The sequence below is a fragment of the Hydra vulgaris genome, chromosome 05 (assembly GCF_038396675.1).
Source record: "Hydra vulgaris chromosome 05, alternate assembly HydraT2T_AEP".
NCBI lineage: Eukaryota > Metazoa > Cnidaria > Hydrozoa > Anthoathecata > Hydridae > Hydra > Hydra vulgaris.
This window is the reverse complement of record NC_088924.1, coordinates 13,495,616-13,567,704: the sequence shown is the minus strand read 5'-3', so window position 1 is coordinate 13,567,704 and position 72,089 is coordinate 13,495,616. Positions and strand designations below refer to the sequence as shown.

General features: G+C 27.4%; 2 protein-coding genes across 3 annotated transcripts; both read left to right on the top strand.

The window, feature by feature from the left end:
* Positions 1 to 13,654: 13,654 nt before the first annotated feature.
* LOC136080590 (uncharacterized) lies at positions 13,655 to 17,821 on the top strand. Its single transcript, XM_065797433.1, has 2 exons — positions 13,655 to 15,475; positions 16,658 to 17,821. Exons 1-2 carry the CDS (start codon positions 14,520 to 14,522, stop codon positions 17,811 to 17,813), a joined length of 2,112 nt encoding a protein of 703 aa, XP_065653505.1. The 5' UTR covers positions 13,655 to 14,519; the 3' UTR covers positions 17,814 to 17,821.
* A 10,391-nt stretch (positions 17,822 to 28,212) lies between these two features.
* On the top strand, positions 28,213 to 70,908 carry LOC136071874 (putative pre-mRNA-splicing factor ATP-dependent RNA helicase PRP1). 2 transcript variants are annotated; one of them, XM_065797429.1, is made up of 14 exons: positions 28,213 to 28,649; positions 33,751 to 33,970; positions 46,178 to 46,365; positions 46,548 to 46,680; positions 47,811 to 48,056; positions 48,351 to 48,605; positions 52,119 to 52,231; positions 53,042 to 53,187; positions 53,772 to 53,971; positions 61,214 to 61,328; positions 68,492 to 68,682; positions 69,094 to 69,144; positions 70,176 to 70,294; positions 70,417 to 70,908. In XM_065797429.1, the coding sequence occupies exons 1-14, from the start codon at positions 28,558 to 28,560 to the stop codon at positions 70,520 to 70,522; spliced, it is 2,175 nt and encodes a 724-aa protein (XP_065653501.1). In that variant the 5' UTR covers positions 28,213 to 28,557; the 3' UTR covers positions 70,523 to 70,908. The 2 variants fall into 2 exon arrangements, 1 of the variants encoding a protein (XP_065653501.1); XR_010638547.1 differs by having other exon boundaries at positions 28,401 to 28,649; positions 69,041 to 69,144.
* Positions 70,909 to 72,089: the final 1,181 nt, after the last annotated feature.

Here is a 72,089-nt window from a genome sequence, read left to right as displayed (position 1 = left end):
CAATGCAAAAAACTGGAACTGCTGACAGAAAATAAGTTAAAAAAACTTTCAGTTCTATAGGAACTGACTAGCCAAACTGATTGATATATATGCTTGCCAATGCAAAAATTTTAGATAATGCTGCAATAGCAAATTTAATATGGTCTAGCTATGGAGCACATTTTCATGGAAGATACAAGGAGCGAACTTACAATTGGCTATTGGATAGAATAAACTGCAGAATAAACTGCAGAGTATTTGCAGCAAACAGAGCTCAGACCTTAATGATGTAGTGCCACAATTAGAATACAATTCTAATTAAAAATAATTTTAAGCAAAAGTTGGCCACAACTTGGGATGACTTTAAACATACCAAAAAAATGTAATTATTTAACTTTCAATGTTATATATTTGATTTATTTTTCAGAAAAATTTGTCTGAAAATATATTATCATTGATTCAATTTTCAGTTCTCGTTTCATCAATTTTATCAATCGGGATCAATTTTTTACTTATAACTTGCGACAATAAAATAGTTTTGACTTCTTAAATTGACATTTCTATTAACTATCTATTGTTGACATTTAAAAAAAATTTCAAAACCCAAATTGTAAAAACTTTAGCAATTTACAAGCTGTAAAAACTTGTAAAGTACTTTTTTGTGCTTCTATTCTGATATTGTTTTTACTATAAAGCTCTGTGATGTGCGTCTTATGTCCGTGTTTTGGCAAAGACCACCTTTTATCTTAACGTTCAGATATTGAATATGCAGTTTCCGAAATTTTCATAAATAAATGAAGTGAACGCACTTTCAAAATTTATTACACTTTTTGTTCATAAAAAGATTTTAAAATATTATCTCCACTTTATGCTGAATCTACTTTTCTATCTGCATCTATCTATCGTATAAATGCTTAAGGCTCTAAAAGAATTTTAAGTGACATTGATGGCTTAATGGTTTACATTATGGTTTCAAAGCAAGGAAGTACATATTATATTATTAAATATCGGTTCCAAAATCGTTTTTTTATGTGTGGAGAAAACGTTGACAAAACAGTCTTATCTATTTTTGATTAGTTTGGAAATTTCGTAACAAAAAACCTAACACACATAAACAACTTAGTCCGTTATCTTAGATATTTGGACAAAAAGAATCTTATATCCCATTATAATTAAAATTCACAACAGCTCTTTGAAAGTTTAAATAATTTATTTCTCAGTAGTATTTCCAGAAAGCTAAGCAAAAAAACGGTTGTATATTTAGAGGTATTAATAATAATAAATTAACTAAACATGAAATTTTTTGAGTTTGTTTCACAAAAGTTTTTTTTATACAACTTAAAATTATTACTTAAAGAATCTTATAAAGACTTATTACTTTGTGACTCAATACTGTTTTTATGTACTACTTTTTATAAAATAAATTTTTATAAATCTATTGTATGGCCCCAATGAGTACTAAATATTCTGTGGAATACTACCTTTTTATGACTTTTTATTTTTATGACGCTAAAACATTTGATGATTATAACATGGCTATGTTTATTAAACAAAGTATATTTTAAATAAAATTTTATTATGATAAATATATATAAATATACCTATAGGTATATTTGTTTCATCAACAGAAAACTTTGGGCCACAAAATATTATCAGCTTGTAAATCTCAAGTTACAATTGAAAACTAAGTTGTACTTTTTATTTGACTTCCAGTTTGGACATTGGTGCTTTCAATCTCCGCCTTTCTTACATATTGCAGAACTTTATTTCATATGAAGACGGATGAATTATCTAAATTAGCTGGTTATTGAACAAAGTTGAATCCTTTAAAAGTAATAACTTTTTCAATTCAAAAGTAAAATATCGTCTTCACTTAAATAAATATTCTACATTCTCTTCTAAAAAGACAATACTAAAGCATGTATTCAAATTTGTAATTTTCATGGGTGAGTTTTCATTGTTCGACACCTACCTAAAGTTGCTTGCATTTTTTGGACGAAGTTTTTCAAAAACAAACGTCGTTTTTTTTTCTGCAATGAAAAGTCACGTGGCTAAACTCCCAAGTATGGGAAAATTAACATAAATGTGAGAAATTTAACATAAGTTTCCGAGAGAGATTAAACAGATTAAAAATTAACTAACGTTTTGTTGTTGTATTACCATTGTTAACAAATATCAACTATTTGAGTGTATAATGTCCTACTAAGCCAAAAAGATCACTTTTTCTCAAAAACGAGTTATTGGTATCATTATATAGTATGATGGGTACTTTACATATTTACTGCGCATATTTACTAAGCCAAAAAGACGTATAGGGAAAAGTCGGGTAGCCCCGGACACTTAAGGAAAAAATAGATTGAACACATGACATGTGTTTTGAAATGCTAATTTTGAAACATGCCTTTTTTCTAACATTTTTTTTTTAATGTTTCGTATAAAATTAGAGTAAGCAATAATTATTTTTTTTATTTCTGACTTGATAGATAAATATTCATATTTTAAAAAAAGTCTTTTGACACTTTGTTTACAGTTAGCACATTGTGCTAACTGTAAACAAACTTTCCCCGATAGTTTATTACCATCCTGAAAACTGTTAAGAAACTAGAATTTTAGGCTTTTCAATTTTATAAAACGCTTAATATCCAACAATTATGAAATGTAGAGATACGTCTTTTTAGCTTAGTAGGGCAGTATAACTCACAATTATTATTTTCTCCCTAGCAGATTATAAAATGTACTTCAAAGCAAAAAGATAAAGTCATTTGTCATTATTACAAATACGAAGCTTTAATTATTATTTAGTAGCATTTAAAACGTAATGCATTGCAAACACATAAAGCCATTATTGCAAATACGAAACGCTAATTGCCTCCAAGCGACTGCCTCCAATCTACTTGAAAAAATTATTTTAAACAGCTTGCGCTGACAGGAGCAAAACCATTATTTTGATTGTGATATAAACAAAATTGATAAATCAATAATACAAATATGGGTTAAGCCGCATTGTTTAACTTATTGATGGTCTCGTATGGAAATGCTCATCCCGATAAAATGAAGGTTAATATTCAGAAAGAAGTTCATAGTCTATGGAATTCATTAAAGAAAGAGAAACTCAAACATACGGATCTTGAATCAAGGTTAATGTATCTAATCAATTTATTCAAAGAAAAGGCAATGAAGTTCAAAAGCAAGCGATTGTCATTTTTGGCCAATACTCCAAAATAGTCTGCCCCCATCCTTCATTAATTTGACAAGAATTTCATTCATCAGTGTAAAGCCACTAATGAGCGATCTGATATTGATGATCAACAAAGTCCATTCTCTTCCTATTTGTCGACCACTAAAAATAAAAATAAAAACCAAGAACAGTGCTCAAGATTGTATCAATTCTGAGATTGCAGTTTTAAATTGTGAAGTTGCTGGACTAAATACTAGAAAGAAAAGGGGATTTATTGCTGAAGCTTAAGAGGATGAAAAAGAAAAAAAGGAAACTAGCTCATCTAACCAAAGAGCTAGCCAAGAAAAAGTGTAATTAAGCTCAACAGAAGTTGTTGTATTTAAAAATATCCATTTATTATTTAGAGTTTTGAAATCCTCGACGAATTGATATCCGAAATGATAAAAATTTGGTTCGCAAACAGAAAAATCGCCCTCTGTACTCGTCTCCTTCCAAGAAGTTATGGAACATCGAAAGCAAAAGAAATAACAAAACAAGACCCTGATTTAGAGCTAGAGTCAAGGAACCTTTTATTACAAGAAAAAAGTTGAATTGCCATCATCTTTGTACGAGTCAATACTTTAGTCAAATTGTGAAATTTGAATATTTTTCTTGTTGTAGAAGAAGCTCTTGTAAAAGAAGCTCTTACTTTACTCTAATTAGAGCACGATTTCTTCCACCAACTGTCCCTGTCAGCCAAACAAGTGATGGTTTTAAAACGGTAGATACCTCATAAGGAGCTAAGAATTGTTTCCGTTATCCCTATTTATGCTCAACGCATCAAACATTATAAGTATTCTTCCTCGACCTACCAAGGGTTTTCCAATTCTTCTGTATGATGCGTTTTGTCCATCAATTCAGTCTAGTCTATCTGATAGAATCTGTAAAAAGTGCAATATTTACTATTTATCAAGCTATGCAGAAAAAACAAGTTTCTATCCATTCTGCCGCTTTAACACACCCTCCTATCAAAAGAGTCCGACTTGTTCATATCGCTGCCAAGCGTAAAACAGAATTTATGGCAGTTGTTGCCCTGCCAAAGAATTCAGAAAATACTGAATGGTTAGATGAAAATAAAGTTGACGCAACAGATCTGATTGTACCTCAAGAGGGCAATAACTTTTTAGTTCGCGGAGAGCATTCACTACCTGTTGTTTCAATTGATGATCACTTCAACAACTCATGGAAAGATGATGAGTGAGTGAATTTTTATTATAGATATAGAATAATATTTGCTTAGTTGATTATTTGGTAAGATGCTATTCTATAATATAATTTGCTCAGATCTACTATTATAAAAATGTATATTAACTAGAAAAAAATCAATGGTGTTAACGCATTTTTTAATGTTATTTTAGAGGAAGGGAGCAGTGACGGATTCAGGGGGGACGGGGTATGCATCCCCCACCACCCACTGGATTCGCACAATTTCTAAAACATCTTCGAAATTAAGGATCATTTTTTTTTCTTTTTTAGGAGACGGATATGTGATACAAAATACAAAAGTATTTCAACATCTCTTCCGCCTCCCTCCCCAAACAAAAATTCCTGGATCCGTCACTGGAAGAGAGGACGCAAAAACTGACATCATATATAAGGGGGAGTTGGCAAAAAGTTCACAATTTGACAAAGAAGGGAGGGGTGGTGCTCAAAAAATTAAGAAAAATCACTGACATCATTTATGGACAGCAACTTTGACTTAACTTCGTCCAAAAAAATTTCTCGTTAGCTGATATTGATATTGCTTTAAAACATTTACTTTGTTTGTGCTATTTTTCTTTTTCCGAGTCTAAAGAAAATAAAACAAACATATTTTAAAGATAGCTAGCTGTGATCTGAATTTAGTGCATAGATATGTAAAGGTCCAGGTGGAGACTCGAGCAAGATATAGGATTTGCAAAATTGATATAGCATTGAGCAATATGGGCGTTGTGGGTCTAAAAATTCATCTAAAGAATAGTACTCATGAAAAAATGGTTCAAGAACAGAGAAAACTTTTTTGTTACAAAAACTAATGATGCCACTGAATTATCCATTAAAACATGAAAGGCACTCAATTAAGTAGTTTAGCAGGTGCATTTGAATTTTCCTTGTACACAATCTCAAACACCAATTCCATTTCATTATCAGAGATTTAATGGATACATAAGCATGTTTGTGAATACAGTGATAGCTCTGTTACCAATAGTGTTATTACATTTCAGCCTATATTTTCAGACAACAAAATTGCATCTACGATAGAACTAGGCAAGGACAAATTAAAATACATGGTTAACTATGGAATTGCACCTTACGTCAAAGAGCTTTTAAAAGTACAAATCTGTGCATCAGTATAGCTGGCTGTTTGTTATGACAAAAGTTTGAATAAAGTCATTCAAGAATCTGAAATAGATTTAGTAGTGAGATTTTAGAACAATCTTAGTAGCAAAGTTGAAGTACAATATTGGAATTCTATGTTTCTTAGACATGCCACTGCAACAGACTAAATTAAGAGAATAAATGATGGTTTATCTCGTTTGGATTTATCTAAACAAGTACAATTATCAATGAATGGTCTTTCTGGAAGATTTTCAGGAAAATGCAATTAGAATGAGAAGAAGCTGGTCTGGTCTGAGTAAACTAGTAAATATTGGTAAATATAATAAAATAGTTGTAACCTCCACATCATTCATGGAGCCAATAAACCACAAGTTGGGGGCTAAAGGCTATCATTCAAGGATTTTTCAGTTTTTTAATGATTCTCTTGCTAGACGTAAAGATTTTATTTCTGTTACAGATTCTACAGACTTACCCCTGCAATTTTGTCTAACAAGGTTTGTGAATGTGTTTAACCATTCTGGCTTTTTTATTTTGTCTTTGAGTCTTTAAAATCTATAAAAATAAGAGAACACAGTTTTAATTAATTTTTCAAAAACACTTATATTTACATTTTAGTCTTATAAAGTTTTTTTTCAGTCTTTCATAGTATTGTTACCATTTTAGATGGGTTGATGATCAATAGTTGGTATCACGACTCAAAGAGATATAGTCAAATATAATAAAGATAGTTGATTTTTGGCAGAACCCACCAGCTTTTAAAATATCTTTTGAAAATTTTTTGTTTTGTCTAACGATATAACTAACTGTTCTTTGTCTCTATCATTAAATCTGGTAAAGTCCAAGATTTTTTAGCACATGCCATTTTCTTAAACAAAGTTGAATTTATTTTCATTGTTTTGGAAAAATGTATTATTTGAAAAGATATATATTATGAAGTTTAACTCAAGTTTCAAAGTTCGAGTTTTTTTCAAAACTCTGTTAACAAATTTTATTGCAAGCATAACAAAACTAGGTTTCCAAGTAACATTAAAAATCAACTTTTATGATTGTCTATTTTCTGACTAAATCTGAAATATTAATATTATAGTATTTCAAATTTGCTTCTGGATTACTACTGCCAAAGACATATACTGGCCTTGTTTTAAATAAAAAATGCTTTACACATTAGCCTAATGTGAATTTGACGCCATAAAATTGTCTTTATTTTCTTTCATTTTTCAAAGACATTTTCAACTTTTTTAAACTTACTTTTTTAAATTACTGCAATGATATTAATTACTGCAAAAACGAGTTAAATATTTAACTTGTTTTTTGTTATTACTGTTATGAAATGTTTATTTCCTTTCAGTTTTTTTTATATTAGATAATTAAATTTAATATTACATTTAAAAAAATGTTTAATAATAATAATGTACACTGTGACAATTGATGAAATCAATTGTGGAGCACAATAACAGAAGATGTTGTGCTATAACAGCTATAAATGTTTTAAAAATAGCATTGTTTACTTTTCAATGTATATAAATATTATTTAGTATTTAATAAATAACTTTTGCAATAATTTGATTTATCAAGTTTATTTTTGAATTGGTCAATTGTTATTGATTCGACAATATGTGGTGGTAAACCATTCCAAGCATTTACGACTCTACACGAAAAGAAATTATATCTAGCATTACTCTTACAGTATGCCTTTGTTAACTTTTGGTTATGACTACGAAAATTGTAAGGTTTTAATTGAACTTTAGATATTGAGTCGTTTATCCAATTTATTTCCTCATAACCGTTCTGTATTTTATATTGAAAAATAAGATCTCCTCTTAAACGACGTTCTTCTAGAGTTGTTAATTTCAATAATTGTAGTCTTTTTTCATATGGCATTTTTTTAAAAGCTGGTACGAGTTTTGTTACCCTTCTCTGTACTTTTTCTAACTTTAAGATGTCTTGCTTCAGATAAGGACACCATACTTGGATTGCAAACTCAAGATGGGGTCTTACAAAAGTCGTATATAATTTTTTTGCCATATTCGAGTCAAAATATTTAAAAGTTCGTTTAATAAGAGCAAGCATTTGATTTTCCGACAGCTTTATCAATATGACTAGTCCATTTTAAATTTGATTGCATCATTACTCCTAAATCTCGTTCTACTTTTGATGTTGCTAAGATATTATTCTGTTGAGTTTCAGCGTCGAACATTGAACAAGTTATACATGGATTTTTAAAGCCAATGTGCATAATTTTACACTTTTCATAGTTAAATTTCATTAACCATAATGACGACCATTTCATAATATTATCAATAGTTGTAGTTTGTTTATGCGAATATCTTCATCTGATTTAAAAATATTTATAATTTTGCTATCATCTGCATATAATTTTATAATATTTTTTAATGTGTCTGGCAGATCGTTTATATAAATAAGAAATAGAAGAGGCCCGAGGACAGATAAAAACAATATAATATATTTGATATAAACAAGTTTCTTTCTTTCTCAACAAATTTTTTAAAATCATTATTTCTTAAATTTCTAATTGTGGCTTTGCAACTAAAAATGATTTTTTATTTTAAAAAAATTAGCAAGTAACAAATAAAAAAATTACGTTAATTTATTTACTTCATTTATAAAAAGTTTATTAATTTATAAGAAATTTTGTTGCAAAAGCAAAGACTATTTTTCCAAACACCATTTATTAAAATCAAATCGCTGTATATACCATTTAATAAAAAAATAATGCACTTTAACTTGCATTATAAAAAAAAGTTTAACTTACATTTAGTGCAAATTTTCAACGGAACACGTTTATTTAAAGTTTAATTTGAGTAAAAAAAACAACCGAAAAACAATTGTGATAAAAACGAGCTAATTTTTTCTTTAGAATAAATAAAATTTAAATATTGAATAATATTTAGTAATATAAATTTGACAGTTAAGTTAAACCCAAGCATTAACTTTAATTTTAATAAACTTAAGTATATTTGTTTAATTAGTATTAAATTATATATTTTTTAAATCAAAATTAAATTATATATATTTTTTTATCAGAATAAAATTGTATAATTATAAATCTATTATTTATTATTATTATTATTAATTTATTATTAATTATATAGTTAATAAATTAAATCATACATTTTTTATCAGAATTAAATTATATTAATAAGCTCTTTGCTAAAGTATTAGTGTTTTTCAAGCAAAAAAAGCATCACATTAGAAACAAATTAAAAATAAAATATCCTAATATTATTTAAAAATAAATTTTAAGTTTTTTTTATTATTAATTTTTTTTTAATTATTAAATAGAAATTTTAAGTAAATTTTTTTTATTGTAATCAAAATTTGTAAAAATGTTATTGTTCTCGCATGATGATAAATAAAAGCTTTTATTATAATATATTTCTTTTAGGTTTTTTTTCTTATGGTTTTTTTTTTTATGTTTAATAACTTTGTATACAAATAAAGATTGTCGTTAACTATAAACTATTTTGTTTTCTGTTACTAAATATTTCGATAAAATAATTAGCCTAATAGAAATTAGGTTTCGTAGTTTTTAATTTTATTTGAGTTTTTTATCATTAGTAACTAGCGCTTATATCTAACATAATTGTCATTTAAACATTTGTAACAAACCTTTTTACATAATCATCATTCAAAAGTTATTGTGGCTATAAAATGAATTACTTCTTTTACCTTAACACTTATTGAATAATTTAAAAGTTAAAAAATGATAAAAAGTTACTTAATAAAAATCGCTCAAGGCGTACATAAAATTGCTTAACACATTTATAAATTGCCAGCAATTTAACACTTTTAAACAAAGTCTGCATATATTAACAATTCACTTAAAACTTTGTGAAAATTTCAAAGATATTATGTAAATTACAAAGTGTTGACAATTCATAGCAAATAGTGACATACTAAATTATTTAGTTGATTTGTTAAACAAATCAATTTGGTTAAGTTTTCAAATTACATACTAAATTATTCAGCTGGATTGTTAAGAAATACAATTTGGCTAAGTTTTCAAAGAAATCAACTTTGTATAATTATTTGTTATAAATAAAGCAATTTATTTTTAAGCTTTTAAAAGCCTTTTAAAAAATATTTAAAATGTTATCCAAATTAGCTGTTTGAGGCATTTTTAATTATGCTTCTTTCAGAATTTAAGGGGTAAACAAATTCTATCTGTTGACCAGCCTTGCACCCCTTCTTCATTTGTTAGGCTGGTGTAAATGTATTTGTAATAAATAGTTTCCAGTTTAGGATATTGAATGCTGGATCTTCTTGACTCGATCCATGGATTCTGCTTGTGTCTCTATTTTTATGATTAGGCAACTCATTTTATTATCTCCTAATAAGGGTACAGCTCTAAAACATAGTTTTATGGTTCTGAGACTTGCTGGTAGTCAGCATTCCCAAACTCAGAGAGGCTGATTCCATCAACAGCTGTAAAATATCAGAATACTAACAGTGCTTTGTTGTGCATAGATGGTGCCCCTGTTCGTACTTTTGGTGTGCATTGTCGAGGTCACATTTGGAGCCCGTTTTTATGGCTTAGGGTTTCTTACTATTAATAAGACAATTGCTTGGACTGTTAAATAGTGTATTGAGTAATATCTTTGCTTTGAGTCAAGTTCTTTAACAAATTTAGAAATGACTAAAGTACCAAAAACTATAAAGCACAAAAAAGCATCATCATCACCAAGTTCTCTAAATCTACCATTCACTAATATTCGTGGTCTTCGAAGTAACTTTTCTTCTGTTGAGTCTTGCAAAGTTCTCTCTTGCAAAATTTACCAGACCTACTTGCTCTTCGTGAGACTAATTTAACATCAGCTCTTTTATCTTGTGATCCTAGTGTTGATGTTTATCTCCCTTTAATTTGTAAAGACTCCAGTAGTCACATGCTTAGCCTGGGCATTTACATTCGTAAGAAATCACCCATTTGTCGGGAAACTAGGTTTGCATCTACAGACTATTCTTTTACGTGCTTTTGTTTAATACTTCTTCACTTTACTCTTTGTTCTATATTGCTCTCCTTCATCTCATGACTGCACTCTTTTTGATATTATTTTATATTATTATATTGATGTTATGCGGTACAACCAGAGGCGTAATGGGTTGGAACTCGGAACTTTTTGCTTACAAGGAAGCCCTCTATCATTATACCTCTAACGCACTGGTAATGGTTTATATTAGTCATATACAATAATATAAATTTAAACTGTTTTAACAATTGCATCTTTTATGCAACAGTGAAAGTATGAATGAATAAAAAAACAATTTTAAAAAGAAAATTTACTTTTTCTATTCATTTTTAACTGATTCAGGATAAGACATTGTCTAGTTTGCAGCTCACAAAAGTTGAAACTAGATGAATAATCATCATAGAGTTGAAACTAGTTGAATAGGCAGGATAGAAAATTTGTAAAAATTCATTGTTACTTAAGTTAAGGGAATGTTATGCCCTGTATGCAAAAGAGTTCGGCAGCGAGATAAAATTTTCCAAACTTTGTGCACTTCGTCGAGCTCAAATACTCACATATTCAGAGAGACCTCTTGAAACCTGCTGTTGTCTAATTCATAAAAAATTTATTAATATATGCAGCGCTTTATCCTCAAGCCTTATTTTTGAACCTTATAACACAAACTGTGTAAACAAATGGATTCTTTGCAGCCCTCTCACTCCAGATTGCCTCTTACTGTCATGTATTTTTTGTGGTAAATGTCCTAACATCTAAATGCTACCACCATCCATCGAGCAAAACAAAGAATGCATTGAAGTCAGTTACATAAATTGGTACAAAGACAAGGTTACAAACTGTCTACAGCAGGGATTGATCAAACAGTCTTTGTATGCAACATATACAGTGTTTTTGAAAATGCTACTTCAATTTCGGGTTCACCATTTAATTAAATGTCGCTAAGTATCTGTTTATTGCCACCAAATAGATAACATTATGGATGGTGAATTATTAATACACTTTGGTTTTAGCCAAAATCATTGCTGTGCTCATGAAGAACAAGTTCAAAGTGCTTATTGGAGTCAATCTCAAACAACGATCTTCATAGTTGTTGTTTATGGTAAAGATTTGAAAAACATGGTTACTTATTTAACAGATAAAAGTGATCACAGCAAAACATGCGTCAGTGTTTTCCTTGAATTAACTTTAAAGGTATTTTTCTTAAACAGTTCAATTTTTATCTTTTATTTCTATCTTTGAGAGATACATAACATTTTTATATACTTTTTAAAGGTTTACGCAACCAATTCAATTATACGCAAAGTAATATTGTGGAGTGATGGTCAAATTCCTGAAATATTATCAAACGACATTTAATATTCCAACTTTCGAGTGGAATTTTTTTGCTACAGCCCACGCAAAAGGAGCCATTTATGGGGTAGGTGGAACTTTAAAAAGAATAGCATGACAAGAGGTCAAAGCAAGACAAGTTATTATTCAAAATGCGTGGCAGTTTTATAAAGCTATATTAGATTACGTTCGAATCAGCCTCGGCTGATTCGAACGTAATCTAATCTGGAGGTCCAATTTTCAATCACTTTTTCCAACATTTGTGGCTGTATATCGGCAATAATGCGGCGAATGTTGTCCTCCAAGTGGTTGATCGTTTCGGGCTTATCGGCGTTGACCAGTGACTTCACATTCCCCACAGAAAATAGTCAAGCGGCGTTAAGTCGCATGATCTTGGAGGCCAATTCACTAGCCCAGATCTTAAATTACGCGGTTACCAAACGTTTTCTTCAGTAAATCGATAGTGGCACGAGCTGTGTGACATGTTGCGCCGTCTTGTAGAAACCGCAGCTCCTGCACATTATGGTTGTTTAATCAAGGAACGAAAAAGTCAGTTATAATGGCTCTATAGCGGTCACCATTTACTGTTGGGTATCGTTCTTAAAGACGTACAGATCAATGATTCCACCAGCCCATAAAGCCCACCAAACAGTCAGTTTTTTTGAATGTAACGGTGTCTCAACATGCACTTGAGGATTGCCTTCGCTCCAAATACGGCAGTTCTGTTTATTGACGTAGCCATTTAACCAAAAGTGAGCTTCATCGCTAAACAAAATTTTCTTATGAAAATCGGGATTGACGGCAATCTTGTTTTGGGCCCATTCACCGAATGTACGCCTTGCTAGGTGATCGCGTGGCTTTAATTCTTGCATGAGTTGGATTTTGTAAGCACGCCAAACAAGATCTTTACGAAAAATCTTCCCCAAAGTGGATAGACACAATTTCAATTCCTGTTCACGATGCCGGATAGACTGATTCGGGTCTTCCTCTACACTACGCTCTACAGCAGCAATGGCTTCTTCAGTACGTATTGTACGACATCTCTGTGGGTGCGTATTATCATGTAGAGTAAAAGTGGTGCGAAAACGGTCCACAGTTAATCGAACTAATTGCTCTGACGGACGATTATGTCGACCGTAATATGAACGTAGTGCTCGATACGTATTTCGAACAGAACTATTGTTTTCAAAATAAATTTGCACAATTTAAAAGCGTTGTTCAGGCGTCAGCCTATTTATGTTGAAATGCCAAACCAAACTAAACACAAATCACTTGACAGCTGACAAAATGGCCGCCAGTTAAAACAGTGTTGTTAACTTCAAGTTCTATACCTGTAAAAAAAACACCCTATATATTTAATTTTTATTCAAGAAATAATAAAATAATAAGTCTGAACGTTTAATTTACTACTTCTGTGCGATTGTTTCATGATTAAAAGTAAATAAATTTTTTATTGATATCATTAATTTATGCTTTTTTTGTTTAAGTTATGCTTTTTTTGTTTAAGTTATCTTGTTTCTGGCGACGCTGATGGAAAACTTAATAAATGGGACTGGAAGATAACTAAATTATACTCGTAAGTTAAAAAGTATAGTTAAAGTGTATTAGTGTACGACATTCCACTACTTTTTGAGTACAGCATTATAATATTTGAGTATAGCTTTGCAACATAAGCGGATAGCATTGCAGTAGCTTATTGCTTTTCTACATAAGCGTATAACTTAGCAACAGCCTATAGCATTCCAACAGTAGCGTAATACATTAGAACATCAGCATATAGTTTTACAATATTGCATTGCAATATTGCTAATAAGTATAAATACTTTTTTATTTTAGCAAATTTAAGGCGCATGATCAAGTGTGCATCGATTGCAAATGGCTCCCTCATGAAACGTCGAAAATAGCCATTCGCGGTTGGGATGACTTATAAAACTCTGGGATTAGAACTGTAGAAGAATTATGGTTTAACTTGTTACAGTACTTTAATAAGTTATTAATTAAAGTACTTTAATAAGTAAATAACTATAATAATAAGGTATGAATGAAGATAAAAAGACCAGGAAACAACAATTATTTGGATAATCATCGTTATTTGAGTTCTTCAGTAATCTTGCGCATAATATTTTGTTACATTTAAATTTGTTGGTAATGATCGCATCGTAGCATTTAATTCATTCGAATAAATATTTAATACAATTTGTTTTCGTTTTTCCCAATGTGTTTCCAAATTTATAACTTGGAGATGCCTCGAAAAAGATATTCATTAGCGATGATGGAGACGCATCAACAAAGGTATTCATTAGCGATCCATTTTATTTTAAATAACTGTTTAGAATCGTGAGCATTTCAATATTTTATTATTAAAAAAAATTCTCAACAGTTAAAATTATTTTTATTATTAAAGTAAACAAGAAAGTTGTATAAATGAAATTTAAAAATCGAGCAAAATCTAAAAATATATGTTTTTGGTGCTCACACTTTAACTCATTTTCAGCTAATTTTTAAAAACCTTTATAAAAAAAGCTGAATATTCAAGACTTTAATGCTACTCTCTTTTGAATAATTTGTTTAATCGAGTTTGCTCTCTTCAGAACAAATTTGCTGCATAACTCCTATAAACATCGTTGGTTTTTTTACGAAGTTCATTAAACTCGTGTAAGCTGTATTTGATTTTTCTTTTTCAAATAAAGATGAATAGTGCCCCAAACAGAAATTTACCGCCGTTAATAACGATGCATCCTGTGAAATACAATATCGAAAACAAAGCTTCATTGATGAATCCAACGCTACTCGGCAGAACACCGAATCTTTTTGACATACCTCGCCTGCAACCAAAAAATGGAACATCTCTCTTCTATACCTCTCATTTAAAACTTGGAGAAAGAAATAACGTAGATGTAAATACTCCATTGAAAAAGCAAAGTGATTTATTTATTTCGACTAAAGAATTTATTTCAAATTTATCTACTGTTAGTGCAGAAGTTTCACAAGCTACCTCTCAACAAAATATCGTGCAGACAACATCTGGCAACGAAAAAACATCAAGTTCTTATTTAAAAATAAACAACAGCATAAAAGTAAAAAAATTTGCTCCTGATGTGAAAGGGCTTCTCTCTAGCTTTTCATCTATTAAAAAGCCTCCGAAGGATAACGAAATAAAACAATGCAACTCTCAATTTTACTCAGTTACAACTACGTCGTCGTCTAGTTTTTTGCCGTCTTATGTAAGTCCAACAAAATCTGATTTTAACACTCAATTAAGTAACGGAAAATCAAACTCTTCATCAACACCCAAAGTTCCTAAGGATCTTCTTGAAGCTAGTATTAGAAAAACTGTTCCATATTCACTTTCAAACGTTTCCATAACGTCAAATTCATCTATTTATAAACCATCAGCATTAAATGTTTGTAATGAAATTAATATAAAGCAGGAGTACCTTGATTGTTCTGACGCGAAACTAAATAGGACAATTACATCAGATAAAACTAAAGAAACTGGCTATTTTAAAGATGAGACAGTTTATCACATTTCATCTTCAACAGAATTAAAAGCCACAAAACAAAATTGCGATTCGTATATTTTTAAAAAACCAAAGCTGATTTCCGAAAGACGTTACGCAACGGATGAAAAACAAGAACCTGCAAAGTAAGAATACGGTATTTTATTTTATATATATATATATATATATATATATATATATATATATATATATATATATATATATATATCTTTTATATGTGTGTATATGTGTGTATATATCTATATATATATATATATACACACACACACACACACACATATATATATATATATATATATATATATATATATATATACATATATACACACATACACACATATATAAAAGCACTCTATTTTGTAGAGTATATTATAGACACACATATATAAAAGCACTCTATTTTGTAGAGTATATATATATATTATTATATATATATATATATATATATATATATATATATATATATATATATATATATATATATATATAAGAGAAACGATTTATTAATTATTTAAAAAAGAAAAGATTTATTCTTATTTGGAATGAAATACTTAATTAAGTATGATTAACTGTTGTTATTATTATTATTACTAGGTAAATATTTTTACCTTGTAAAAATATTTACCTACTGTAAAAGTTTATACAAGGTAAAAGTACAAAAAAATATATATACAATTATCAAAGAAATATCTTTAAAAAAAGAAGAAAGAGATCATTTTGAAATGTTTTTTTTTAAGAGTTTGCTTGGAAATGTTTCTCTGTTCTTTTATATACCACCATTCTTGCGCATAATGCGCAATCAACTCTATAAATAACAAATACTACGTCAGTAAATTAAATTAAAAACCTGACCGGAATTTCAACCGATCGATAAAAGTACAGGCTGAAAAATTTTTTGTGCCGAAAACTTTGTCTGACCCTTTGACTGAGTTTTAGCTGCTTTTTAAGTAAATTTTTGAGCATTATAATTTGCGACCCGATGTGCTTTGTTCTAAATCAATTTTTAAATGTTGGGAGAAAATAAAAAATTCGTTAAAGATAATTAATAACAGTACTAATACAAAATAACAGTAACTTCGATAAATTTTTCGTATCTTTTTATAAAATTACTAATTATTTATAATAAACTATATATATATATATATATATATATATATATATATATATATATATATATATATATATATATATATATATATATATATATATATATATATATATATGTATGTATGTATGTATGTATGTATGTATGTATGTATGTATGTATGTATATATATAATCTGACATTATTATTTTTTTCTGTTTAGTTTTACAGAGTTATACGAAAATGCAAAGCGTAACTTACTTAATATACGTGTTGAAAGTTGCAATATTTTTAACTCAAAGAAAGAAGAAATTATAAAACCTACTTTGGTAGAAACTCCCTTAAAAAATTGTTATCAAGTTGTAAACCAACTTGAAGAAAGAAGAAACCAATTTGATATATCTGAAGAAAGCAAAAATGAAAACCACGTGAAAACGGAATTCGAAAAAAATATTTGTCTAAAAAGAAAAACATCAAACATTAGTGAGTGGTCTAACAAACATAAAGAAAATACAACGTCTAAGCAAATAGATACTGGCATCTTTTTTGGTAATGGAACTCAGGAGTGTAAGCCTCTAAATGAGTCAAATGAACGCACACAAAATGATGGATCAAACAATAAAAAAAAGCATGCGGAACTTCAGTTTTACGAAGAAAATGAGTCTACTTGCAACAATGCTTCTTATGAGGAATGCTATGCCGAGAATTCAAAGGTTTTGTATAGTAATAGATTTTTTAATGACTATTATGCCTCGTTAAAACCCGCTGAATTCGATTATAATATATATAATGGGGTGCCAATAATGCCATTTTCATTTAAAGAACAAATTTATCAAAATAATTGTCTCGATTATTTTGATTCTCGTAATGCAAGGTTTTATCGTGCGATGGATTATTACCACTTTTATTACAAAAATGAGTTAAACAAAATGAAACATTCTATGACAGATGCAAACGAGTCAAAGATCGATGAAGAGGTAAAAAAAGAAAAATCTGGTGCGACAGATTTTGAAAATAATGAAAAAAATGTACTGGAAGAGGAATCATTAAAAAAAATTATCACTCTACCAACAGAGTTTTCTAACTGTCAAAGTAAAGTAGTTATGAGTGAAAAATCCGACTTACCATCTAAAAAAGAACCTTTATCTTATTCTGCTGAAAAAAAAAAAAAACCTTTAAAATATCGACCATATAGCCTAAGACAAAGAATTAAAGCAGCCCGTGCAGCGTTACTTCTTCATAATCAAAACCCACCAGAAGAAAATAGTTATGTATTGAAATCTTATAACGAAAGAACAGCGACACAAAAGGAATGGTTTCTAGCCCAATTCGACTTAAGAAGAATTTTGAAAAGAAAAGATTTAAGAGAAAAAAATTAAATACTTGAGTTTATGAAATTCTTTATTTATTTATTTTTTTTCCCGCTTATAATATATTAGCGTGGCTTTATTAACAAAAGCATTAATTTGTTCATAACCAATTTCGAGTACTTTCAATAAGTTTAAAAAGTAACAAAAACTTTTTTTAATTTTAAAATGATAAAAATGTTCAGTTTAAATAAACAATCCTTAACTTTCTAGTAACGGGTAAATAAAAAGGTCGATCGGGCTTCATTATTTAGTGAGCGGGTACATACTAGTACAGTTTTTAATTTGGGGTTATACGTGCTAATTGTGCAGTTATCAGACTTAAAAGGTATAAAATTTACTTTACTAAGGGTATATCACATATCCTAGCCTAAGGTAGAAATTTTTACTTTTTTTTTTAGTGTGTATGAAAAAGATATTTACTGCAACTCTAAAATAACTTGCTATGATAATTCAATAGATTCTCGCTAATAGAATAATGCAATAAGTATTACAACTTTTTGGCTCGTTTGTATGTTTTTTTTTTATCCTGCTCAATTATTCACATGAAGGATAAATTCCTGTACATTATAGCAACGGGCAAAACGTGGTGGAAAACTTCAAGTTTAAAACAAAACTTAGTAAGCTGAAAAAAACGTAGTAAAACAATTGAACATAACTTTTCAATGGCTCATTAAAAGGCCATCAACAGCTTTTCATCTAGAGCAAATTCATTTTTATTCAAGTCTGCATGGTAGAGTTGAACATTTTTCTCCTCTTTTAAATGTATTACTTTGTCTGTTAGAAATTTATAATGAAGACTAAATACAGGAAAAGATTTTTACATTCCTTTACAATTTTTAGACGATATTTTTTAAGACCTTTCTTTGCTTTTTTGCTATTCGCTCAATCCCTGAGCTTTATTGCGTAACAGAAAGTTTATGTAATGAAATCTTGGCCCCCTCATTTTTTAAGAAACTTTTAATAAACTGAATTGCAGAAAAACAAGTTTTGTAGTTTTTGAATAACAAAATAGGATTTCACAGAAGCCAATGAAATAATAGTGTGAACATCACAAAAGTGTACATCTAGCAAGCGCACGAGATTGCTTTAGGATCAACAAAAATTAATTAAAGAAGTTCTTCTTAAACTATTTATTTTTTAATGGTGTACTATAAAATTAAAAAAACTATTTATTTTTATTAACTTTCACTTAAATATGATAGCAATCAAAAGCGTGAGTTCAAATTGAAAATAAAAGCCTTTTAAAGTAATAGTTATATATTTTAAATATAAAAAAATTTTGAAACAAGAAACACAAAATTTTGATAATTATAAAATTTGTTACCGGCTGATTTTTTTAACCAGTACAACAGTTTTACAAGAAATCTAAAGTTTTAACAATATTCGCGAATTGGATAGTTTTTCAATTTTTTTAAGGTATTTATAGTTTATTAGCGATCTTTATTTTAGTATTTTTTTTATGTATACTGTGATGCCCAGGGCAAACTTCTTCAATTGACTCTCCCTCTTGGCAACCCTGACTTATTATATTCTTGAGAATATAATAAGTCAGAAAAAAAAAGAAAAAGTCAATTAAATTTACTTTTTTTTTCTTTTTATAATAATTAGCTTATTGTTATTGTATTGTTAAAAGGTTCTCGGTGACAGGATCTTACGATCCTCTGCAAGTTTCCGTGTTTTTATATATATCTTATATCTCATATAATCATGGATAGACCCAATGCAAACATCAACTATTATACCATCAGTTAAACCTTATAAAAAATAACTTATCGATCCAAACAACTACCGTGGTATCATCGATATTTCAATATTTACTAAACTTTTAGAATACTTTTATTTTACTCATCTGCCCAGAAATAAAAGAAACTCATCCGTTTCAACTTGGTTTTAGTTATAAGAGCATAATCTTGCATGTTGAGTTTATTATAAGCGAAATTATTAAACATTATAAAAACGACAATTCATTTATTTATTTATGTTCGCTAGACTCTAAGAAAGCTTTTGACAACTGCAACTAGGATATTCTCTTTAACAAAAACTTTATTTTGATAAAAATTTACTTTTCCAAATAGTCAACACATCTTCTTTATACTATAACGGCAGTGCAATTGTATCATTCCTAGGTTTCAAATCAGTTTCATTTCCTCTTAGGTAGTTTCATTTCCTCTATAGACAAGGATCGATCACCCCATCTGTATAATATATACACTGAAAAGCTACTCAAAACTATAAAAGATGACAATGTTGGTACTACTATATATGGAAACTTTACTGGTGTTGTAGCTTATACGGATGACATCATTCTTCTCAGCTCTACCCAGCAAACATGCTATACACTCTCTTTATAAACAATAAAGTAACTTTTGAAATCATCAATTCCCAGCTTAATTATAACTCAGCTAAACATACATTTTGGGATGATATAAAGGTATTATACAACATTCATAGATTAAATATGAAAAACCTAATGCTAGTTAAGAAAAAATTTAAAATTAGGCATTCTGAAAATGTAATTCCTAAAGATACATTCCAAATTTTGGTTTAAGCTGTTCAAAGTTGCAACAGCTTATACCAGATTATATATAAACATGCAAAGCAACAGCAAGCAATTTTAAAAAATACTCTTGAAAAAACTATTCCTAAACGATCCTTTTTTATTTTATAACAATAACTCTTATAATAATCTCTTACCTGCCTCTTTGATTTGTTATGATTCATAGTTCCTTTAAATTTGTGTAAAGGGTTAAGTCTTAACGCTGAAAACTTTCCATAACCAAAGCCAACGTTCCATGCTTAACAATCTTAAGTAGCTACGGATGGTAGGTATGTAGCTAACAACAAGTCCAAAGCTTGTCAATGGCTACATATCGCAGCTTTTTAGTTATCAATGTAGTTACGATATATTTGTACCTACATACTTTAACTTTGCCGCTAACTACTACATAACGGCAATTCTATAGCTAAAATGTGACTGTAGCCACCAATTACTAAAGCAATATGTATATTCATATCGGTTTTTAGTTAGCGATTTTAAAACAATATGTTGATAGTTATATATTGCAGCTTTGTAGCGTGCTAAAACATAATTATAAACCTATATATAGCGTGTATACAGACCACAGCTTTTTAGGTAACAATATTATTATAAGTATACTGTTGTAGCTACCAATAGCATACCCAGCAAACTTTCATTAGCGGAATTTCAGTGGACCTATATAGTCATTTTGAGCGGACCGCTGTAGTTTTGCCCATCGGTTACTTAGTGGACCATTAGTGGCAGTCGTAAAAGGGACTGGATGATGAATAACCACTATTAACATTTCAGAAAGTTATCGGCTGAATATTCTTAGCCAATTCCACTAATGGTCCACTAAGTAACCGATGAGCAAAACTCCAATAAACCGCTAAAAAATGCCTATATAGGTCCACTGCAAATCCGCTAAAAAAATGGTTGTTGGATAATTGCGACCTTATTTAGCTAGCGATCCTTGTGGCCGAATCTCTGTCTTAATTGTTACGTAAATACAAGGTTCAAAGAAACATGTCATCATGGACCTTGTTAATAAAATTACTACATCTTTCAATTGTTTAAAACTTGGATTAGAAATTTTTATTGATTTAATTCACTATAGAAGACGATAGCAATTTGAAACAGTAACAAATCAAGTTAACCGTCAAGAATCTATTCTGGCTTCATTTGCATTTTTAATTAAATATTAACAATAATTCCTTCCTACTGTCTCATCTAAATAAGGTTGCATTATTTTTGCAGATGACACAAAATTATACTTCTAATTTTATTAATGATTTCCTAATAAGGGTAAATTTAGAATATCAAAAGCATAACACATAGTTCAGAGTAAAGTATTATTAAACTCAAATAAAACTAAACACATTTAGTTTCACATCAACCACAGAATGGTGTATCAATCTTAATGGAAAAAATATCACATGTCATGAATCAAATATATATTAGTTTTTCATGAAATTTATAAAAAGGATTCTCGATGACAAGAATTTACACATTTTTTTACGAGTTTTTGTTCTTTTTTTCTCAATATTAATAATAACAATAATAATAATAATAATAATAATAATAATAATAACAATAATAATAATAACAATAATGACAAGAACAACAACGACAATAATAATAACAATAATAATAAAAATAAAAACAAAAATAATATTAATATGAATAATAATAACAATAAAAATAATAATAATTGTAAAAACAATATATAAAAAGAATGATATTAAAAAAAGTAATTTATTATTTTTATTGAATTTAAAAATATTTCTACTGGCATTTTCTCCTCAGCATTCTTTTCGTTTTTGTTTTTTTGAAAGAAATTTATTATTTATTATTAGTTAGTTGAACGTTAACAGCGTCTATTTTAGTTCTTTACAAATTCTAGAGAAATGCATTTATGCATCTAAACAAAATGCATCACTTAATAAATCTACATTTGCAACAACTATCTAGCAAATAAATAGCAAAAGGCTATATCAACTTGAATAGCGTGTAAATAGAGTGTAAACAGAGTGTAATAGGGCAAAATAAAGTGTTAAAATGCTACTAAAATATGAAAACGTTAGTGGAATTGATTTGTGTAAACTAATTACAAAAAAAAATTTAAAAAAAAATGTTTTTGGTTGTTGAGGTATTAATACCAGCTTTGGATTATGTTTGGATAACAAACCAACTTTTTTCAGGTATTATATACATATTTTTAGAATTAAACCTACTAGATGCTGACATTCAAAAGTTTTTTTTCCAAAAAGCAGTTTGATTAGTGTAAAAATTGCACTAAACCATGAATAATAGTCTAGTTGTGCCACGAATAAAATTCAGATCATCAAACTGTGTGGCACAAGGAACCGATTTAGTTAAAAGAAATATTTGAATTCTATAACTTAATTTAATTAGACTATTTTTAATATAGTTTTAAAAAATTGTTGAGTTCTTACTGTTCTTAATTTTAATAGGGTTATCTTTGCAGTGTTGTTGCGTCATCTATATTAAGCAGAGTCATAAATAAATCTGAACCAAAATTCTCTTTTGTTAAATTTCCGTTGGCGGTCCATGTATAAGCATTATAGCCATACTTTGACTTCACCAACTTCATTCTATAAACGAAAGTGGTAAGCATATGGATTACCATTGTGGTCCAGATGAAAAAAATAAAGTTTATTGGAACTTGTTTGAAATTGCGACGTCTTTTTAAAGAACTAAAGTATTTTTTTTCAAACAGTTTGTTTGAAGTGTTTATACTCACTTGTGTTAGACACTAGTGAGTATAAATAGTTTATTGCAAAGCACTGTCAAACAACAGTAAATCTATATATATATATATATATATACATATATATATATATATATATATATATATATATATATATATATATATATATATATATATATATATATATATATATATATATATATATATATATATATATATATATATATATATATATATATATATATATATATATATAATGTTACATATAATGTTACATATTATCAGTTGATGGTTTAAGTAAAAAATTGTTTATCTTCTAAAGACAAGAATGGGACAGGTTGTCCTGTCGCAAACGCGGCACGTTGGACATTGGAGTGAAAACCTATCCTCAACATATTCAATTATTATCAATTAGTCTTTTCAGATTATCTTTTAATTTTATATGCTTTGAAATCTTTTGACAAACAAACATTTTCTATTGAATAAATAAAAAAAGTATGTTTTTTTTTCCATGAAATTCATTAATTTTAACTTGTATGAGTTTTACTTTATGAAGTTCATTAATTTTTAACTTCAGTTCTAAATCTTTCTGATTGTTTATTTAGTTTAGAAAAATATATGATCAATGTGCAATTGCATTTGTATATAGCCAACATTGAAGTTTCTTGTCGGGAACTTATGGCCAGCGCTCGCATAAAGCGACATTTATCTCATCTAACCAGAGAAAGAAAACTCAATTAAATACATGAGGTTCAATCAGTGACGGATTAAGACTTTTCAGGGCCCGGGGCTATTTTAAAGTAGGAGGCTGCTTTTCATGGGCAACGATGAAAATGAGTAAAATAATGGCTTTCTTGAAAAAGCCATCGCTGATATTTATTAAAGTTAAGACTTAATATTTATTTTATTGAATTAAGTTAAGTGATTTCTTTCTGCTTTTCTTTTCCGCAAACTCAGCTATCATATCGTTGAAATCCATTGTTTCTAACAATTTTCATTCAATAGTTTATATTACTTAAACGACTATGGAGCTTTTTTGATCTGTGTAGGTTCCTTACTCTTTTAAGAGCAGAGAATGATCTCTCAGCTTCGCAATTTGTTATGGGAATAGTTAGAAACAAATGATATGCTACATAACGATTCAGTAATACATCGATAATATCGGTTTCAACAATCCAATTTAAAACATGCAGAGGAATCAATGTGTTTTTAGATTCAGATTTATCTTTTATTATGAGAAAAAAAAACCAGGAGGATACAACTTTAATAATGATACAAATTGTTCTAGTTCAAAAATGAAACTATCTTCTAAATCCTTTTTGAGTATACTTCTACAATTTTTTTTGCGCAAACTTGCAATTCCATGATACTAATAGTTAACAGCTTTGACAGAAGTTCAAATAACTTATTTATGTAGCTGTAACCATCGCTTCTTATAGTTATTTGTGTCACAAGTTTGTCAATAATGACAAAAAAAGTATTCACTCGAAACTTGTCAGATATATTTAAAGTATCAACTTGGTTTTCTCCGTTGCTCAATTTTTTAATTTCTTTTCTTTTGTTTTTATGAAAATAGCCTTTTTCAATAAACGAGCTAATTTTTTTCGATTCATTCTCAAATCTTGTAAAGTCGTTTTGTAAATTTTTTACAAAGTCAATTAGTGAAAGTAACATACTGCTTTCTGTATGCAAATCTGAAACAACTTTTTGAAGAAATTTGCTAACTTCATTAAACCTCATAAGTATGTGATGCCAAAGTATAACCATAAATGCAAACTCTAGCTTAGTGATCTTATTTAATAAGCACAGAGCTTCGAGTATCAGACTTTTTTTCTCTATCCTCAGCTATATGACATAACGCTCCATGAACCCCATCAAAATTTTATACTTAACTTTTTGAAGCATCTGACCAACATGACCATTGTGTATCTGATAGACGCTTGAGTGTTGCATGCTTTCCTTTCAATAAAACCCATCTGTGTTTTTAAGCTACAAAAAATGAATACAAACTCTGCAGAACGCCAAAAGAGTTGATAGAGTTAATGCACTCACCGAGACTGCATTGCCCTACTAAATTTAAAAAATGTCCTGCGCAGGAAGTATAAAAAGGTAACTTACTCCACTCTTTTAAACGTGCATGTAATCTAGAATATTTACCAGACATATTGCTTGCATTGTTGTATGCCTGTCCACGACAATTGCTTATATCAGTATCATATTTTTCCAGTAGATATAAAATGTCAGAAATCAAGGATTTACCTTGGTGGCTTTTAATTTGTAGAAAACAAAAAAATTGCTCATACACATGGCCATTTAGATAATAACGAAATATCACAGAAAGTTGATCCACATGAGAAATATCAGGCGTAGAATCTACGATAAGTCCCCAGTATTTTACTTTTTTATTTCAATAATAATGTGCGTTAAAATCTTTTGAGACATAATACCAATTAGCTCTTCACAAATAGTTTTAGACAAATAAGATACTACCTTTGCCTTTATTTGCAAAAGTATTGCTTTAAACCTGGACCAAATTGAGTCAACTGTTCTAACACGCCTAAGTAATTTCCGTTATTTGGAATCTTATAACTTCATTAAAGCCTCGAAATGCTCTTCAGACTAAAAAACAAATAACTGCTACTATTCCATTTAAGATCGCAGCCCAATAATTAATCTTGCCTTTAATCTGGCTTACCATATACTCATTGAATGAGTATTTTGTTTTATGAATTCTATCAACTTAAGCATACATTGAATAAGTTCCTAACTGTTTTCGTGGCCAAAAATAGTTTGTTCAGCTTTTTCCCAATTGTAAAAACCACTTTTGAAAAATACATTGTTGTAATCGGTTGAAAACAATTTGCAAATATAGAAAAATACACATCCAATGGATTCAGAAAACTTAACCATTTTCGGTCACACTTTTCGCCATTATTCATCACTTTTTGAAAATATTTAACCGAATAATATCTATACTGGTTTTTGAACAACCGTTTCGAAGATTCAAAATTAGAGTCTTTATTTTGAAAAAAAGTATACCTCTTGTTTAAATACATCATACGTTCATTTTCCTTTAACTGTAATAGTCATAATGCAGGGTCTTTATGCAGAATGGTATCTAGGAAAAAAAAATCATGATAAACATAAGCTTAATAAAAAAATAATAAGTGTATGTAATGAGTGTAATATAAAGTGACAATTTATAGTAAAATAATATTAAATGCCTAAAAAGTAAATTTTTTGTTTAGCAGATGTTAGAGGTGTCATTAAAGATGGTGAAAATTGGAGTACCTGTGTCAAGTTCATTGTAACGCATTGTAGATTCAACACTTTCAACTTCGCGAATTCTATTTAAAGGATCGAAGCAGGCTACCTCATTTTCAGTGTTATTGTTTTCATCTTTTCTTTCATCGTTTTTATTATTTTCTACAGTTTGTTGAATATGCATATTGTTTTGGTTTGATGAAAAAAATTTTTTAATTTTCAGAAGTTTAGCTACTATTTCCTCTCTCTCTTTCTTCAATCTCCTTTAGAAGCTCAACTTTCAAATTTTCTTAGCATATTATTAATAACTGTATAACCTGAAAAGTGTTAAGCTATTCGTTTTTTCTCCTGAATCTTCTCTTTTGCAAGTTAGCGCTACAACTTTTATATGCATTCACACAAGAATTCCTTTGTGCGGAAGTACAAAAGAATTGTAGAGTTGCAATCGTTAATGGACTTTCAAAGTCAATATAATTATTCAAATTATTAATAATTTTCCAAAGGAAATTGTTTTTGTTGCAATTTGTACAAATATTACATTTGATTTTCGATAGGGTAGATTAGTGTAATATGAGCACTTTAAGCGAAAGTTAGAATATTTTCAAAAATAATTAAGCTAGATCCAAAACTTTTGCGAATAAATAATTTTTAGGGATCCCTACTTATGATCCACTTAGATATCTGGGCACCCAAAATGTTTTTAAAAAAACACAGAGGTTTTTTAAAAAGTAGCAAAAGTGTTCATATTACCTAGACCACTTGGTAATAGGAGCACTTAAATTAGCTCAAAAAAGTAACATTAATTAAGTAAAAAAAATAAAGAACCTGACAATTAGAACTAATTTTTGTAATATAATGATTGATTACTAACAAAACTTATCAGTGAAAGATCAAATTTTAAGCCACTTTTTGTCGAACTGCTATGTTTTCCGCAAAAAAAAAAATTATTTTGTTATTTTTTCAATTTTATTAACTCAAACCTTAAAACGAAAAAAATTCAAATTTTTAAATTTAAATTACAGAAAAATATTTAGTTTTAAAATATTAAAATTTTTTACTATGTTTTGTTTTTATTTAAAAAGCCACTGCTATTTTAGGACTTTAAACTAGGTAATTTCTTTGAAAAACACTGGGTAATTCAAGCATGCTCATATTACACAAAAATGGCATCTTTAAATAAAGTCAAAACTAAATGTTTTTATGTATTGTTTTTCAAACAAAAATGGATTGGATTTTTAGCTAACATATTTTTCTTTATGAAAAAATTAATTTTATTATTTTAGCACGAAAATTTCGCGCTACAGATTCATTCATCCGTAATAGTACTATTTTTAAAACGCAAAAAATTTAACAGCGTTTTAATTAGATGATAGCCGCTAATTATTGCATGTAAATTTACACTAATTGTACTGATTCCTGTTATGACCACATAAAGTCGATTCGAAATATACAAAGCAACTTTAACTTCACTTCTTACATCTTAGAAATCTTTAAATATACTCATATTACCAAAATGCTCATATTACCCTAACCTACCCTATAAGACGCTGCTGTATCTAATGCTGCTGTATGCCAATCTAGTAATTTTTTTCGTACAAGGTGATTAACGCTCCTCCGTTAGCCCAAACGGAGTTTGTTTTCGAGAAAAATCAATACTGACTTTATTGGTACAAAAACTTCTAAAAATATTGGAGTTTTATATAAAGCCAGAACATATTTAAGTAAAAAAACTCAACTTTATTACTCATTTATTCATAGTTATTTAAATTATGCTAATATTGCATGGGGAAGAACTGAAAAAGTTAAAATGCTTTAATCAAAAAAATACTTTAAAGTATTTTTTTGTTTACTTTATTTTCCGGTATTATAAAGGCTTTTGTAAAGTTTAAAAGTTTACCCGACTTTTGCATTTTCATTACAATGACTTTGAAAAACTTTTTCGTTAAAGTGTAAGAGAATAAGCTTTTAAAAACTGATAAACAAACTCAAAATTATTTCTTAAACTTTCATTTCTTAATCAAAATCTTACATCTCTTTGTCAAAAACACTTTTTATGATTTTTCGGTGCCGGCAAATGCAATAAATGAAGTATATCGTTTTACCTTATCACGATATCAGCGGATCTCTCGAGTTTATGACTACACCACATGGTTCTCTGGTATCCATTAAACTAGATCAATTTAAAGCAATACTTCAAAGATTTATATATAGATCTATTCAGTTTTTAAAAATTATTCATAATGTCTGATCGTAAAAGAAGACTAGATGTCGACGGATCTTCGTCAAAACGTAGCAGAGAAGAGGAAATGCGAAAACAGGTCTTATCGAACAGGTATCGAAATATTCTGAAAATTAATTAATGCAAAAATCAGTCAAAAAACAACAACAACAATAACAAAAAAATTGGGTTGAAAGACAAATCCTATAAGTTTATTTTTAAACTATTGGTTTGTAAATAAATATAAAAATTTGAGGCCTATTGAATATTGCAATTTATATCACACCATATCATATATGATAACTTAATAATAGCAGTTTATATATAAATATATAAATATATATATATATATATATATATATATATATATATATATATATATACATATATATATATATATATATGTATATATAGATATATATATATATATAGATAAATATATATATATATATATATATATATAAAAATATATATATATATATATATATATATATATATATATATATTTATATATATATATATATATATATATATATATATATATATATATATATATATATATATATTTATATATATATATATATATATATATATATATATATATATATATATATATATATATATATATATATATATATATATATATATATATATATATGGTTGACTTGTATTTTATGTACGTAAACAAAAAAGTAAAAAGAGAAACTTTTTCATTGCGTAATAAAAAGTAATTAAGAAGTTCTTTTGTTTTTGGAATATTTTTAAACAAAAGAGTTTGCATAATTTTTAACTTAGAAGTACTCAAAGAAATGGATTTTAAACATATTTTAACAATTGTTGCATAATTATGCATTAATTGTGCGTTTTCTTTTAAATACGCAAAGTTGCGCTTTTAACTTTATTAGTTTACGTACATAAAATACGATTTAACCATATATATATATATATATATATATATATATATATATATATATATATATATATATATATATATATATATATATATATATATATATATATATATATATAAATAAATATATATGTATGTATATAGATAGATAGATTTAGATATAAATATAGATACTAAATGTATATATATGTTTAAAAACTTACCCTCTACATCACCGTTAACCAAAGAGGCTGCCTAGTTTGATCTAGTATATTACATGATCAAAGATCATGATCCTTTACTATTAGTTAAATACTAATGTATGTTTCAATAAAAATGTTTTTTTAAATCTGGTTTGCATGCAAGGTTTAAAAATTAATTTTTCAGTTTTTACTAAAGCTCACTATGCCCAAAAAATTAAACTCTCTTTCCATTAAAACCATAAGTTAGTTTTTAAACAATAATAGGATTTTATTAGGTTTTTTAAATTGGTAAAATCTTTTTATGGCATTGTTATTAAATATGTTATACATGGATTTTATGTCTTTAATAATAGGTACGCGTAAATCCGACGTGAATGGAATTGTTTTCTATGTCCAAATTTTGTGCCACACTTCAGTAATTTTAAAAGTGGCATGATATGAATATTTTTTTCTGTGTTATTTTTTTAGAAATTTTTATCAACATAGATTTTTTTTAAGTATTAAAATATTTTAACTTTTATATAAAAAAATCTAGATTTTGAATATAATAAAGGGTGTAATAGATGATCTTTTAACACCCCACAAATGTCTTTATTTTCTTATTCTCTTTTTCTCCTTCTCCTTTTTAAGACCTTTCTTTTAATATAAAGTTTTATGAATTTTGATAAGAATTGACAAAGTTATGATGTTGTAAATTAGAAAAACCCTATAATTTGGTCACGGTTTCTTCAACAAATCTACATATCAAAAATTTGTTTCTTAAAGTACTATAACTTCTTGTAGAATTATTTGATTTTGATAATTTTTTCACCATTAAAATATTGTTTTCAAGGTTTTTCCAATGATATATAACAATCTAGTGTTTGATTATTTATAAATGTTTTGATTGATTATAAAAATTTATAAATGTTTTGATTGATTTATAAATGTTTTGATTGATTATAAAAAAATGATTATTTATAAATGAATTTAAAATTTTATCTCACATACCTATTAATAAGTTAAATTTATATCTTACAGTTGCGTCTAATAGATAAAAAATAGATTTAACAATACTAGAAATAAAAAAACAACTTTAAAAACTGGAATTTTGCACAATAAAACAAAATTTAGTACAACATTTTCTGTTATTGTACTACATGATGGATTTTTTTTTTCAATTGTCATAGTCTATTAATTCTACTTTTGTTATTATTGTTGTTACTGTTATAATTACTACTGTGATATTAATGTTAATAATAAGCAGATTTATTATTAGCACATGATAACAGTACCATGAGTTGCGTTAAAGCCATTAAGTTTTAATGCCAAACCTTACCCAAATATATGCACACTCCCTAAATTTTCTCATTTTAATCAATGCTAAGCTTAAGGATACCACAAGACTTTAATCACTGTCTGGGTTTCTCTATTTACATATAATATATTTATAACAATGTAAAAACATTCTTTTTTTTAACATTTATAAATTACCTTTTCTACATTATAAAAATGAGACATAGAGTCCTTAAGATGATTCAATTTATCAATTATCTTAGTTTCTATCACACTCTTGTTCCCTAGTCCTTTCCAAAGAGTAGGTATAAAATGTTTGGTTTTGTTAATAGAAGTTCCATTATGACCTGAAGTTTCTTTATTATCTCTATGGATTTTTGTTTTAATGATGTTTGGTTTATCTTTTTTACTAAGGTATCTAACAGTTATAACCAATGGGTTTTTGCCAGTAGATAAAGAAAATAGTGGCTTTTTTGAAATGCAGTCAAGCTTTATTTTTTAACAAACCCAATGCAATTTATTCAGCTTGAATGCTTTCTAGATTTAAAGTTAGAGAAACAATATTTGTGATGATGCATTGAAGACATTGTTTTATTATTAAACTTCTCCTTAAAATTCTAATAACTATCAATTTATATTTTTATTATGATTTTTTTTTTAAAAAAGTTTTTAGTAATTCATAAAAATTCATTTTAAAATCATTTATTTCAAAACTTTTAGTTATTTTAGTAAATGCTGTTTTTTTTTACCACGTAAAATTTTACTAAGTGAGAATGAGTTTTGGTTGAAGGAACAAGAGATAATAGCTTCTGAGAATAAGATAAAACAAAAAATAATAGCTCTTTGAGCATTGGCCATGATAGTATTTGTAGAAGAGAAAAGAAGTGCAATTTGAAGATTTGGGAGAGATTTTTTATAAGTATATTAATGAGTATCACATATTTTTTATATTTATAAGTATGTCTTTAAATTAAAAAAATAATTTTATTAATTTTTTAAATAAATGATTTATATTTTGTTTTTTAATGTTACTTGCGAAGAATTGTTAAGAATCTTTTTTTCAACTTTTAAATGTGTGCATTTATTAAACAATCATTAGTTGTTACTTTTATTAAATAGGGTTTCACAAAATATTATATTATAAAAACATTATTAAAGATAAACGATTCAAAGTTATTTATTTCAAACCTAGTTTAAATAATCTTATCGTTATAGTTCATTATTTATTTTCGTTAAGTTTTAACTTTTTTTATTTTAGTTTTAGTTAAGTTATTTATTTTTTTTTGTAATTTTTTTTTTTTGCTTAGATTTATTTGCTTCTTTTATGATAAGTTATTTTTTTTTAAGTTTCTTCATAGTCGAGTTCATTTTTCAGCGCATTTTTAAAATGTATACAAATTTTCAAAACATATTAACAGCTGTGATCAAGTTTTCAAAATCAAATAGTATTTGTTTATTATGGCATAAAATTGCATGCCTTTCTGGCCAAACCTGAAACAGGGGTGAATAAGAGATTTTTAGAGGTAAAGAATGAAATCAAGATTAAGAAAATGGCGAGCACCATGAAGAGCAGCATTCTTAGCTGATGCTAATTTAACAATCGATTATATATATGTTTTCCATGAGAGGTCAATAGTGAACAATTATCCAAGAAGACATAAAAAAGAGAACTCAGTGAGAGAGTTGCCATTCATCTATAAAGGAATGTAGACAGTAATGCGATAATTGTTCGCAGTAAATAACTTTAGTTAAAATTATTTTATTCAACATATTTTCAATGAGAAATTGCATCAAATATACATAGTCTAGCACTTAAAAGATTATTATATAATTCGCAAATTAATGGTAAATTAATTCATTAAAAGTAAAAAGTAATGAAAAGTATGTTTAAACTTTAAAGTAGCTTAAGAGTACTTATTACAAAGAATTTTCTATAATTTTTTATTTTTTAGACAATCATAACAGTATTTTTTAGACTGTTACAAATAACTTCTAAGCTTCTAAAAAGCTCGTAAGTATATAAAAAAGAAGTATTAAAAGTCATTAAATTTTGGGCTGTTGATTTTTTCTGAGCAAATGACATTAAGTATTTTTTTTGTCTCTGCATAATTATCTCTGCATAATTAACTCTGCATGTTATCTATATTGTAAAGTCTTGAAATTGTAAAAAGAGTTGACATACACAAAAAATTTGCACCTATTATTCATTTTTTGATTTGTATGTAAATTTTACTTGTCCATTTTTTACATGTCCATTTTTTACATGCCAATTTTTTATGTTCATTTTACATGACAATTGTTTTTCATGTCCATGTCCATGTTTTTCATGTCCATGTCCATGTTTTTCATGTCCATGACCGTGTTTCATGTCCACATCCATGTTTTTTATGTCCATTTTACATGTCCATTTTTTACATATCTATTGTTTACATTTTTTAAATGTCCATTTTTTAATGATTATTTTTTATGACTACCATTATGACCATTGTGAACAGCTGAGGCTAACAGTATGCAGACAAACATTGGTTCAAAGTTTATGCTGTTGAATGAAATGCAAATTCTCTCTTCAAACTCAATGGTGAAACCTGTAAATAATAGTTAATCTTTTTAATGGGGTGTTATCACATATTTGAATAATCAAAGAATTTGATTAATTTACTTTAATATAAAAATAGGTTTTCAATATATACTTTGGGTTTCGGAAGACAAAATGACCTTTTTTTTTTAATTCTGAAAATTAGACACAAAAAATAGGACGACTGATGGCTTTAATTCCTTTATATGTTTGTTTATATGTAATTTACTTATTATATCATGATGCACCTACAATTTTTTTCTTTTTTCTTAGTCTCCAGCTTCCTCCCCAGATGGCAATTACAAGTCTTAAAGAAACGTGCCCAAAAATAAATCCGTTCACACAAAAACCATTTAGCGAACGTTTTTATGCTATACTTAAGCGAAGACTACAGCTTCCAGTATGGGAATATAGAGATGATTTTTTAAAGATTACAAAAGAAAATCAGTGTATTGTCTTGGTTGGTGAAACTGGCAGTGGAAAAACCACTCAGGTATTAACAGTTAACAAAAATACACAAATATTGGGAAATATAAGTCCAAGTTGGAAACTTGTTATTTTTGAATTATGAAACTGTTAAATTTTAATTTTTTGATCAGAATCAGAATTTTTGATTAGGAGTTAGTCATAAAGTGCTTCAATTTTTTCTTTGGTTGTTTGTTGTTGTTTTACAGTGTATTAATACATTATAGATAACCATAAAGTCTATGTAGATAAATGTGGTTCTCAAAACAATAATTTTTAAAAGTGTTTTTTTCTGTCCTCTATGTGTTCAATATTATTATAGTTCTATAAAAAAAATATTTATTTTTGTATAATTTTGCTTCTTTAAATATCCAGGTTGACATATTTTTAAACATGTCAAATATTTTTTATAATATTAGGGACTTATTTTTAAATGTTAACTTCTTCAATTTAATTTAATTTTACTATTTTTAAGGAAAAAAAGAAAGAAGTTTAAAAAATTTAACTCAAAAGTTTTGTGGATGTAACCATGTTACGTTAAAAAACTATTTTACTTAAGAATTCAACCACACTGTTTGTAAATGATTATTAAAAATTGTTTAAAGTATTTTAAACACTTATTAACTATATTTTAGTAAATTCAATATTAGTAGTTGTTAATGTTTTAAATAATTAGTAATTAAATGTTTAAATACTTTAAACAATTTTTAATCAATGTTAAAATTACATAATATATTTACAATCGCATAATATTTGTATATTTAACAAAATAGTTTTACGTTTCTTGTATTCAAATAACTATTCGAATTAAAAACAATAAAATTTTGATTTAAATATTAGCAAATCTGTTTATTTAACTTTTACTAAAGGTTAATAATTTTCTAAGCATTTCTAAGGTGCCTTTTAATTTAAATTTCATTAAAAATTTTAATTAAAGATAATTGCAATTAAAAACCATATTTTATTTTATAATATATATTTCATTTATTTATTAAGTATAATTAAAAAATTATAAATTTAATAAATAAGTTACTATGGGTTTTTTTAAACATTAAGAACATTGAAGTTTAAAAATAACTAGATCTTAATAAAACTTTTATTTAGTTATTATAATCGTTATTTTTATATTACTTAAAAAGTATATGGGAAATGGACAAAACTTTCTGGAAAAGTTTACGTTTTGTTTTTTCGTTTTCCTTGTGCAAACTAAAATTGAAAGTTAAACATTAAAAGATCATTCATTCAAAAATTAAATTTGTGTCATTTTAATTTAAAATTGTTTAATCTACAATTTGTTAGATTTTTTTGTAGACTACAAAATAGCGAACTTTTTATACATTCCATTGTTATTAAATTTCAAAACAAGTTTTAAAATTTAATTTCGTAGCGACATTCATTATTAAAACATTCAGTTAGTAACCGAATGACAGTTACGTCACATAATTACGCGAAAAAAGCAATTGCTTTTTAATTCATTTTATTGTCCTGAAGAAAAACTGAATCAGCTAAAACAAGCTGAAAATTACTTGTATACTACTGCATTTAAATTCAAAGTTTTTTTTTTTTCTATTTTTAATAAAAAAGCAAAAGAAAAATTAAAAGATAAAATAATTTTTGGGCTTTTTTTTTTGGGGTGCTCATATCGCTCCAGTGGCACTAAAACAGGTCTGGGTTCATCCCTGATATATATACAGGGCTCAAAATAATTAACTTTTTTGTACCGGACAATTTGTCCGATAAAGACTCAAATTTGCCAGACATGTCAGATAAAAACTAAAAAAATGCAATCAAATGCTATTCCTGACTACGCATAAAATATTTTGTATTTTCAAATTGACAACGCAATTTGTAAGATAAATTATCTAACAAAAAGAAATCTTAAAAAAAAAGAAAAAATGTAAGCTCAAAAAACTAAAATTTGAAAAAGAAGATATATTTACATTATGTTTTTTAAAAGTTACTATACTATGCTTTGTAAATTATTAAATACATAAATTATTACGTAAATATATTAAATACATAAATTATGTAATTATTAAATACATAATTAAATATATATTAAAAATACAAAATTATTAAATACAAAAATTACAATGTAAATATATTAAATGCATAAGTTTGGTTTTGTGCTTTTTATTATTGAATAAATATGTTGGGTAACAAATCTTTTTTTAGTTTAAGTGTTTCGTAGCCTGGCATAAATTCAGGATAGACTTCATTCAACCATTCCTCAGGTTTTTCTTCTTGCCTTCTATCCAATGTTTTTTCTAAGTAAGTAAGTAAAATTATGAGTAGAAAACTTAAAAGAAAATTTTTTCATCTATATTTAGAAATGGATGTTTGCCATTGCATCGTCATTGCAGTTGAATAAACAATTGATGAATAAGAAGAATCACTAATAAAGCTTTAATGATCTTGATCATTATTTTCCAATTGGTTAGACTAGTTTGAAGCTGCAGATGTAGATTGCCTTGACTCTAAAACTGATATATTGCTTAATACTTCTGCGGAATCATTAGCGCATCCTTTTTCTTTCTTCTAGATTTATCAAAATGGATCTTTACTCTCTCTATATTTTTTTTAATTATACTTTCTTTGCAATAATTACCTATTACTCAATTTGGTTGATCACTTAATATGGTCAGATTCCTAATTCTTCCACTAGCCTAATTTCTTCCCTCTGATTGATACTTTGACATGTTAATGTCAAATGAAGACCTAAAATCTACTTATATTTTAAATTTAACTAGAAAGATAACTCAATTTAAAAATAGCTTTATATAAGAAAAAAATGCGATCTGATTATTAAGCTTTTGTATAAGACAATATAACTATAAAAGATGAAAAATAGCTTTTAAATAACTTATAAAACTTTGTTGTTAAAGATTTATACCAAGCTTTAGTAAAAACCTAAAGACCCACCCAAAAACCCAGTGGGGTTGGGTTTTTGCCAACCCTCCAATAAACCCATTTTATTTAATTATCAAAGAATATTATATGAAATTACGTTTATATAAGTATGTATGTTTTTATAAATCTTTTCAAACTTTTTCTAGGATTAATTTTATAAACACTTTTAACAGAGCAAAATTTTTAGCGCAAAAACAAACATTACGTAACTACTCAAATTTAATAGTGTAATAAAAAGTACTGGTTTCTATAAGCATTAAAATAACTATTACATTAAAATTTTTATAAAATAAATAATAAAAATAAATAATTAATAAAATAAATAAAAGGGGTTTTAAAAGTTAAAATATTTGTTTGAGATTTATAAAAGCCATCTAACAAAAAAAAAAATGAATACTGAACTGTAAATTTAAATCAATTGCAACATTTTAATATAAATAATATAAATAAGTTTAATTCAAAAAAATGTAATGCTCTTGTGTCTTTTAAAAAATGACATTTTATTAACGTAGCCGTGTATTCAACTTCAATTTTGTTTTGTATAAAAAAAAGTTAAAAAAATAAAATTTATATACAATACTGAATTTATTAACAATTTTGGAACAACTAAATTGATTAAAAATTAAATGCACATAATATATGGGTTGGATAAAATAACTGATAGATGTGGTTTTTTACCGGACATGTGCCGGACAATGCCCGATTTCTGGCGCTTATTTCGAGCCCTGTATATATAGGTATATATATATATGTTCATATATATATACATATATATATACACACATATATATATATACACACATATATATATGTGCACATACATATACACATATACATATATATAAATATGTATATATATATATATATATATATGTATATATATATATATATAAATATATATATATATATATATATATATATATATATACATGTATATATATATATATATATATATATATATACATATATATATATATATATATATATATATATATATATATATATATATATATATATATATAGATATATAGATATATAGATATATATATATATATATATATATATATATATATATATATATATATATATATATATATATATATATATAGAGATATATATACACATACACATATACATATATACATATACATATACATATACATAAAATATATATATATATATATATATATGTATATGTGTATGTGTGTATATATATATATATATATATATATATATATATATATATATATATATATATATATATATATAGATATAGATATATATATACAGTATGGAAACTTTTTTAAAATTACATTTTTTTAAATTTGTATTAAATAAAACCAAAATTATTTAACCCGAGTGTACTTGCAATAGTCTACTTTATATATACTACAAGTTTGAACTTGTCTTTTCAAAGACATTTTATTACATACTAATATTTCTTAATTTCGATTGGACAAAAGTATGGAAACTTGTTCAAACTTGTCACTAAACATAAACAAATCTTATCATTTAGAATTAAAACGTGTTAAAATTGACATCTTTGTTAGTTCATCATAGTTTACTTTTATATTAATCAGTATGGCACCGCGATAATATTATTCTAGTGATATTAATAATAAAATAGTTGAGTGTTTTAAAAACCAATAATAAACCAATAAAATTTTAAAAACCGGTAATAAACCAATTGATATTTCTCGAAATTTTCAAGTTCCAAAAGGTACAGTTTCAAAAATTATTAAAAAATTCAAAGAAAGGAGAACTGTGGAAGTGAAAAGAAACCTGGAAGACCAAGAAAAATGACAAAAAGATCGTATAAAGTTATAAAAAATACTTCTACAAAAGATCCTAGAAAGTCATCAAAGGATATAAAAGAAGAAATCTTGGAACAGCATGGAGTTTTATTATCTGACAAAAAGATTGGATAAAGTTATAAAAAATACTTCTACAAAAGATCCTAGAAAGTCATCAAAGGATATAAAAGAAGAAATCTTGGAACAGCATGGAGTTTTATTATCTGACAGGACAGTTCGTAGAAAGTTAAATGATGCGGGCTTATTTGGAAGAGTGACTGTCAAAAAACCGTTAATTTCTAAGAAAAATAAGATGGGTAGATTATTGTTTGCAAGGGAACATTTAAAATGGTCATAAGTTTCCATACTTATGACCAGGCCTAATTTAAAAATTTAATGTTTTTTGTATATGTTAATAAAAAAAAATGTTTTATTTTATTAAAAAGTTGTATTACAACTTCAATAAACATATGCATAATATGTAGGAAGTGTTGCATTTTTTATAAATAGATAAAAAGCATTTTTGAAAAGTTTCCATACTTTTGGCCACCACTGTATATATATATATATATATATATATATATATATATATATATATATATATATATATATATATATATATATATATATATATATACACACACACACACACACATCAGGGCGTTAGCTAGAAATAAATTTTATACCGCGTTTTTGCCGTATTGGGAATTTTTATTGTTGTTGTTCCAGAAAATGTTGGGAATTTATAGAAAAGATCCTAAAAAACTCAAAAAAACACTTAAAAAAAAAAAAAAAGGTCATTGAATTTTAAGCCCATTGGGAATTCCGCATTAAACGCGGCACCATTGGGCTAGCTAACACCCTGTACATACATATATATATATATATATATACATATCGGCTGTAAGGTCAGGAATGCCAACCCTAATTCCGAGGGCTGATGTATATGTGTGTGTATATTTATGTATGTATCTATGTTCAGGGTGTTAACCAGGAATAAATTTAATACAGCGTTTTGACGAAATTGGGAATTAGTCAAAATATTTCCCAATACCACTCCCTGAGATTAAAATGTATTCCGGGAATGCGTGGGATCCTTTTCTTATATTCTTTCTTCTACTCCACTGCATGGCTGTATACGTTGATTGGACAGCGTGAAAAATAGAATAAAATACGATAAATATGAAATCAACAAAAAATTAGCCGTAGTTTCACAACGACACGGCAAGTTAAGCTCTGATTTCCAAAGATATATTAAGAATTATATATTTTTATATTATAAAATAATCATTGTATATTAATTGATTATTAATAAGAATAATATATTTGATTTATTTTTAATCTTAATTTATCATTGCCGCTTTTATTTTAAGAGTATTCTTTTGAATATATTTTTCTTTTTTAATGGTGGGCAATTAATGGCAGTTTTTAAAATAATATAGCGATTTATGTTCAATCAAAATCTCTGCGGAAGAAAGATAATGATCTTCTACTTCTAATTATTATTTAAATTCTGCTCGACATCCTTTATAGACAAACCTTTACACCATCATGTAATAAATTGTGTTTTCAAAAGAAATGTTTTAAAAATAGAAACATAGAAAAGGTTTGAAAATGATCAACACAAGCTCATAAATTTCATATATCATATTTATTGAGTTTATTTATAGAGTTAAATTCATTTATAGAGTTCATTTTTATAATTAATAATAATTTTCTTTATACATAGATCACATAGCAAAATAAAGTTACAATTGCAAATTCTCAGCAAAAACAACAACTAATGTCGTTTTAAATTTCTAGTATTGTTTGTTGTTAAACCAAACAAGTTTGTTATTTTTTTAGATTTTACTTTATTTCTTGCTAACTTTTTTATATAATATTTGCTGTTGTTAGAACACATTAAAAACTATATTTGCAAATTTTGAGAAATGAATTTTACAAGCTAGTTGCAGAGAAAATCCCTAAAATTGCTGAGAAAATCCTAATTCTAAAGAAGTTTTTTAAAGAGACATTTTTGCAGTTATGCAATCGCGTAGTATACTAATAATGGCGATTTTATTTTAAGTTTTACACAATTAATAAATTAGAGTTTTTTATGTTATTTTTCTATTAGTTTTTAAAAATAACCAATTTTCAATAATTTTTAGAATTGTTATTAAACTTTGATTTGGCAAACTTTGTTTGGAGAATGGGATTTTTCAAATTTAAATTGGGAATTTAAATTTTTTTAACATTTGGGAATACCACATTTAATGGGGCCCCACAGGGCTAGTTTACACCCTGATGTATTTATGTATGTATATAATAAAGGATGTCGAGCAGAATGCGGTAGTGGTGTAGTGGTAGAGCGCTCGCTTCATAAGCAAGAGGTTCTGAGTTCGATCCCCACCACGTCCCTGGTAGTACCGCGCTCAACTTGTTTCTCCGCGCAGCGGCCTTGTTCGTCAAGGTTCGTGTTTCGGAGTTATAGAGTTGAGAGAGGGTTATAACCACAATTAAGTAGCCTCCTCATCTGTAGTGGCCTTCTAGGCCTTGGGGAGGTGAAATAACAAAAAAAAAAAAAAATATATACAGGCTTTGTTACAAGATTTCTTTACGTAGCAGAAAAGTGTATAAAAAATATTTTATAATTGTTTAATAAAATATTTTTTACAAAGATTATAAAAATTTATAGATAGATTCCACAAGTTAACAAGCATATATTTGTAAATATAATTTTTGTTCATAAATAAAACTTGTAAATAATGTAAATTCATAATAATAATTCAAAAGTTCATAAATAAAAATAAAAATGTCAAAAGAACTTTTCCAAATATTGAGTCAAAAAATTTCAAATAATCAGAAAGAAAAAATTTTAATTTAATTTGTAAAGTGAATTTTCTTCAAAGGGATCCCAAACCTCAGAGACATTTTGTGTTCATATTAAAGAGAATAATAAAAAAAAAATATTTGGGATAAATTTTTTTGATTTAAACAAAAGAATAAATGCACACCAAGAAAAACTAATTTTTTTATTTTAGTCAAAGCTCGCCTTCTCTGTTTTGTTGTAGGCCAAAAAGTTAGCATAATATATGCCGTAATCTACAGACTAGATAATTTATTCAGGCGTGTTTTATTCCAAATAGTTTAAGTACATGATGTCATCAATTTTTTTTTGTTTACATAATTGATCTTTTACATAAACAAAAAAAATCAATGATGTCATATTCTGAAACTTTTAGGAATAAAACGCGCTTGAACAATATATCAAGTCTGTAGATTGCGGCGTATATTATGCTGACTTTTTTGTCTACAACAAAAGGGAGAAGGCAAGTTTGACTAAAATAAAAATGTTTTTCTCAGTATGTTTGTTTTAATCAAAAAAGTATAGCCTAAATTTTTTTTTTTGTCATTCTCTTTAATATGAACACATCATGTCTCTGAAGTTTGGGATCCCTTTAAAAAAAATGTTTCTCTGCTTCTTAATTAAAAAAATGAAGTTTTATCTTTGCATTCATACATTTTAATCTATAATGCAGAGACTTAAACGTTTTTACTTAATGAATTATTAGTTTGTAAATTCTAAGTAAAAAATAATTTCTTTAGTAAAAATATTTCCATAAAAAGTAAAAAATTAAATTAAAATTTTTACACTTTAAGTCATTATTTTAAAATTTTTTCTTCAAAACTTTTTTCTTTAAAATTTTACTTATTAAAAATGAAAAGTTTAAAATTTAAACTTTAAATTAAGTACGTTGAAAAGTTCAATTTTAAGGCATTTTATTTTTTTAACTTAGTTTTGGAATTTTCAAGTATAAAAAAGTTTATGCTTTAGTATTTTTTATTAATTTTTTTATAAATACCCCTTAAACTATATCAAAAGACAATTTAAATAATAAAATTAATGAGAGTTTTGGCACAACATAAATGGTTTAAGGTGTAGATAAAATTGCCAGTTTGTATGTAAAAGGCAAACAGCATAACGCTTTTTAACAAGGCCTTGTTTTAAAGTATTATGTGTACAGCGATTTACATATGCCTTAAGTAATTTTACATAAGCAGTAAATGTTTTTGGTTAAGTGACTTTTTATTATTTTTTATCTTTTAAAATATTCTATGAGCGGTAGGATAAGAGAAGTAATTAATTAAAAAAAAATCACATTAATTTTTGAATGGCGTTTATGTAAAAATATTTGTTACAAAAGTTTGAATGACAATTATATTAGATATAAGCACTATTTACTAATGAAAAAAGCTCAAATAAAATTAAAAATTTATTTTGGTTTTATTTTAATGTGATGATTGATTTTTTCGAATAAAAATGATAATACTTTAAGCTTGAAGCAAATATCATAATACTATGATTTAATTAAAGAGTATATGATTTAATTTAAAACTAATTTAATAAAAATATATAATTTTATTCTGATAAAAAATAAATATATAACTTAATTTAGATTTTAAAAATGTATTATTTAATTTTGATTTAAAAAATATATTTAAGTTTATTAAAATTAAAGTTTATGCTTGGGTTTAACTTAACTGTAAAATTTATTTAAAAATATTTTTCAATATGTAAATTTTATTTGTTCTTGAAAAAAATCAGTCTATTTTTACCCCAATTGTTTTTTCAGTTTTCCTTCCTAAACATTTTATTTTTACTCAAAATTAAATTTTAAGTAAACGGCTGCATCAAAATTTGCACAAAATGTAAGTCAAACTTTTTTTTATAATGCAAGTTAAATTGCAGCATTATTTTTATAAACAATATATGCAACGATATAATTTTAATAAATAATGTTTGAAAAATAATCTTTGCTTTCATAACAAAATTGTTAACGAAATAATAAACTTTTAATGAATTAAAGTTAGCGAGTAACAAATAAAAAAATTAAGTAAATAAATTAACTTAATTTTTTTATTTGTTACTCTCTAATTTTTTTTAAATAAAAAGTAATTTGAAGTTGCAAATCCGCAATTAAAAATTTAAGAAATAATCATTTAAAAATTCAAAATTTTAACATATTTTAATTCATTTAAGCAAATGTTGAGAAAGAAAATTTTTTTTTTTACCAAATTTGAATGTTTTTATGACATCAGAAAATTTTCATGTCATTGAAATTCCACTTAGTGGTACTTTTCCTCGTTCAAATTTTGCTCCACTAAACTCACTAATTTCAGTTACTGGTTTTATCAAGGGATCATAAGCTTTTTTAAAGTCAAGTACTTTTACAACTAGGGTTCCATCTTCAATCATGTTGTCTGTAAAGGGATGTTCCAAATTCACAACATTAAATGGTTTGCTGGTATCTGTATTCTTTACAAGTGATACTCACTGTGAAGGTAAAATTACCTTTTTTCAATGCATCCGAAATTCTGATCACAAGGCATTTGGCTATGTCCTGGAAAAGGATACTTTACATAAGCTTGTGTTATAGCAACATTCTTATATGTAGGTAGGCAAAGATATAACAGTTTTTATTCTGTGAAAAACAGCTGTTCCTGAAGATTATAATCTTTATTGTTGTAGCTGGAGGACCAGAAATGTAATGGTCCAGACATGAAATGACTTCATTTGGACCCTTTGAGCTGCAAAATGTTCAGCATACAGATAAATGTGAGCAGGTTCATTTACATTGTCATGAATGCACGTGTTGTGAATCCAAAGTTGAAGCTTACAAAACTCTTGTCAAATGCCAGTTAAGAGGAAGTCTTGTCAAATGCCAGTTAAGAGGAAGTCTTGTCAAATGCCAGTTAAGAGGAAGTCCAAACAATTCACTGCAGTCTTCTTTGGTTTGTTGGTTTGCACATTAAACACATCTGTTTTCCTTATTTGAAGCTCATGTTAAAATTTTAGTTCGTTTACAAGAACCATATCATTAATAGATTCAGCTGCTTTAATTTGTGCCTGAAATTTTGCACAATTATCACATGTCACTCCTTGGAAATCCAAATTTAATATTAAATTTGAAGTTAAAAAAGTCGTGGTAAAGCCAGTATTTACAATCATTTGGTATAAGATCTGGATTTGCCTTTAAAAATAGATGATACATTTCTGTCACAGCCAGAGATAAATCCAGATATTATTTGTGTTTATTTTTTAACTGGTTGTAGTGGCTTTTATGTGCAAGAAACAGTCTAATGTGATCACAAACATGATCTCTGATTATTTTAATCAATTTTTATATGGTTTTAGTGTTTGCCCCGGCCATCTTCAATGAGAACAGTAAAGTTAAAAACTTTTTTTAATGTCTTGATTCTTTTACCCCATACATAGCAAGAAATGCTGCTTTGCAAATGGAAACAGTCCGGTCCATTGCAGTGACTGAATAGAAGAAGCTGCTTCATTCTTTGCCATTTTTTTTTCTAGGCCTTCGGCAAATACTATTGATGGGGGTTACATTTATGCAACCCTACAGATATACATTTTGTGCGTCATGATTTTTAAGAGCAGAAAATGCAGAAAAAATCTGTTTTGTCTTACTATCTATGAATTTAGTAACACATCTGCAACTTAAACTATATTACTTATTTTTATTAGTGTCAAAGATAAACACTTTAATCAGACCAGATTTCTTTTGAAAGAAAAAATCAACAAGTCTTAACATTCCTTCCAGAAAAATGGTATGGCATAAATGAAAAGTTTTTTTGTTAATATCTCAAGTAATTTGTTTTATTAAGTTTAATTAAGTCTAATCTTAATTTCAAGGTTTATTTAAGATATGAATTCAACTTGACTTAGCACTTGGCGATCCCTTTAAATTTAATAACTTATCAATTTAAAAAAGATTTTAAAATTTCTTTTGTTCGTTTATCATTTTCTTTTATCTCATTTTACTTTATCTCACAGTTTTGCAGTTTTTTTGCATGTGTACTAATTTGTAAAATTTTGAAAAAATCTCAAATTATCTTTGTAGGTGTTTTTAAATTTAATAATCTATGTTCAAAAATCTTATGTTAAGTTAATTTGAACAAAATTTTTAAAATATACTCCTTTCTGTATAATGATAAATACAAAAATCAAGATGGTTCATGATTTTAATAATTAGTTAAAATTATATTGTAATATAACAGAACATATAACTCTCTCTCTCAATAATTTGATTGTTTTATGTTAATTTGATTATTGGTTTTATAACTCAATAAAATCAATAATTGCAATTAATTTTTTATGAAGCTACCTAACAATACCTGAATAAGCTGATATTATTAGCTTGTTACTGTTAGAGGAAAACAATAATCCAATATTTTCTTTTTTTTAATTTTACTTTTATATATTGATTTTAGTTTGTACTGCAATTCCACTAGATTTAAGGTTATTTAGTAATTTTGGTTGCTTAAAAATATGTATTTAATATAAAAATACAAAAGGCTAGTAGAAGAAACTTTATGGCATTTGTATCCTTGATACTACTCTATTTTACTGGGACATTTTTTTTTGTATATCCTTCGACAATTATATAACAACAATTTTGTGGTTTCTGAAAAAATTAAGCTCAACTTTTTAAAATATTTATTCAGATTTTTTTTTACTGATATTTTTTTTTAAGATTCCTCAGTGGTGCCTTGATCTTGTGTCAATGGGTCGACGTAAACATGTTTGTTGCACACAGCCACGCAGAGTTGCAGCAATGAGTGTTGCTCAGAGAGTAGCTGATGAGATGGATGTTACTCTTGGACAGGAAGTTGGCTATTCAATTCGATTTGAAGATTGCTCAAGTGCTAGGACAGTAATGAAGTAAATTTATTTCATTTTCATGAATGAATTTATTTTTATTTTAATGAATTTATTTTGAGAATTTTAAACTATTAAGATAAGGCTTACTTGGTTACATGTTTACCTTGGCTTTTAAAATTTGGTGTTTTTATAGCAAAGTAAAGACTTGTTTTCTGGCAGTGCATAAATGATTATAATTATAGATACATGACTGATGGTATGTTGCTTCGAGAAGCAATGACTGACCCTCTATTAGACAGATATGGTGTAATATTACTCGACGAAGCACATGAAAGGACATTAGCTACTGATATTTTGATGGGCTTAATCAAAGAGGTTTGAAAACTAAAATATCAATTTTTTTATAATTTTTTTTTTGTCCTTGTTTGTCTAATTATTTGTTTTGATCTATTTTAATTTTAAATTGCAAAAAAGTTTTCTTTATGTTTTCATGCTTGAATTATTTAATGAATCGTTAAAATGAAATTGTTTATTCATTGTTTACCTATAAAGTCAAATATACAGTTAGGTAACACAAAAGTTTATATCAAGTTTTTATAATAAATCTTGACAGTTTTGAACCTTTCCCTTCAAAATATATAATAAAATCAATCAAAAATAATGATAATCAACGTGTGCTTAAATTGACTGAGATGGCCCTAGTCACATTGTAGTTACATTCATCAACTGAGTTAAATCCATTGAGGCATTGAGGAAGTGGAATATACATATATTTTTTTTTACACTCCTACTGAAGTATTGTGCTAGTAGTTTGATTCAGTTGTATAAATTTAGTGACTAAACTGACAAATAATCTCCAAAGATATATTTAATTTTTGATAAATATAGTTGCATAATCACTAGCCTTTTTTTGCATAGCGTAATTTATAGACGACTTCTATACAAAAACAGTTCTGGTCTGCAATTTCTTGTTTTAAAGTGTTTTTTGTTTTTTTGTTTTGTCAATGTGTACTTTGTAATTTGACTTATGCTATTTTATTTATTCTAAGACTGGTTAGTTTTAAAATTCAAATTGTTAAAAATGTGTTTTTGAAAAGTTATTATGTGTTGAATTTAGCACTTTAAAATTTTTCTAATGCTATTATCAATAGCTGAGTGCACTCCTTTGTTACATGGTCTGTTTATACCATTGTAAATTTATATGTACTTTAATAATATCTAAAATTTAATAACATTTAAAACAACAGGCTTTTTAAATATTTGAGTTCAAGTGAATTGAGTTTGAAGGTATCAACTTTCAATAAATATTATTTCAACTTTTTTATCTAAACATTAAATGAATTTTTTTTTTCTTTCAATTCCGAAGTTTAATGTTTAAGCTCTTTTTTTATAATTATTTTAAAATAATTATTTTTATTAATAGTTTAAATTTATTCTTAAAAGTAATTATAATTTTTAGATTTTTGTAGTTTTTTTAATGAGTTTTTATTTTCACTACTGTAAAGGTTATAAAACAAAGACCAGATTTAAAGGTGATTATTATGTCTGCAACACTGGATGCTGGAAAATTTCAAGATTATTTTGATAATGCTCCTCTGCTGACCATTCCAGGTCGAACATTTCCTGTCGAAATCTTCTATACACCTGAACCAGAGCGAGATTATCTTGAGGCAGCTATAAGAACTGTTGTACAGATCCATCTTTGTGAAGAACAAGATGGGGATGTTCTACTTTTCCTTACTGGACAAGAAGTAAAATAATTTTTATTATTGAGATTTAAGAGTTTTTTATCGTTTCTTAAAAAAAAAAGAAAGACCGGTAACAAGATTGCGAGGCCTCAAAAACTCTTATATCAAATAAAAATATTAATGTACCTTTATACTATGTTGATATGTTTATTTTTACTGTTGCTATATATAATTTTACTATGTTGTTATCTTTATTTTTACTATGTTTCGATGTTTATTTTTACTACGTTGCTATGTTCGTTTATACTGTTTTTGTGTGTTTATAAATCAAATATTAATATGTTATTTTATTTTAAGGAAATTGATGAAGCGTGCAAACGCATCAAAAAGGAAATTGATAATCTTGGACCGGAAGTTGGAGAAATGAAAATTATACCTTTATATTCCACTCTACCTCCACAACTTCAACAGCGTATATTTGAAAGTGCTCCTCCTACAAAGCCTAATGGTGGAATTGGTCGTAAAGTGGTGGTTTCAACAAACATTGCTGAAACATCATTGACAATTGATGGTGTAGTTTTTGTAATAGATCCTGGATTTTCAAAACAAAAAGTAATATTTTTGTAATTGAACTTTTTTAAATTGTATTTTCTTGTGATTTTCTTTCTTTTTTAATTTATAACTTAAGTATAGATACTAGGTTCTCAAAAAGCATAAAATAGTATAAATCTAAAATAAATATAAAAAAAATTTCAGTTATTTTTTTATTTTATGCTATTGTATAATTTACTCTAAAATGTGAAGTATTTTAGGCTATACAATAAAATTTTTTCTTATAATTTATATCAATTTTCTATAATTTTTTTAATAAACTTTTTGATTTTCAATTCAGTTATTACCATTGTTTTCTTTAATAAAATAATTTTACAGCTTTAGGATCTCTCTTTTTCTATTAAGGGTGGGATAATCACAACATCAATGTTGCAAAAATGCAAAAATATGGCAATAACTAAGCTAATCAAAATAAACAAAATAATGTTGCCTATTTGATATTGAAAAAATGCTATGCAATATAATGCAAAGATTGATGACATTTTGAGATATAACTCAATATAACTTTAGCTTATACACTGAGGCATATTCGTTTAGACGCATCAAGTTTTTTCTCTTTGTCCTAATTTTTTTCTATGAATTGTCAACTGATATGCATGCAAGTTATTATCAAAATAATTGTTGTGTTGTGGGCTAATAAAAATCACAAAAATTTTTTTTCTATGTGTCTTTATTAACATGGAGTTTGTTTGATATACAAAAGTACATTTTTTAATTGGAATATATCTATAGACGCAGTCATATTTTTGACATTAAAAGATGGAAATTAGTAATACGTATGTCCTCCATTACACTGGATCACCTCAAAAGTTCTGCCTTTCATTGACTCCACTAGTCGTTGAAGTGTAGTTTGATCCAACTCGGACCATGCTTCAAGGATTTTACACTTTAACTCAGTAACAGTTTTAAATTGGTGTCCGGCTGCTTTAGCGTCATAAACTTTTCTTGATAGCATTTCCCACACGTTCTCGATTGGATTTAAGTCCGGGCTACAAGCTGGCCATTCGAGAACCGGGATGTTGTGGTCTTTAAACCATTTTATAGAATGCCTAGATGTGTGAATTGCAGCATTATCTTGCTGAAATATGGCATTATCGTCCATGTTTTCATCCATATAAGTTATGAGAACATCATCCAACATTTCTGTATACTTTATCGAGTTCATTTTAGGTAAACCACAACACAGAGTCAATTTTCCTGAATAAAAAAATCCACCCCAAACCATTAAACTTCCTCCTCCATAATTTCGTTTTGTTTGTGGGTCATTAATTCCTCTAAGATCATGCCAATAACAACTGTAAGAGTCCGGACCATCTAAATTGAACTTTTTTTCATCTGAAAATATTACGTTTTGCCACTCATGAGTCCAATGCATATGGTTTTTAGCAAACTGTAATCTAGCAATTTTATGGTGTTTTTTTAACATTGGTTTTTGGTGTGGTTTCTTCCACTTTACGTTTGGCGTTATACATAGAATATGTGCAACATGTTTATCGGTGACTGGCAATAATAATTTATCCTTCATTTGTATTGCATTCAATTTTTGGTTTTAAGCGAATTCGATTAATTTGCCGATTTGTTAATACTTTTTTGCCGTTTGTTGCTTTTTTTACACCATAATTGTCACCTTTTGCAATGTAGTTTCGTACAACCTGGTCAGATCTTCCAATTTTTCTTGCTATTTCTCGTATAGAAAGTGCTGGTGAGATTTCTGAGCCACGATTTAAATTAATTTGTATTTTTTCAGCATCTGTCAAATACTTTCCTTTAGGCATTTCGTAAAATGCAATAAAAATGATACTGGCAGAGCGAAAGATCAAATTACACTAAAATTTATCAATTTATTTGTATAAATGTGATTAAAAATCAATAATTACCGTTATTAACCTGATTGCGTCGATAGATATATTCCAATTAAAAAATGTGCTTTTGTATATCAAACAATAAAGACACATAGAAAATTTTTTTTTGTGGTTTTTATTAGCCCACAACACAACAATTATTTTGATAATAACTTGCATGCATATCTGTTGACAATACATAGAAAAAAGTTAAGATAAAGAGAAAAAACTTGATGCGTCTAAACGAATATGCCTCAGTGTAGCATAGTTTTTGTAAACCTTACACTGTTTTTTAAAACTTTTTAAAAACTTATTGATTCATAGTTTTCGGCATCCAAATATTGTTGATACTTACTCTCGCCTGTCAGAAGGGGGAGAAAGTTGTTGATTTTATAGTTTTCCTTTCCCTGAAGCTTTTTAAAACTCCTCTGTTTATTAATTTTGATGAAACATAAAATAGTTTTGTAAATATTTTGCTTTAAGAAATCTTTTTTTTTTCTTTCTCAAATGTCTAAAATAAAAAACTAATTAATTACGTAAAAATGTTATAACATTAGTCTCTCCATCATAGTTAAAATCTATTAAAAATTCATTTAAAAAAATTATGAAACCAACTAGAGCTAGTTCTAATGTGATGGTAAAATGATAACAAGTTTATAAACTAATTATCCTCTTTTTAAATTTCAAAATAAATCTTTTCATCTCACAAAAGACTCAATATGTATCACAACAATATTAAATTCCAATGACAATACAAGATGGCACTTTATCAGCGTTGTAAAAACAAGTGCGGTATGATTTTTGATATGTATCTTTATCACAATCACTGTAGGCATAATGCAAATATCCTACCCTCAATTTTCTTTGTTTAAGGATCTCTATGTATTTTTACAATAAATAAGACTTCTTTTTTGAAAATAAAGTACCTTATTACATTGGTAGGTTCTCTTGTCAAACTCCAATTTCAATGTTGAGTGTCCTTCATGTCTGCTAACTCAGATTAGGAGTTAGGTAAAGATGAATATATAGGAATAGACACTGTATTAGCGCATATGTTGACTGAGTTGAACAGGGATAGGCACTGAGTTTTCACACATCGACTAAGGGTTTAGGTTTGGGGAGGGAGTCTTGCAAATAAAAGGATAACTTGTTTATGTTTGCGAACTCCAAATGTTGGAGTTCGACAAAAGAGCCTACCTATTATATTAGCTGAAAAATTTCTAATATTCTTTATAATATCTTATATAGAATCTTCAATTTCAATAAAATTGTTAATTTCACATTGAGCAACTTGACAAATATTATAAAGTAAACTTCCAGCTTCTCATGTAAAGCTTAAGGTTTTTTAGTCTACCTGTATACCTAAGTTTTTTAAGCATTTGAATGTATCCACATTAATGATCCTCAAGACTTTTTCTTGAGGTTGAATCAATAATGTGGATTAAATTTTTCACATTTTAGTATTATTAGATTTAATAATGCCGCAACATAATTAGCTATATATTTGTTGATTTCATGTTTATGTGTTTTGCCACTTTGTATTAGATGTTATATAAAATCCTAGGTCTTTCAATGTAATTTTTTATTTTCAATGTAGTTTTTAATTTTGATATAGTTAGGTCACATCTTTAAAAATTTCTTTATATAATTGGAGTCATTTTGCTTCTTTAAGGTATATAATCCTCGTATTCGTGTGGAGTCTCTTCTAGTATCCGCTATTTCTAAGGCTAGTGCTCAACAACGAGCTGGGCGTGCAGGGAGAACAAGACCTGGAAAATGTTTCAGGTAAATTAAAAAACTTTTTTTTAAATTGTGCAGCCATAATGAAAGAAAAAGACTTTTTGACTGTAGTGCCCTTGGGAAGGTGAATAACATAAAAAAACTTTCGATAGAAAGCAATTTCAAAACTAAAAAAATCATCTTTTCTTAAATTTATTATATAAAGTTTACTAAAAAAAATTTTCTAAAATAGTTTTATCTTTAAATTTGATTATGGTTTATCAAGCAATGCTTTTACATACAGTTTTAAGTGCATTAAGCACTTTTTTATATTAGCTCTTTTGTAACGGAGTGAAAAAAAGATTTTTTTTTTTATTTAAAACTATAAATGAACAAAATAGTTTAATGTAAAATAAACATCAAAAAGTAACTTAAATTAAATTTGATATAAAGAGTTTTCTTTTCTTTAATATAGTTTAGAAATTAAAAAAAGTAAAACAAACAAACAATTGTAAAGCAGAGTGTTTCAATTTTTTTCTTTAATAAATTTAAATTTAGTTAAATAAATTTAAATTTATTAATATTTAATAATAAATTTAATTTACATATAATAAAATAAATTAAAAAAAAAAGTTTTTTAATAATGGAAAGTAGAAAAAATTTATTTATCTGTTTTGCGGTAAAAATGTTTTTTACAACTATTAATTACTGATTAATGTTTTCCGCATAAACTATTTTAAAAAAATGTTTAAATAATCTAATTGAAAAAAGTTTTGGCATAATGTAAATGGCTTAATGCGTTAGTGAAATTACCATTTCAAATGTAAAATTTGAATTGTGTAATGCTTCTTAACAAGGCATGTATACATATTCTAGATTATACACTGAGAAGGCATATAAATCTGAAATGCAAAGTAATACATATCCTGAGATTTTACGATCGAATCTGGGTACAGTTGTGTTGCAACTAAAAAAATTAGGAATAGATGATTTAGTGCATTTTGACTTCATGGATCCTCCTGGTATGTAATACTAATGTTTGCTAATTAATTTATTTGTTGATTATGTAATTTTACTGTTTTATTTATTTTTAAGTATTTTTTTCAAATTAATTTTCAGAATGATTATAAATCTTGCATAAAATCAATTTATTGATCTTTATAATTCTTTTCATAGATGACATTTTATTGATCATTATAAGACAAATTTGTTCACAGTTGACATTTTATTGATCATTATTAGACAATTCTGTTCATAGTTAACATTTTCCCATGAATTTCGGGATTTAGATGAAGCTCTTTTTTTTTTTTATATCAGTTAATTTTAATTTTACAAAAAATTTCTTCAAAATTGTATATAATTGAATGGCCAAATAAAAGTATAAATAAGATAAGATGCAAATTTGGAAATCAGAACTGAGTTTGATAATATTATAGAAAAGGCAATTTATTAGACTTGAACAAGAAGCAAAAATCTGGTTCTGCATTACTGAATATTTTATTTGGTTTGCATATCAATGTTTCCCTTATACTTGTTAAGTTACCAATCATTTATCTAAATAAAAAAATGAAGTGATGAATATTTAAATAAAGTACTTTATTTTTAGCACCAGAAACACTTATGAGAGCACTTGAGTTATTAAATTATTTGCAAGCCCTTGATGATGATGGTGATCTTACAGAATTAGGTTCTATGATGGCTGAATTTCCATTAGATCCACAGCTAGCAAAGATGGTTATTGCAAGTACTGATCATAATTGTTCAAATGAAGCTCTTTCAATTGTGGCCATGTTATCAGTTCAACAGGTTTTTGCTTTTAAATGATTTGGTAATAAAAGAAAAATATTTAAATATAAATATTTAATACATTAGGAATTATTATTTTGATATGGAATAATTTGAATAATCATTTGTTTAAATGATCATTTCACTTCTAAAAAAATCACATGATTGTATGATTAAGAAACCTTTTTAAATAATGCTTACAAGTAGTGCACCTTAATTATGTTTTCTATTACTTTATTTGGTAAGATGTTTTCAGTTTTTTCTAATTATGTGTACTCCAGAAACATTGCATATCTTTGTTCCGGTGAATGTAAATTTTTTCTGAAGTTTTTAAAATCACTAAGTAAAAGTTTTAAAATCACATAATAAAGTATGAAATATATATATATATATATATATATATATATATATATATATATATATATATATATATATATATATATATACACACACACAGGGTGCTGAAAAAGTTCCCGTACAAAAGTATAATTAAAAAAAATTATCTGTATGGTGTTTTCTTTCAATATATATATAGTGTGTTTATAGTATTCTTTTGTATTCCTTCGTATTCTTTTAGTATTATTTTGTTTTAAATTAAAGTGTAATTTGTTTCTCATCTTGTACAGGAACTTTTGGTGTTTTTACTGTTTATATTTTTGTACAGGAACTTTCCCGCACCCTGTATATATATATAAACTTTTTTTTTCAATTGAAAACTTTTTTAATCAAACTTTCATGTTTGTGAATTACTGTAAAGTATTTCATGGTAATATGGAAATCCATAAAAAATTAGATGAAAAGTTTCAATGCAAGTATTATTACAGTTCACTAAATTTTTGAATTGTTAACAACATAATTTTAATCACATTTTGAAAATTTTTCAAACTTCTGGTTAGACTGTTTAGTTTCTACCAGGTTTTTGTAAGACTGAAGCGTTTAATTCAATTAATTAAAAAAAAAGTATTTGAAAAGATTTTCTTACTTTTTATGCAAGACATTTTTATAAAGAATAAATGAATTTGGCAAAGAAAACTTGTAAAGTCAAACTAGACTGTTAAAGTCAAATGCAAACCAATTAAAAGTACATTATAAAAGAAAATTTGATAAAAATATAGATGGTTTGTAAAACCGCATTGTGATTAACATCATCTTTGTTACAATATGTAGGTACGTGTGCAAAATTTTTAAACTATTCAAATATTCAATTATTATATATCATTGTAAAGAGCTTTAAATCAGTATTACAATGGTGAAAATTTCATAAAAAACAAATGATTCTACTAAAAGTTATACCCATTTAAGTGACAAAAATTCATTATAAGGAATGCTTAAGAAAACTGCAACCAACTTAAAAAATTAGCGTTCGGCTTACGGTAGTTTTATAATAGAACTTCATTGTTTAGTTTTTAGCGCATAACTTTGCCTCGCTTATACTTTTATTCAACTTATATAAAAAAAAAATTAAAATTGCTTAATTAAAAAAATTATTTCTATTAACGAATTAAAAAAATTATAAATAATAATAATAAGATAAATCAATTTTTATATGATTAAAATTTTTTTTCATAAATTAATTCATTTCATAACTTTTTTTTTAAAGATAATACTTATTATATTACACTTTACATATATAGGCTTATATATTAAAACGCCTAGTTCATTTGTTGCGATATTATATATCTACATAGCCTACTAGAAGATAAACAGTGAACTGAGAGAAAATAATAACCTCTTTAATTATATCTATTTTTTGCGAGCGAAAAATATGGCTTGAAGAAAAAGTCGGAAAAGGATGTGATTTGTGTAAGAGCAATAGTTGTGAGGAAAAACAAGGCCTGTTTTCCTAACCGTACCATTGTTATTACTCAAGCCACATAATTTTCAACTTAGTCCATGTAGATAATAAAAAATACTATAATAAAAATTGTTTAATTACTTTGACAATTAGCGATAATATTTCATGTTAATTAGTATTTAGAGAGATGAAGACTTGTATTTAGAAAAAGCGCTTCAGCATCCTTTGTGTATCGCCTCGATTAACATCGAATAATACGCCCACCCCAATAAAAAAAAAGATTTATTTGTTTTAAAATATACTTCATAATATAAAATTTAAACTAAATTAATTGTTTTCCATATGCTTATTAATGTTTTTAACAGAATTATGACTATGAAAATAGCCTAGTTTTGAAGCAAAAATAGCATTGACATCCAAAGATGGAAAAAGTCGATCCTTCGAGAATATCTAAAAAAAAACAAATTTTCAAATAAATCTATAGATCACTATAGCACAATCATTATTAATAGAGAAGGCATATGTCCTGAAAAATAAATTAATATCTAATATGTTACAAATATGTTATTACTGTATAATTTAATCTATAAGTGTAAATTAACCTCTTTCCTGACTTATTAAAGATCCATAGAAGCAATAGTCTATTTTTCAGTTTTCATACTGTGAGTTAAAACCTAGCAATGATAGATAAAATACATCAGATATTTAAAATAATTACTAAAAAAACTCATAAAAAACTAGGAGAAAAAAAAGTTTTTGTTTTAGGTTAAAAATAAATTAAAATAACTTAACTTCTGATGTATAACATATTATGTCATTAAAACAGAAATACTACTGGAACAAAGTGAATTCTTCGATTTGTCGCCTGAAAAAGAAAAGATATGATGTATAAAAATAATAACCAAAAAAACTGATTTCTATACTGATTGATTTAAACTACTTAACACTAACATCTTGGTGTCCATGCATGCAAAAGGTCATCTTTCTAAGTTGAAATAGTATATCAAAAGCCAGGTGATTGGCTCAAAGCTAATAGTAAATGAGCTTTGGTTTCCCATAGCATGTTGCAACCAAGTCAACCTTGGTTGTTGGATGTCGGTAACTACCCGACTACCTAAAATAAGATCTGATACATAAAAATAATCAATGAAAGAACTATAAATCTTTTCATAATCTTATCAACAACAGCAAAAAAAAGAGGGTGAGGGGGCTTAATATACACATTAAGCATTGAAAAAATATTACTAACCAAGGCACTTACCTAATATCTGTAAATAAAAATTATTAATGCAATTATATAAACCATATTATGATTTACAATAACACATACCTTATTATAATCAATTTGCACATCATTTTTTTATGATATTACCATATTACCACTAATGATGTCTGCAGATAGTTGATATTTGCTCATTTCATACTCAACAGCATCATCATCCTCATTCTCATTTGGTTTCCTATAAGAAACTATGTATATACCACTGTTCTTCTTTTTAATGCTACGAAGTCTGCCATAATATACATCTTGGCTGTTAGTGGCATGATCAAACCACAAATACAAATGTGGCAAATACATCTTCCAATAGCAGCTCCAATAAGAATTTCTTCAATATTAGAAGCCTCATTATTTTCTAGGTCAGGAAATATTTCTTTTATCTGATTAGGCATAAAACTTTTAAAATTTTTTTCTATTTTTCTCTGTTCTTTGTATTTTTTATTTTGAATTTTGTCAGCCATACACTTTATAAGTTCTGACGTCGTTTCTTTATGACATTGTGCATTTGCAAATCGAGTTTTTCTGGCATTAGAAATAGCCCATAATGTTAATTTGTTTTGAATATCAGCAGGATTTTGGAGAGTAGAGCAGTTGTTTTATTTTTACAAGCACGAAGTTTTGAAGAAAGAAAGCAAAGCGTGGCATTTGGAGCTTTTTGCTTTGCAGCACTAAACATAGCCATAAGTTCTTCTGAGTCAATGTTGTGAAGCCTTGCTGATTTAGTCTGGTTCAAAATTTGATTATTAGAACTCATGTTGAACTGCCACTTGTACTGCCTGTCAATGACACTAACAACAGCTTTCAGACATTCAGCTAATGTTTTACTCATTTCATCAGTTACTGAGCAAAAGCTGATTATTGAATCAAAAACAGGTCTATAATAATATCTCCGAAAAAATCAGTTTTTTGTTCAATTAGATTTAGAGGATTCTTGCTGCTTTCAATAAGAGTGTTCCGAACACTTTTGACTACCTGAATGCCAGATATGTAGTCAAGTCCCTGACCTGGTTGGATATAAAATTTTGTCATCTAAGGACCAGTCAGTAGCTTTCCAATTAAAGCTAGGGCACATAACTCACGGATACCTGAAACAAAAAATTTATAAATAAACCGTAATATTAGTCTCTAATAATCTATAATCCCCTAACTATTGCTCTTAGTATCATTACTATTGGTTTTAAAGGTTTATACCATAGCCTTTAACATTGCACCCTTTCCTATCAATTTAATATCTGAATGTGTCCAAGAATGGAAACAATCATATAAAAGATTTACCTGTTTCAGATGTAAAATCTTGGTACAAACTATATCTCAGACCCCCGCACCCCCGCATAACACTAAGCCAGAAAACAGAAATGTTTTCAATATTTCATAGTGATGAATCAAAATATCACGTGTGAAAAAGAACGTGTAGTCTGTTCCCTCTGTAGCGTGGTAGCAGTCCTCTGGGCAGCTTGTGTTGATCCAAAAAGGCTACAAAACCCTTTGGGTCACCTTTAAATAACATAAAGTAATTGTTTTAAAGGGCATAAGGAGCATGTGAAATAAGAAACATTTATATGCTAATAAAAAAAATATTTTAGATTTATATCATATTCACAAAATTATGTTGTGTTAAAGTAAAAAAGTGGGATTAAGATCATAGATCTACCTTTTCCATCCTTATGGCGAAGTTTGTTCAGCTGTAAAACAATATTTGCTGCAATGCAGTCTCTTGCAAAAAGTTTTCCTTTAGAGGTCTGTAATGCTTTGAGTGAAGACTTGCACAAACTGGTCATTGTGTCCAAAGAGTGAAGGTGACAGTTTAGTTCATTTAATGATTTCTGCTAAACAAGGTTTAACTTAGTAACTGTCACATGGTTTGTTGCTACTCTGTCACTCATCATGTTAGTTATGTTTCCAATAATAGTACTTCGCACATAAGTGAATTGTAGCTGGTAGAAGTCACTATATAACTTGGCAAGATTATCAACAGATTTTGTAATGTGACTCTGATAGTCGTAAGCTGTACCTCCAGGAAGTTGATCAATAGCTACAACCATGCATACTGATACAACCATGCATACTGATTGTTAAGTGCACAACATTTACATGAACACCCTCCTGTGTTGTTGCATCAAAACCAAGTGTCAGATTTTTTGTTGAAAAAGCTTTGCAGTCAGTAAGTCTGAAATTACACCTAGCTCATGCATCGTTTGTTCCACAGTTGTGCAATGTGACTAAATTGATAGGCAGTGTGTTCTCCAATTTTACTGAGCAGAGTTGGAACACTATGCGTAGGAACTTGGCACACAAGCATGTCATATACAAGTGATTTTGAAGTTTCTTTAACTGTAAATTCAAATATTTTTCCTTTAATTTTTTTCGAAGATTAAGGATTGTCTTTTCTTTGCGATCAATAACCTGATTTAGATATTTAAGTTGGTATGGTCAGGCCTTTACCTTTTCTCTTAACTCTTTTAGATCCTCTTTATGCTTTTTTTAATTTTATTTGCCATTTCATTTGCCAAAATGGTTAACCTCTTTCGCAAAACTTTTTTCCTAGGACTCAACTGATCAACTCTCAACCTGGGTAGTAGTGGTTCATGAGAAGAGGTTTTTGAAGTGGCACCAGATAAAGGAGATAAAAGATTACTATTTGATACAGATAAAGCACTGATGTGTTGTGAAGGTAAAATAGAAGAAAACGAAACAATGTTACTTGAGTTTGTGGTCGAATGCAATGGTTGTGGCACAGCAGATATTAATTTTTGGTATGCAAAGAGCATGTTGCAGATATTAATAAATTGTTCAGAATCCCTTGAATAATTACGAGCATAGAATTTGGGTTGCACAATCTGACTTTTACATATTTTGAAATTAAAAAGTTTATTGACTATTTCAACAGTTGTTTTAAATGATTCATTGTTGGATATGAATATATTTAATATATGTCCATTTCTACATTCAATATATAAATGAGTTGGCATTGCAAAGTTACAAGCTAAATAATTTTTGGCTTCACCATAAAATAGATGAATCTTTTTAGGTCTCATAATGCTCTAAAAAAAAATTTAATAACTATAATTATTATTTTATTGAAACAGCTTTAATCATTATAACACTTTTTTTAAATAAAAAAAGCTATACAACATGCAACAGAAAAAAAAACCAATTGAATCTTAAATAAAATATATAAAAACAAATAAATAGCATAGTGCGTGTGTGTGTAAATCATGTTTTGAATACTTTAAAAAAATCACCAATATTTTTAATAAAGTTTCATTTTTCAAAAAAAAAAAAACTTTTTAATGAATAAAAAAGTTCAAATATACAAAATGCTCATAATCGTGAATCACCCTCACCCCCCTCCTCCCCCACAACCTCTACAACAGAAGATTATTTGGTACCTTTACTGCGTGCAAAAATAGAGTATGAGCGTGTCATTATTTTTTAATGAAATTTGGCAAGTACATAGAAAATAGATATATAAAATTGACTGGAAAGTTAGAAAAAAAACCCATCATGCCTTCAATGTCAATTCACTTCCAGAACAGGAACGAAGTTTTCAATAGCAATGAAATCACTAAAAACGTTAGTAACTGCAAAAAACAAACAAACTGCAATAAACTTACAACACTCTACTTTTAAAATATTATCTAAGTCAATATAAAATTCTAAAAAAAAACGACAAAAATCCATTTTTACTACACCTACTTCGAGCACGCGGTGAAAAAATGGTCACAGATTTTATCTTTAAAATCGGTGCCGTAAATCGAAGATACGCACGTACCTACAATATGAATATGTAACAATATGAATATGTATCAAGATCTTTGTAACCAATCTTAAATTGAAGAAATATATTTTAAGCCTAACAGCACCTTTTAGCCCTATAACTTCACAAAACAAACATTGACAAACCAGGATCTGAAAGGTAAAACAATTTGATTCAATTGCTGCCAGGTATTTGGTGGGGAGTAAACTCTGAAAAAGTTTGCAAACAAAAAGCTCTATTGCTGCGATGACCGCATTACTTAAATTTGCAAAGTAATAAAAATTTGAATTTATATATTGTATTTATTTTATACTATTTATTATTATATATTTATATTTTTAATTATTATTTTTATTAATATTTTGGAGCAAATCAAAAATTTTAATAGTAAATTTTGACCATTTATTTAGTAGTGGCAATTTATATTTATAGATTTTTATGCGACCAAATGATGCAAAGAAAGCTGCAGATGAAGCCAAAATGAAGTTTGCTCATATTGATGGTGATCATCTAACATTACTTAATGTTTACCATGCTTTTAAACAAAGTAATTAAAAATTTTCAACATTTTTTTTCAAAGATTCATATTCATGTAATAGTATAAATATTATGAAATGTTACTTTTTAATAATATATACACACACATACAAATGCATTATCGATATACATTTACATTATAGATATACATTTGTCGACTTTTTTTTACTGTCTTAAATCCATATAGTCTTTTTTAGAAAAGGAAATAAAGAATAATGAAAAAATGATTGCTGCCCCAACCCAAACTCTTAGTCAATGTAGTGACAGTCTCTTGCATGTTTGTGTGTGTGTGTATATATATAGATATGTCTAAATAGATATAGATATACAAATATACACACACATTTATAAATTTTTAGTTGTCAACCTTAATCCCTTTAATGAACTAAAAAAAAAAAGCTGCTGTCATTAGTGTGTGTGTATACACAAAGGAAAGGAAACAAAAAGGCTAGAAATTTTTACATAAATAAAGTAGGTTTATTTAATATAATTAAAATTGGGTTGATTAAAACACCTAGCAGCAAGTTCACTTCAATAACTGAATAAGATGCTATTTATTTCTCCTCCTCCTCCTTTAACACCTCTCCTCCTGCAGCCCTACTCCGTTCCTTTTCCCCTAAATCATACTTAGATTCATTTTTCTTGCAAATTAAAACTGAATTAAAAAACAAATGAAAATAAGATACAAATATACTAATTATGTTTCTTTTTATATGACCAAAAGTATTAGTAAAATGTTTTGGCAGCTTTATCTAGGTTTGTTTAGCTGGTCAGCCACTCTGGAAACAATAATAAACAAGAGTAGACCACTTTTATATTTGTATAAAAGGTATGAGAAAAATATAAAAGAAACAAATTCAAAATATTGGCTGGCAGAAAACAACTATCAGCGATTCATAGTGAAATTCTAGAAACTGACAAAAGCACCCTTTTCTTCACTAATTTTTGTGTTATTGGTTCTTGTTGTTATCAGGTTATGATAAGTAAATAAACATTAAATAGAGAAAAAACATTTTTTTTTTTTCAAAATCTTTGTCACAATTTGACTAGTGTTGCTCAATCTTTAGTTGGATTTATTTTGTGGTGATATAAGAAGACTTGATCTATTGAAAGAAATTTTGTAAACAGAAAAAAGAAAAAAATTTAAATGTAAATATAAAGCAAAATCAATTATTTGCTCCATGAAGGCAAATTCTTGTTAATCATAGCGAGATCTTGCCATAAAGTATAAATGCGGCCAAGCTTTAATAGGAAAAGTACTTTAATATTGATAATACAAATCATGCCAACTCCGACTTGAAACACCCCTGCCTAAGGGCTCTTGGTTGAGTAAAGACTAGAGATGGTGTCTCGATAAAAATACTCATCTTACGCAGATGTTAAATGCATCCGGCTACTGTCTTGTAGAAGGCCTCCTAGGCAAAGACTTAAGGGGTACACAGATTTTATCTGTTGACCAGCCTCGCACCACTTCTCCATCTATTAGGCTGGCGCAGATGTATTTTAAATACATTGTTTCCAGTTTAGGATGTTGAATGCTGGATCTTCTTGACTCAATGCATCAGTTTTTGCTTGTGTCTCTGTTTTTATAACTAGGCAACTCATTCTATTATCTCCTAATGAGGGTACAGCTCTAAAACTCAGTTTTATGGTTCTGAGGTCGGCTGGTAGTCAGATTTCCCAAACTCTGTGGTAGCTCTCAGAGAGGCTGATTCCATCAACAGCTGAAAAATATCTAAGTATTAACAGTGCCATGTTCGCCTGGATGGTGTTCCTGTTTGTACTTTTGGTGTGCATTGCCAAGGCCACAATTGGAGCCCTTTGTTACGGCTTAGGGTTTATTAATAGTAATGTGGCAATTGCTTGGGCTATTAAACAGTGTTCTGAGTAGTATCTATGCTTTCAAGTTCTTCAACAAATTTAAAAATGAATAAAGTACCAAAGACTATAAAACACAAAAAACAATCATCATCACCAAGTTCTTTAAATCTATCATTCACTAATATTCGTGATCTTCGAAGTAACTTTTCTTTGATTGAGTCTTATCTCTTGCAAAGTTCACCAGAACTACTTGCTCTTTGTGAGACTAATTTGAGTTCAGCTGTCTCATCTTGCCATCTTAGTGTTGAAGGTTATCTTCCTTTAATTCGTAAAGACTCTAATAGTCACATGCTTGGCTTGGGCATTTACATTCGTAAGAATTCACCCATTTGTCATCAAACTAGGTTTGAATCCACAGACTATTCTTTCATGTGCTTTTGTTTAGCACCACTTCACTCTATGGCCTTTCTCTTTGTTCTATATTGCTCTCCTTCATCTCAAGACTGCATTTTTTTGATGTTATTTCTGATCATATTGACCAAGCCCTCTCTCTTTGTCCACTAGCCTATATTGTTGTCTTTGGTGACTTTAACGCTCATCACACTGAATGGCTTGGCTCAAGAGTCAGTGACTCTGCAGGCATTAAAGCCCACAACTTTTGCCTTGCTCAATCCCTAACTCAAATAGTCAACTTTCCAACTTGCTTTACAGACAACCCGAATCATTTAACTTCTCTACTCGACTTATGTCTTGTTTCTGATCCTAGTCAGTGGTCAGTTTCTCCACATTCACCTTTAGGTGCTTCTGATTACAGTTTGATCTCTCTAAAACTAATATCCCATTCTTCTTCATCACATGAATTCCCCTATTATTGTACCTCTTACAACTACCTTAAAGCTGACTGGGATTCTTTCTGTGATTTTCTCCGTGATGGCCCTTGGGTAGAAATCTTTTGTCTTCCTGTTGAAAAATGTAGTTCTTACATTACTTTGTGGATTCAGACTGGCATGGAATTTTTTATTCCCTCTCGACGATTCCAAGTCAAGCCTTACTCTTCTCCATGGTTTTCCTCACACTGTGCTGCTGCGATTGCCAATCAAAACCGTTACTTCCATATCTATCAGCAAAACAATTCTCCAGAAAACAGGCGTCTGTTTATTACTCCTAGAAACATTGTAAAAAGGTTTTGTCTAATGCTAAAGCCATTGCTATTCTCAGGTCATGAAATTTCGTATCTCATCTAAAAAATTAAGCTCTCGTGATTTCTGGAGAATCTTTAATGGTATCAATAATAAGAGCAAATCTTTAATTCCACCTCTCTTGTATGGTTCTTACTTTGTCACCTCACCTAACGACAAAGCTGAGTTGTTTTCTAAAAACTTTTCATCAATATCGTCTCATGATTCCACTAGTTGTGTTCTACCTGATATTGCCAACAAAGAGGTTGATCCATTGTTTGACATTCATATCACTCCAGCATCTGTATCTAAAGTGATTTCCTGTCTAGACTCTTCTACAGCTTGTGGCCCAGACAACATACCTGTTATTGTCTTGCAGAAGTGTTCTCCGGAGCTGTCGTCTATACTCTCAAAACTATTCAACAAGTGCTTATCAGAGTCTTGTTTTCCAGCCTGCTGTAAAGTGGCGTCTGTTATCCCTATCTTCAAAAATTCTGGAGAGCAATCTGATTCGTCTAACTACCATTAGTCTTCTTCCTATCATAAGCAAGGTTTTTGAATCTTTAATTAACAAACACTTAATTTCTCATCTTGAATCTAATAACTTACTTTCTGACCATCAATATGGATTTCAATCTTCTCGTTCTACAGCCGATTTGCTAACGGTAATAACTGATATGTTTTATTGTGCATTAGATAAAAGTGGAGAGGATAAGGCCATCGCTCTTGACATTTCTAAAGCTTTTGATAAAGTTTGGCATGTTGGTCTTCTCCATAAGCTTTCTTTTTACGGTGTATCTGGTCACATCTTCAAGATTATTGAATCCTTCCTTTCCAATCATAGTATAAAAGTTGTCCTTGATGGACAGCACTCTTCTTATTCTGTAACTTCAGAGGTTCCTATGTTCCTTCAGGGGTTGTTCCTTTGTTCCTTCAGGTTCCTTCAGGGGTTCCTTTGTTCCTTCTGTAACTTCAGGGCTTCCTTTAGACAACACTCTTCTTCTTGTTCTGTAACTTCAGGGGTTCCTCAAGGTTCTATCCTTGGCCCTATACTCTTTTTAATTTACATTAAGATCTTCCAGATATTCTCACATCTAAGGTGGCATTGTTTGCTGATGATACTACCATTTATTCTTGTCATGATAAGAAGCCAACACTTTTTGATTGCTTGGAGGGGGCATTTAAGCTTGAAAAGGAATTTATTTCCGCTACAACATGGGGTTTACAGTGGCTGGTAAACTTAAATTCAGATAAAACTTAATTTTTTTCAGCTAATTGTTTTTGCAACAATTTAGATTTTCCTATATTTATGAACAGTAATGTACTTGATGATTCATCCACTCTTCATCTTCTAGGATTAACTCTTACTTCTAATTTTTCTTGGAAACCATATATCAAATCTGTTGCAAACTTAGCATCTGCTAAGTTTGCATCTCTTTATCGAGCTCAACTTTTTCTTACTTCCGATTCTATTCTCTATCTCTATAAATCTAAAATTCGACTTTGTATGGAATACTGTTGCCATATCTGGGGCGGATCTTCTAATAAAGCCATTTCTCTTTTAGACAAGGTGCAAAAATGTATTGTAAACATAGTTAAACCTGCTCTTGCAGCCAAATTCCAACTATTATCACATTGTCATAACATTGCTTGTCTTTCTCTTTTCTGCAAATACTATAATTGGCAATGCTCTAAAGAGCTAGCGTCTCTTGTGCCAACTACTAAAATTCATTATCATGTAACTCGTCATTCAATTAAGTCTAATCTTTTTTCTGGGACTGTTTATAAGTGCTCCAAAAACTCCTATTCGTCTAGTTTTTTTCCTTGAACATCAGTTCTTTGGAATTTGCTTCCTTTATCTTGCTTTCCTGATTCATATAATTTGCAATCCTTCAAGTCATCTGTCAAACGTTATCTTGCTCTACAATCTTCATCTTTTCTCTTCCAGTTACTTCTAACTTTAATTAGTGGTTGTTAGAAGCGAAGATGTTTTAAAAAAAAATGTCATTATCAAAATTGACATGAAATCATGTCAAGTTAAAAGAATTCTTTGCTCAAAAATATATAATATTTTAAACCAAGAAACTTTCGCAATGTTGGAAATGATGAAACTTTATACAAGAAGGACTTGTCACAATGCCCAGGCCATCAATAGTTTTATCAGTTGAAAGGTAGAATTGTTGCCAACAAATTAAAGTATATTCAAACTAATCTATTTGCTCTTAAGTTCCTTGTATGGCAAGCAATCTACTCTTGTGGTTTGAAAGGAACACTTACATACATTACTTGTAAGACTTAAAGCTCAGGTTTGTAAATAAAATAATGTTTTTCGCCATTCTTTAAAGTAATAATTACTCCAAGAAGTTAGAGTTCTATGAACAAAATTGCATTGTATTGTAGTAGTATCTTAGAAAGCAAATCCTTCAAATTTTCAATTTAAAGTTTAAAAAAAGGTAACTCTAAGATCCAGGAGATGTCAAATAGTTAAATAAAAATTTTGCTTTCAATCTAAATGTCTAATAACAAATGTTGAAAAATAATTGAAATTATTGATTTAGTTAGCTTTTCAAGTTTTTTTCGGATATTTAACAATTAAAGGTTGAATTTTATTTATGAAATTATGAGAATTATGAGACTATGTATGAGAAAAGATATAAGTTTATAAATGTAGTTGTACCACATAAAGAATTTTAAAATAATTTTAAACAAAGAAAAGATAAAGTTTATAAATGTAGTTGCAAGTTCTCCATGTCATGAGTTTAACACAAATTTCTTTAATTTCTGGTCCAAACGTCTCAGTCTAAAGCAATTGAAGGCATTCTAGATAAAAAAAACAAAAGGTTTAATAAAATAAAATTTCTTTTATTTAATGCAACAGTTTCAAATATTGATCAGAAGAATGGTCAGAGGAGTACACTAGATTTTTAGATGTTTGAGTTTTGACACTTACTGGCATTGTGCAAACTCCAAACTTTTGTACGTTCATGCTTATTTCAAATGAGGATGTTTTGCAAAGAATTGCAGTGATTAAAGGTTGAAAACGAAAAAACGCTTATTCTGGGCCCATCTGACCTTAATGTGTGAGCAATCAGTTTATAAATTATTTTCTCTACCATTTTTATCTAAATTTATATTTCTCAACAAATTTTAAATTTCGTGCAATATCCTTTTAGTGTTTAGTTTTTATGAACCTGCAAAGTTTAGAGCCCCCTCAAATTGAGGGGGGGGGGGTTAAACTTTATATGGTCATAAAAACTAAACACTAAGAAATTATTGCATGAAATTTTACATTAGCAATCATTAATTTAAGTTCAAATTATAGTTATCAAAAGAATTATAAAATAACTTTTAAATTTCAAGTTTTCAAATTATTATTTTTTTTTAAAATTTCAAAACTAACACTTTTGTTAAGCTTTAAAAAACTAATTACATATAAACAGTTTACATATAAAAGTTAATGTAAAAAGTCTCTTTATGTAAATTAGTATATCGATTATATGTATATTAATATATATATATATATATATATATATATATATATATATATATATATATATATATATATATATATATATATATATATATATATATATGTATATATGTATGTATGTATGTATGTATATGTACGTATATTACTGTATTAAATTTACTAAATATAATTTAGTATATTATTTGAAAACTAAAGTCCACTTTTTTTCATAAGAAAGCAAGCAGTTCCACACTTACGTGGATTTGACTGGTTTCCATTATGTCATTTTATTTTGTAAATACATGATTAAAGAGTAAAGGCAATTTTTAACTTGATTTAAAATTTAAAATTACTTAGTCCTGACTAAGAAAAGAAAATTCAATTTATTAAAATTGAAAGTTTGACCAATAATAATCATCACTATTTAATTGCATTTTAGTAATAATATTTTGATAAAATATTGTTATTCAATATTACCTTGCTATAAATAAAATGAACAATATTAACTACTTTAGTGATATACGCATTGATAACCATAATAATAATAATAATTTCAGTGAAAAAAAATAGTTAAAAGTTTTTATAAAAGTATTTTTCTCGATACTTCTTATTCATATTAGTGTATATTGCCTGATGCAGCGATCTGACCATCATTTTGCCCATTGATTTTTTAAATCTAAACAATTTGATTCTTTTTTGGTTTAGATCACGAAGAAGCCCAATGGTGTTATGATAATTTTTTAAATGTTCGGTCTCTTAAATCTGCAGATAATGTTCGTCAACAGTTAGCGCGAATCATGGATAGATTTAGTTTAAAACGAACTAGTACAGACTTCAACAGTAGGGATTATTATGTTAACATAAGAAAAGCTCTTGTAACCGGATTTTTTATGCAGGTAAATGATGAAATTTCTGTTTTAAAATTCAGAAATTTTTTTTTTGTGAATACTTGGGATTATGTTATGACATTCAATGATAAATCATCTCTTTTTATTTTTTTTGTTTGTTTGGGGAATCATTAATTGGAGCTAAACATTTTACATTCGTTGTTTAAATTAAAAAATAATTTTTTTTTAAAAAACATTTTTTTTATCAAATTTTTTTTCTTATTTAAATAATCAGCATAAAAGTTTACTGTTATTTTTATTTTGAAAAATTACAAATTTTACATGCTTACTATAAAGTTCAGGTTATTTATCATGGACTGTCATAACAAAACCTTAGTGTGAAGGGGGTTTGGTGTTCCATTTTAAGGTGTGGTCATACATACTTAATCTAATGTGTAAAATATCGTTGATGTGCAACAGATTGCTCATTTGGAAAAGACTGGTCATTATTTGACAGTGAAAGACAACCAGGTATGTTTATTTTTAGATTTTGATTAATTTTTTATATATAGTTCCAGACATGGTGGGAATAGAAAGCATTAGCTTTAGCTCACACTCACACTCTCCTAAACTGGCTTTGCACTAGCTACTTATGGCTTGTGAAAAATTAAAAAATTAAGAAAATTTCTTGATGTATAAAATTCATTTCAATAAATTTTTTTAAACTCTGATTTATAAATTTCAGTAGGCACAATTTGTTTTTATATTTGATAAATATAAAACTTCTTCTTTTTAATTCTGAGCTGTTACAAGATGAAATATACTTATAAGAACTATTGTTGGAGAAAGTGAAATAAATATATTTTTTTTAAGTTAATTTTGAATGATTAAGTTTGATATAATTGCATAAATTGCTTCTGAACAAAGTTTTTTCGAAAAAGTTTGAAATTGTTTACAATAAAAATATATTGTAGTAAATATATTATTTCCATTTATATAGATTTATATAATAGATATAAAGTAGAAAACAATATTTATAAATATATATATATATATATATATATATATATATATATATATATATATATATATATATATATATATATCTATCATAATCTTTCAAAACGATTTCTGTGTTTCTCTTCTAACTTTAAACAGCTTTTGATAACATTTAAATAAATGAGCTTTTTAAGTAACTAACATTTTTAAAAGAGTGTCTGTTTTACATGAGCTTTTCTCTGCTCATGCACTCATTAATTCCCGCCATGGCTTGTAGTTAATTTTATTTTAGTGTAATTACTATAATTAATTTTATTATAAAATTATACAATTCAACATTTTATGACAAAATTATTATTTAAATATTAAATAATTTTTTATAATAATAATAATTTAATAATTTATAATAATTATTAATTTTATAATAATAATAATAATAATATAATTTTTTATAATAATAATAATTTAATAATTAATAATAAATAATTTTTTAAAATAATAATAATTTAAGCAATGCAAAATTTAAAATAATTAAGTTTAAACAAATGTCTCATGAAATATAGGTAGTTCAGCTACACCCTTCTACTTGTCTTGATCACAAACCTGAATGGGTTCTTTATAATGAGTTTGTGCTCACAACAAAAAACTATATTCGTACATGTACAGATGTCAAAGCAGAGTGGTAAATAGTATTTTTAAATAATATTTTATCAAGAAGTTTTCAGCAATACTTTAATTTATATAATTATTATATTTAAGTTTATTATAAAATCCAATACAACTTTTTTTAAAAAATTGTTTTAGGTTGATTCAGTTGGCACGTCAGTATTATGATCTTCGAAATTTCCCGAACTGTGAAGCAAAAAAGGTCTTAGAGCGTGTTGTTGAAAGAATGGGAAAAGAAAAATAAGAATTTCTGTCCAACCAAACTTTTTCTCAATCACAGAAACTTTGTCTCAGTCACATGTTATAAACAGATAACATAAATAACTAAGATACTCTGTGATGGAATGTGATGGAGTTTTAAATAATTCTCTTTCTGCTCAGTTATTTTGTGGAAGAGACAACTAACCCAAACCTGAAAGTATTTTATATATGGGTGATTATAAAAGAGAAGTGTGAAATGTATTTTAAAAAACATATACATATGTTTTGGATCTTTAATAAAAAATATATATTATTTTAAGTGATTCATACAGCTTAAGCTCTTATATCCTTTCAGTGATAAATAGTTTTTTAAAATATGCAAGTTTTAAGAATGTTGTTCTAAATAAACAAATGTTGTTGTCAAAAAAACATCTATTGTTCTTTTTGTTTTTATTTTCAATTAGTTGTCTAATTTATATAATCATAAGATAAATTGAGATTTGATGTGTGTGTGTGCGCGTGTATATATATATATATATATATATATATATATATATATATATATATATATGTCATGATATATTTTGCATAATTAAAGTTTTAAAATGCAGAAAATCCAAGCAGTTTTTCAGAAAAAGTAAAAAAAAAATGTATATAAATAGTAAAAAATGTATACAAAATAATAAACAAACAATTTTTGCCGTAAAAAATACTCTTCTTTATGTAGGTACCTATACAACCTTAAAGGCTTGGTTAATGTATGTGCTGAACCTTATAAATATAGTCACACATATATCCAAAGGTTAATGCACAAAGATATATGTATGTATATGTGTATGTGTGTTATGTATGTATATGTATGTGTGTTTAAAATAAATTTCTGTATTGTTCATCATTCTGAAAGAACAGTAGCATCATGATAGTTTCCTAATAATCCCACACTAAGAGAAATTTGAGTTATAAAAAATTATCAATTAGAAAAGTTTTCTTTAAAAAAGTTTTTTATTAAAACAAAAATTTTTATAACATTTTTTAAAAGTTTAAATTATATATATTAGGGTCCCTTGAATCCCTCTTTTATATAAAAAATCATAACTCACTGTTTTTCATGAGAAAGCAGGAAAAGATGTTAGATAAAATTGCTGAGAAATTATTACCTAGTCTTAAAGTAACAGTATTCATTCTTTTTTTTTATAATATTAATTTACCTCCCCAAGGTCATGAAGGTTACAACAGTTGAGGACACTACTTTTTATTGTGGTTATAACCCTCTCTCAACTCTATAACTTTGAAGTTGAGCTCCTTACTACCAGGGATGTGATCGGAATCGAACTCGGAACTTCTTATGAGGCAAGTGCTACACCACTACTGCACTTAAAATGGTCTTAAAGTATCAGGTCGAGTACCTACTAATGGAGTGGTTTTATACCAGGTTTAATTTAAAAGTAACTGGCAAAAAAAGAAATTTGCATCTGTAAGTAAAAAAAAATTCCAACAAAACAAGAAAAAAATTGTCTAATTTATATTGCATCTTAGAACTTGATGAAGAATGAGTTTTTTCAATAAAGTGGCATCTCGTTTTGATATTGAAGCATCAGATGTAGATAATT

Excerpts from the sequence above, each read along its gene's own strand:
- LOC136080590 (XM_065797433.1), top strand. The coding sequence starts at position 14,520 with ATGAATAGTGCCCCAAACAGAAATTTACCGCCGTTAATAACGATGCAT. Across the intron at positions 15,476-16,657 it reads GAAAAACAAGAACCTGCAAA|TTTTACAGAGTTATACGAAA; the intron begins GTAAGAATACGG and ends TTTTCTGTTTAG.
- LOC136071874 (XM_065797429.1), top strand. The coding sequence starts at position 28,558 with ATGTCTGATCGTAAAAGAAGACTAGATGTCGACGGATCTTCGTCAAAA. Across the intron at positions 46,681-47,810 it reads TGATGGGCTTAATCAAAGAG|GTTATAAAACAAAGACCAGA; the intron begins GTTTGAAAACTA and ends ACTACTGTAAAG. Across the intron at positions 53,972-61,213 it reads CCATGTTATCAGTTCAACAG|ATTTTTATGCGACCAAATGA; the intron begins GTTTTTGCTTTT and ends TTATATTTATAG.